Raw genomic sequence first — 64,758 nt, 5'->3', positions numbered from 1 at the left:
AGTGCTGGGAATTCAGCAGACGGAGGAGTTAGCAGGAGTGGTCTGTCCTCAGCCCAGCGAGCAGGCAGAGCTAGGGAAGAAAGGGTGTGTGTGGAAGAGGGGCCCCAGGAGGAGCACTGCGGGCAGCAGGTGGGGGCCCGAGTCACACACGGCCCCTCCTGTGGCCAGCGCACACCTCGCGCCGCGCCCAGGATGGGCTCCGGGAGGCGGGGGCCCAGCCTCGCCAGGCTGGCCCCTTGCACACCCACCTCAGCAGCCACGCGGCCGAGCGACTCCCTCCAGCCCCACCTCAGTCAGCAGGGGACGCCAGTGTTGCCCTGGCTGCTTCGCCTTTCTGGTTTGACTCAATATATGGCTGGAGAGGGATGTCACTAGCTCCTGCATCTCCAGGGTTCTTAGTTCTGTTTCACCAATGAGGAAACAGACAAGGAGTTGAAATAACCAATAAGTGGGATTTAAACCCAGGCAAGATAGTTCCTGAGCCCAGTTTACTCACCATTCGGTAACTGTCCCTCCCAAATGGGAGCAGTGGAACAGCTGACCCCACACAGGGACCCGAGCACAGACCTCCTTGATGCCGGCCGAGCCCCGGATCACCTGGATCCAGTAGCAGCACCTTCTCACTGCAGCAGCGTCCTTGATTTCATAGTATCTATTTTTAGGCTAAAGAAACAAGAATCTTTAGATAAAAAGCAAAAAGTTCCAGAATGTTTATACCTGTCTTCCCTAAAACGTCTTCTTTATTTAACACGTTTTATTAGTTTGCTTTGGACAATCATGATTAAATAAACTTTAAAGAAGTAACTTTTTTACTGTAGAAATATTTTTACTTTATAACATAATAGAATCAGAAAGGATCTCAAGCACAAGAGGAGCTTTGTTTCTTGCCAGTGTAGGTGAGCTGGAGGGGAAGCCCTGTGCCCTCAGGCAGAGCCCCGGGCTGAATGCCAGACCGCTGTCTCCACCCTGTGGCTTCCACGTTCACCCATCGACTGCCTGTGTTAGTTTCCTAGGTAACAAATGGCCACAGATGTCGTGGCCTGAAACAATAGGATGTTACATATAAAGAACCCATACAACTCAACACCAAGAAAACAAATTATATGATTAAAAAATGGGCAGAGGACCTAAATGAACATCTTTCCAAAGAAGACGTATGGATGGCCCACAGGCACAGGAAAAGGTCCACGTCACTCATCAGCGGGGAAGTGCACGTCAAAGCCGCAATGCGAGGTCACGGCACACCAGTCAGAATGGCCACTCTCCAGAGGACAGGGATAGCAAGTGCTGGAGAAGATGTAGGGGAAAGGGAGCCCTCCTACACTACTGGAGGCGTTGCAAACTGGTGCAGCCACTGTAGAAAGCAGTATGGAGGTTTCTCAAAAAACGGAAAGTAGAAATACTCTATGATCTAGCAATTCTGCTTCTGGGAACTTTCCCAAAGGCAAAAAACTCGCTAAAAAAATGCATACACTCCTGTTTATTGCAGCTTTATTTACAATAGCCAAGATACAGAAGCAACCTAAGTGTCCCATAAATGAATGGATAAAAAAGTTGTGGTACATACATATAATGGGATATTAGTTGGCCATAAAAATGAAATCTTGCCCTTTGGGATAAAGTGGATGAATCTAGATGGCATATGCTAAGTGAAATAAGTCAGAAAGATCACAGAATACTGTGTGATCTCAATTCTGTGTGTAATTTAAGAAAAACAAACAAAATGGAGCCTCAGAATAACAGACTGGGGGCTGCTGTAGGGGAGGGGTGGGGGAATGGGTGAAATAGATAAAGAGGGAAGAAATTAAGTGTGTTTGATACCTTGATCCTGGGTTGTGATGGTTACGTGAGTGTATACACGTGTCAAAGTTCACCGAGCTGTCCACTAAGATTTGTGCGTTCTGTGTGTACCTCAATATAAAAAAAATTTTTTTAGAAGATATGCTTAGAAAGATCTTCATGTAGCATATACATAAAATTAGTTGGAAGTTTATATAAATCTTTAAAAACAGACAAAAAGAAAACAATCTCATTCTTTGACAGTTCTGGAGGCAGAAGCCCAAAATCAGGGCATCTGTGGCAGGGCCCCACTTCCTCTGAGGCCCCCGGGCAGAGCGCATCCCTGCCTCTCCCAGTGCCCCGGGGTCTGCTTGGGGTGACCCGGTTTACAGAGCTGGGGAGGCTGTCAAGGCCCGGAAACAGCGTGTGTTCCCTCCGCCAGGATGGAAAGACTGACACGGGCCGGAAGAGGCCTTGCAAGGACAGCCTCAGTAGTGGCACCAAATCAGCCCGGACCAGAGGCTAACAGAAGTTACGGCCAAGCCTCAAAGGATCCAGCTCTTCCCAGGTGAAGTAGCAGAAGGACAGGGGGACATGAATGCGGGGATGGGGGCTCCAAGCCCCCACCCCCGAGGCGATGGAGGACACACTCAGCATGTGGTGTTTGAGTCTCTTGAAGTCGCCCAAACACCTCTGCTCACTCTGTGACTCTAAATACCGCAGAGAAACGTGTGCACACAGAGACCCGCACAGTGATGTCCATGGCAGCTTCAGTCATAACTGCCCAACTCTTGGAAGCAACCAAGATGTTCTTCCAGATGAGTGGACAGACAACTGGTCCCTCCAGACGAGGGTATTATTCGGCATTAATAGAAATGAGCTCTCAAGCCATGACTGGGCCTGAAGGACCCTCCAGTGCGTCTTGCTAAGTGGAAGAAGCCAGTGTGCACAGGCTGCAGGCTGTGCGGTTCCGACCGCGTGACGCGCTGGGAGAGGCAAGACCACCTGAGGCAGCAAAGAGGCTTGCTGGGGTTTGTGGGGAGGCATGCATAGGAGGAGCACAGGGGATGTTCAAGAGGGCAGATCTATTCTGTGTGATACTCTGAACGGTGGATACACGTTCTTACACATACGTCCAGACCCACAGCATGGACACCACCGAGAGCGAGCCCTGACGTAAACCCTGGACTCTGCGTGCAGGTTCACCGATGATAACAAATGCACCACCTGGTAGGGGTGTTGTGAGCAGGGGGAGGCCATGCTTATATGGGAACTTTACCTTCTGCTCAGTTTTGCCGTGAACCTAAAACTGCTCTAAAACAATAAAGTTTATTAGGAAAAAGAAAAATCACACGGGATGATAATTCCAGGTCACAATCTATTAGCTAACGCCTTCAGTACATGTCGGCCAGCAGAGCTTTTCAGCCCTTATAAAGGTGAGGCGGTGCCTCCCGTGTGACACCCACAGGGGCTCCAGAAGCACACCTGGTAATCAGACACATGCAGTCTTAGCACAGCAAATCTAGGGCTCTGCACACTACAAACTTCAATAATGCCAGGATCTTAAACAGCCTCACACCTGTTCAGGCTGGGTTTTGCTGCCAAACGAGTAACAAGCAAACAAAAATCATTCTGTTTTCTAAACTTAGCAAAAGATTTGGAAGCTGGTGGCTTTCCTGGGTGGGCCAACACCTTTCCAGGTCTCCCGCTGGGCCAGAGTCTGGGCGGGAGGTGGCTGTAGTTGCTGAATAGCTTCCTTGTCTGCTGGATAACCACTGTGCAGGCCCAGGAAGACTTAGAATTTCATGAAAGAGAAACAAACCCTTAGAATTAACATTTTTGTGTTAATTAATCTGCACAGTGTCAGTATTTGGTATTCTTGTCACATCCTGACCCAGCTTCCCATTTACAAAAGAGCTGGAGAGCTGAGAACAGCATTTGCTGGCAACATTTTACTCCTAGCAAAGGCCCAGGTGAATCCCAAGGAGCCTGCTAAGGAGGAGAAATGCGGCAGCCCAATGCCAGTCGGCGTTCAAAATAGTTAAAAACACAAACGTTCTCTTCCTTGTCGGCAGCCTGGCCATGCTGTCTCGTGTCACTACAGGCGACTTCCGATCCACAGCTCACAGTCCTGGAAGGCACCGTCGGTGGTGATGGCCCCTGCTCAGTCGCCACACCCAGCACAAAGCTGGGCACTCAGTCGGCGCCTCACAAATACACATTCATCATATGAAGGAAGATGCATGCTGGAGGGACTGGAGGAGCAGCTCTGAATCCAGTAATGGGCACAGATCGAGACCGTTTCTCATTTGCCGTCCTCTGAGGAATTACAAAGAAACGGCTGCGGTGATACTCCGGTGGACACTGCGCCATCCCCCAGAGGGCACCGATCCGAGGCCTGGAGGGTGTGGCCAAGGCCCCTTCTGGAAACTGCTCCATATAAAGTAGGCGTCCCCTAAGCTCTGGCGTGCACACCTGGGCCTGCTGAGGGACGCAGACTCTGACTCTGTGGCTTCCGCAGGCCCAGCCACGCTGAGGATGGAGACTCGAAGCCCTCCAGCTCCCGGAGCCACCAGCTCTCCCCACGGACTGGTGTTCAGCCTGCAGTGGACGGGTGCTGGCACCTCCCTGCACCGGCCGTGGAGGGAAGGAGAGGCAGGGGCCCCTGCATGTGGCCAAGATAAACCCAAGGGACGTGGTGCCGCAGGAGCCCTAGGGACTGCTGGGGGAGCTGGGTCCTGGCGGCCGGCCTCCAGCTCACCTGCAAGCTGCTGAGCCCACGGTGCCAGAGTACAGCCCGCTCAGCCGACCAGACTGGGCTGAGCGCTGGGTTCAGCCACCAGGAGCCCAGGCCGCCGACGTGCACATGGTGTGGGTCTATGGGGTGTGATGAATGTGTGTGCCCCTGGCTCAAGCCATTTGCCCTCTGGAAGGAGGCAGTGGGGCCCGTGAAGCAGAGCTGGAATGCATCTGACCTGTGTCTGGGGGCTCCTGGGCTTCCTCCAGGGAGCAGAGGCCCGTGTGGGGAAAGGGTGGGGGGGAGTGCTGTGAATTGGAAGATCCCCAGCAGAAACCATCATCACCTTTGACTTTAAAGACAGGGCCCCAAAGGGGCTGCAGACTTGAGGCCCTTTCCAGACACTTCCTCTGGGGAGTTTCACCTTGTCTGCTCCCCGAGTGCCAGCCAACCCTCCTACAGTCAGCTGTCCTCCTTAAGGCAACCCCAGGGGAGGTCATTCTTGAGAGGCCTGGAACACGGGGGAGCAGCCTTCGCAGGAGTCCCAGCGACACCATCAGGAGAAGTTCCTGAGTGTGTGTCAGGGTTGCTGTGTGAGTTTCATTTTGCTGCTGTAACAAATGGCAACTTAGTGGCTTAAAGCAACACAGACTTGTCCTCTTACAGTTCTGAGGCCGAAGTCTGAGCTGGACTGCACTGAGCCAGCCTCAGGGCGCTGGCTGGCAGGGCTGGCTGCCCTCCTTGGCATTCCAGTCTCCCCGACAGCACCCTTATAGGGTCACATGTGACACCCCCAGACAGCCTGTGGTCATCTCCTTAATCACTGCAAGGGCCCCTCGCCGTCAGAGGCCACAGTCACAAGTTCTGGAGATTAGGACTGGGCATCTCTGGGGGCCCGTGTTCAGAGGGCCACGTCTGCCCACAGGGGAACGCCTCCATTCCTGCTGTACCTTTACGGAGCAGGACTCAGGGTGGAGGTCATGGCCTCTCTATGGACTGAGTGCTACTGTCATGACGGTGGCTATTATTCATTTGTTCATTCAAGAATTTCCCATTTAACAAATAAGGACAGGGAGGTCCAGAGAGGTGAAGTACCTGCTCTGGGTCACACAGCAGCAAAGGTTAATTCTGGGCCCCCTGCCCAGCCTTTCCATCTCAGGAACCCATGCTTCTAAGCACCCACCACACTGCCTCCCACGTGCCCGGCACGGCCACAGCCAGGAAGGACTGCTGTCCCCGGACATCGAGGCTAGGGAGATGCATTCCAGACTACAGGGGTGCCTGGGAGTGTGAGAGGGGCGCTGAGACATGGGGGTGCAGACCAGGCCTCAGAGAGCACCCCAACCCTGTGCTCACAGCACACCCTGCTTGGCCTGGGCCCAGGGAGCGTGGCTGTGATGGGCCAGCAGACGGGCGCGGCAGGCCCGGTGCTGATGCGGATGGGGCCACATGCAGGAAGAACTTGGCCGCCCTCTGAAACTGTCATCCCCACTCACCCACCACGCCCGTTCTCTTCCCTGCTGCCCCACGCTTCTGAGCTGTTACGCAAGGCCCCCATGTTATGTAGCCTGCTCAGTTATTTCAGAATGTGTGGAAGGGCTGGTGAGAAAGTGCTTTATGTACTCAGGAAATAGCCTCAGTGCCAGCAGCAGCAGGGGGCCTCCAGGTGCTGGCCTCTGCCCGAGGTTTAGAGGGTGGGGGCCTAATCCCACCAACGGGGGGTAGGCGGCAGGCAGCGTTCACCAGATAGAAAGGGATGTGCCAATGCCCATCCGTGGAGATTTCCTTCTCTGCCTTCTGCTCCCTGGCACAATGGAAGCAACGGTGCGAATCTGCGTCCCACAAAGGAGAAAGTGCCCCTGCCCAGCCAGGCGTCCAGAGGAGGGCGCCCCCCCCCATGTCCGAAGGATGGCCAGGTGCCCGCCAGCGCCTTCCATGGAAACTCTACCCAGACAGAACAGGGCCCAGAGTCCAGGAAAGCGCTCGTGTTTGCACCGTCAGCTAAATTACATACATTTGCTGCTAAGTGAAAGACATCATTTTTCTTTTTTGTTTATTGTTGCAAGACATTTATTAATAACACAAGGGAGAATCAGACACGGGATTACATTGAAACATAAACTCAGATGCTTGTTTTTTTCCTAATGTGTTTTTCAAAAATCGCAAATATCACTGGAAAGAAAAACTAAGGCTTGTGGAGATGGCGTGTGGGTCGTGGGCTCACATTCAATAACTGGATATAAACCCAAAGCAATGAAAAAATGGACATTTTCATTTTAAAACCCAATTTCTGTGCTCAGTTAGAAAGGAAATACATTTTGGTTTCACAAACACATTGGTCTGGGCAAACTTTTTCCGAAACAGTCAACTTGCACTATCCACTCATCCGGTTTTGGTGCCCCCGCGTCCCCCAGGATAAAGGGGGCCTGGCGGCTGGGTAGGCACATCACAGGACCTGCTGCTCCGTGTATTCATCGCCATGTTTACTAGGAGAAACGGCTTCTTTCCAGCTCCGAGCTGACTCACTGGAAGAAACGGTGGGAGGCGGCTGCCTATGGCCACGCCTCAGTGACGGCAGGGCCTCACACCTCGCTCAGCGGGTTGGCCACACGGCCCAGGAAGTGGATGGCCGTGGAGTCTTGCTCATAGAGAGCAAACAGGAACGGGCTGTTCAGGGTCACCTCCAAGGCCTCCGGCCCCTCCGGCTGCTGCGCAGACTCTCTGGGCTGCTCTCCCTCGTCTGCTTTTAGTTCAAAGAGGACACTGTTCAGCACCTGCAAAGACAAGCATTGGGGCAGCTCCTACAGGCCTTTGGGGCCCAAAGAGGGCACGGGCGCCAGTGCAGGAGGGTGCTTCTCCAGCCTGCCCGCACCGTGCATGGCATGCACACACCCCTCAGTGTAGGTGACGCTCTTGGCCCAACTCATGTCATGGTCCACATCTCCCCACTGAGCACACACCCACCTGGCCAGGCCATCCTCACCTCCTTCCCCGCCCCGAAGCCTCCTCGGTGTCCGCCCATCTACACCTCCCACCTCAGGCACCCAGAGAACCTGAGTCAGGCACAGACCTGGGCCCCCACGGTACCTTTCCGACTCGGAGGTGGGCATCGCTGGCTCTGCCCAGGTTCGCCTCCGAGCCCAGCAGGGCGGGCAGCTTGGCTTGGGCGAGCAGGCCCTGGAGGTCGTAGGTGCCTCGCAGTGCCAGCTGGGGCACGGTCAGGCGGATGCGCCTGGGGAGGTGCTGTGGTCAGGAGGGTTCGGGTGGGTCCCCCTCTCACGCCCCAGGCCACACACAGACACTAGCCGAAGACCCAGGACGCCAGGTGGTCCCCGAGGTGTATCCCTGCATAAGGGATGTTTGCCTCCCTCGCCCCACTAGGCTGCTTGGGAAAACTTCCAGCAACAAATGCAATAAAAAATGTTCATGTCCTTTGTAATTCTGTGAGAAGGATGTCCATGTAACAGCGGTCATAGGTGATCAACTATGAATAATGATCTATTCTTTTGTTCTGTGTTCAGGTTGGCTGTACTGAGGGCATATTACTTGGATAATTTTAAAATGTCTTACTAGCTACCCTTCACGGGGGTTCTTGTCGGAGAACCTTGCCTCCTGGAAGGGAGAGGGGTGGGGGAAGGCACAGCGTCAGCCGCTGTGCTGGCACGCTACGTAGGACCACTCGACTGACCCCCCTTCAGAGCAGGGCCTTCCTCTGGCACTGCTGAAGGGCCCTGGGTGTTTCCAGGGATGCACAAACCCTCACAGGGCTGGTGGAGAGCCGAGCCTGCAGCAGCATTTCCTCAATAGCGAGAAGGCTGCAGGGACCCGCGGGCCCACCGACGGAGGAAAGGATAAAGAAAGTGCGGTCCTTCCAGGCAGCGGAACATCGGCCTTACAAAGGAAGGAAATTCTGACCCAGGCTACAACATGAGTCTTGAGGGCATTATGGCAAGTGAAGTCAGCCAGTCACAAAAGGACAAATACTGTATGATTTTGCTTATATAAGGTCCTAGAGGAGTGAGATTCCTAGAGACAGAAAGTAGAAGGGCAGGTGCCGGGGCTGAGGGAAGAGGGCTGGGGAGCGGGTGTGTAATGGGGACAGAGCTTCCGTTTGGGGACACGGAGTGGCTCTGGGGATGGATGGTGGGGGCGATGGCTGTGCAGCAGGGTGAATGTACTTAATGCCAGTGAACTGTACCCTTAGAAATGGTTGATTTTATGTTTGCCACAATAAAATGACAAAAAATGATGCCCTCAGGAGGCCCCCTGTGCCCTCATGCCCATATCAGAGTAGATTTATGGGCCTGGTTTGTGTCAGGTGTAGAGTGGAAGGGATTGTTTTAACTCCATCAAAGCAGGAGAGGGGGTCAAACACTCTGGGGGCAGCAAACCAAGGGAGCTCTGGAATCAAGGGCAACTCCCGGAGAAAGACCCCCCCAGGTCTCTCAGGGGGTCCAAACCCTCCTGGGAAGTCAGTCCCTAAAGCTTTTCGAATGCAGCAGATTGTGCATGGCGGGGGGGCAGGGCATCAAAAAGGTCCCCCCCCACCTCATCAGAGGGTGGGCTGAAATGTGGCCCTCCAAACCGGTGGACAAATACAAGGACGGGGAAGGCATGCCTGCCCTCTCCTCTACCTCCCCTGCACCCAGAACCAGGTGGTAAATCAGGAGCTAGGTGGACAGAGAGACAGGTAACGGATGCATGCACGGGCCTTCTGCTCTGAGCAGCACGCCCATCCGCTCACCAGTGCCACCGTGCCCCTTCCCAGCTCGCACCCAGGGCTTGGCCCACATTGGCACATGTGCCCACCTCATGCCCTCTCCTGACCAGGGCCCCCCACTTTCCAGGGGGAGCAGCCCAAGGGTTGTGAGCGGCTGCCCAGGAGCTGTACCGGGGACACAGTTTCTTGGTCCACGTGAGGAAGTCGTGCCGGAAGGTGAGGGCCTCCACCGTCTGCAGGTCTGAGGCGCGGTGGGGCTGGATCAGCAGCAGACCGGCATTCTCGCTGAGGGGCACCCGGGTCATGGAGAGGCTGCTCTCGGCGTCGCTCCAGTGCTGGAAGGTGCCGGTGCCCGAGAGCATGGGGACAGACACTGAGGTGCTGTTGTCCACCCAGAATTCCTGGCGCCCTGCCAGCAGGGAGAATCCCTTCATCTGTCCTGGAGGGCCGGACGGACACAAGAAGGGGAGAGTCGGCTAGGGCAGGGCCCACGGAGCCCCAGCACCGCACCCCTACCTGCCCACCCCTGCACCCCAGGCCTCTCTGCATGCTCCCGGCCCAGCACCGCACCCACCCCACGACCCGAGGGCCAGCCATGTCTTTCTCCTGCAAAATCCAGCCATTTTGAGTTCACTACAGTCACACCAACTGCCAATGATGAAGACGTCATACATGCCAGGCACCGGTGTGAGATGCCACACCCGTCACATCACTTGAGGCCCGCAAAGACTTAAAGGTGCTTACCCACCAGTAACTGACCCAGATCCGTCACAGACAAAGCCTGTGGTGTGCCATGCTCATTTTTTCAAAACTAAATTTTATATTTTAGAGCAGTTTTAGGTGCACAGCAAAATTAAGGGGAAGGTAGTCGCAGAGGTTTCCCATATACCCACTACACTACCCGCACGCACGCACTGAGGCCTCCACTCACACACCCCCGCCAGAGCCGTGCATGTGTTACAGTGGATGAACCTGTGTCGGCACATCAACACCCAGCGTCCGCGGTGTGGCACATGCTGTGAGTTTGCACAAAAGTGCGCATACTCGCCATACACACAGCACTTTCACTGCCCTTGCACCCTCAGGCACGCTTCCTTCCAGTCTGCATACAGCAAGCGGCTGGCTGCCACAGAGGGGCAGGCCCTCCTCCCTTTCCCAGCCCCAGGACGCGGAGCTGGGCACTCCCCTCTGGGAATGAAGGTGACACTTCTCAGGCCCCGTGTGCAGTGAGGGACAGACACACAGCCTAGCGGCGGCCAGTGAAAGAACCAGAAGGGCTGCGTGCCACCTCCCCACTGGGCGTTGGGTGGGTGTGCCTTCTCTGCCCCTCCTGCCAGCAGGGCTGTGGCCTGGCACCTGCAGAGCTGAGCTGCCCGCCAGCCCAGCTGTCACGGGAGAAGTGAGCAAAGCCTTGCGAGAAGGGAGCATCCTCCTTGTCCTCTATACCGGGATGCTGGGCGTTGATGAGAGCAGCTCTCTGAGAGGGCGTGTGAGCGAGAAGCTGCAGAGTCCCTCCTCGCTGGTGCCCTGCGGGGACCTCAGCACCGGCCCCCAAGCCTGGCAGGAAGCTTGTTTGTTTAGAGGGAAAAAAGTACTACATTTTTTTCCACCAACAAGTTAAACAAGAGTAAGTGGGAATCTGAAGCCAGGGTGGCTGCCCTGTCCTCTCTGCTCCCCTGACAAGCACAGCATGCCATCCCCATCCAGGGGTTAAGTAAACCTGTCAGGGTTAAGCTAACGGGCGCAGCGGACCCACCGGGCCAGCACCCAGCTCGGGCAACAGCACGTCTGGGCAAAGGGCACCCGGACTCACCGGCTTCCAGCACCCGAGTCCCTGCCAGTCACAAACGCCCCACTGCCCTCGGAGGTTATTATAATGGGGGAGCTTAGGCCCCCGGGACAGCCTGCTAATGTCATGAGTGGACATGCTCTGGGGGGCGGGAAGGGGTGTGCGTCTCCGCAGGGAGTGAGGTCGGTGGGCTGGGTGAGCATCAGGGCTTCAGTGTCTGGGCGTGGCTGCTTCCGTCCGTGTCTCCCTGCCCCCTCCCTTTCCCGTCTAGCCTGTGGTCTGTGCGGACAGGCGCTTTTCCCAAGACCGGCCCCATTTCTGGCACCAGTGGCTCTGGTTTAGCCTCTTGGGGAACACAATTCCTCAACAAGCTCTCTTCCCCACGCTCCTCTCAAGGACGTCTGGACAAGCCCTGGCCCCTCACCCTCTGTGGGGTGCGGCCACCCCTGCCTGGGTGGCCTCTGCACCGGCCTCTGCTCCACGACCTGTCCCTGCTGGGACGCGGGCAATCCGGGCCTATCATCCCCTCCTGCGCCCATAGGCTGGAGGTGGTTTTCCAGACTTGCAGGATGTTATCAGAGTTAGAATCCGAGCCCGCTCTGCTTATCCTCCCGTCTCCCTGCTTCTCTTTCTGCTGTTGGCTTACTTGGCTGCCTGTCCCCACGCGGCTGCACATCTGGATAGAGCCTCATTACTGACCTTCAAACTCGCCTCTCCCCAGCCCAGCCATCACTTTGCAGAGCCACCACCTCAGCACGTGGCCCAGGGACAGTTTGCCTGGACTGTTGCATAACCTTCCAACGACCCTCCCCACCTCCAGTCCATGCCGCGCAGGCCACCGGGATGACCTCTGAGCAGAGATCTTGCTGCCATAACAGCAACCCCCCTCCACCAGCCTTCCTGGCATTACATTCGAAGTCTCAGCATCTGGCCACAACCCATCTTTCCACTGTCGCGGTCCCCGATGCTGAGCTCTGCCAGTCAAAGCCACTCCTGTTCAGGCCTCGCCCAGAAGTCAGCAGGCTTTGTCCACACGTTTGCCCTCCCACCTCACTGCAGCCCTGCTCCCCCTGCTTCCCCAGGACCCTCCCTCAACAGGGTGCTCTGAGCCCAGGAGACCTTCATAGAGCATTTTACCTGCAGCTTCGTACCAGAGGCATTTTCCACGGCACCCATCCCCACTGTTGAATTTTAACAGCCTGGGGCTGGGTCCTATGGAGGCTTCCTGCTTGGCCCTCTGAGAAGCCCAGTCTTGCAAGTAATAGATCCTCAACGTCTTTTGGTCACATGCATGAATATCTTTGCAGGAGGGAATTTTTGGTAAGAAGCCCTCCCAGCATGAAAGTGATTTAAGCAAACAAGTTGGGTATTTTTGCATGGGACAGTGACCTCAAGAAATAGGAACCTGTCCCTTCTGAGCCTGGAGCTGGGCTGTGGGGCCAGAAGATGTGAGTTTGGGTCCCAGGATCCCCACTTGTGGCTCTGCCATCTTGAGCAAGTCAGTGATGCATCTCTATTTCCTCACCAATAAACAAAGGTAACCACACTTCTTCACCTCATCACGGGATAAAATAAAGAACGGAAAAGAACGTAGAGTAGCAGTACACGGTAGAGCTCTTCCAGGAGCCCAGTGGCAGCCACTCTGTGCTCTTTGCAGGTGGCCCTGGCCACTTCCTCACGCCCATCACCCCGCCCATCTCCATGGCCCTGCCCTGCTAAGTTCAGTGGAAGCACTGGACATGAAGTCCATAGTGATGGAAAACTAGCACCCTTCGGCAGAGCACCCCCAGAAGGGCTGGCCTTACCTTGGAAGTGGACATAGGCGTTGAAATGTAGGGTGCTGTCTGGGCTGACTCCTGCCAGGGGACTGTTCATTTTCCACCCAGTCACAGCCTGCATGAACCTGTTGATCTTCTCAGCAGCAAGGTCTGGGTCCGTGGACAAGTCTAGGGAGCGTGGGAGGGTGACGGGGGCAAAGGGAAGCAGGCCCTGCACAAATGGCTGCTTTAGGTGCAGACCAGGGGCTGTGAACAGGCCCAGCACCGTGGAGAGGAGCAGTCGGGCCTGGCTGTCAGCACTCCCCGGAGCCACCAGGAGGCCCTGAATGGTCTGCAGAGCGGAGAGGACCTTGCGGCCATCCAGGCGGGAGGTGCAGCTCTGATCCTCCCCGGGGATGCCCAGGAATGCCTGCAGCCTGTGCGCTGTAGGGTCCAGGGCTCCCAGGTAGAAAGAGGCCAGCGTGCCGAAGAGGGTCGTGGGCGAGAGGATGGCCCCGCCGGCTGTGCTCTGGGTCTTGCTCAGGGCCCTATACCTGAGGAAGCCCATGAAGTTGAGCAGCATGCCCACCTTCGCAGCCCGCATCCTGTCCTCCTCGTCCCGCTTCTCAGCAGCCAGCAGCAGCCGCTCTCGCAGGGCCTTCTCGTCCACAGGAGACGTCTTGGCCTCAATTGGGACGGGAGTGAAGGTGGGGTCTTTGGGCGTCTCTGCATTAGATTTCTCCAGCTGCTCACAGCTGCTCTTGCTGTAGACGAGGAGGTGGAAGGGGTGTATGTACACCCGGTCGCCGGCAGCCAGGCCCATCCAGGCCCAGAGACAAAGGACGGCGGCCCTCAGGCTCACAGCAACAGGAGACATCACTGATGGGGGCGCTCACGGCCACGTACCCTGAAATAGCATTCGGTGAAGGTGACAGGTGGTTAAGTGCCCTCTAACCAGACTTTGAGGTGTTCCAATATTCCCTGGTACCATTTAGCCCAGGAGAAGTCCATCCGTGTCTACAAATTTCAAAGAAGAACAGGATTCAAAGCTCTATGGAAAATATCTGTATGATCCAGGTATAAAATGTGCTGATACGGGCTATACTTTTTGTAGGGTTTTATTTTGGAGTTGTTTTTATGTTTTGTTTAATTTTTATAATGGTGGGAATGTCTTAATATTAAGACACTTGTAGATTTTAAATAAAAATATGAAATTGTCCATCAGTCAAGTAAAAATGCAAACATGTTCCCTTAAAATATCGTAAGCACTTTTCAAGAGTATGTGAGTGGCTATTATTTTTACCTTATGTTAATCAGTGATACTATGCTTTAGCAACAATTACATGCTTAATAAACAGCAATATGGGGACAACGTTTTTTTTTTTAACATTTAACATGAAATCTACCCTCTTAAAATTTTTTTTTTTTTGAGAGGGCATCTCTCATATTTATTGATCAAATGGTTGTTAACAATAAAATTCTGTATAGGGGAGTCAATGCTCAATGCACAATCATTAATCCATCTCAAGCCTAATTCTCATCAGTCTCCAATCTTCTGAAGCATAACGAACAAGTTCTTACATGGTGAACAAATTCTTACATAGTGAATAAGTTCTTACATGGTGAACAGTACAAGGGCAGTCATCACAGAAACTTTCGGTTTTGATCACGCATCATGAACTATAAACAATCAGGTCAAATATGAATATTCGTTTGATTTTTATACTTGATTTATATGTGGATCCCACATTTCTCCCTTTATTATTATTATTATTTTTATTTTTAATAAAATGCTGAAGTGGTAGGTAGATGCAAGATAAAGGTAGAAAACATAGTTTAGTGCTGTAAGAGAGCAAATGTAGATGATCAGGTGTGTGCCTGTAGACTATGTGTTAATCCGAGCTAGACAAGGGCAATAAAATATCCACGGATGCAGCAGATTTCTCTCAAAACAGGGTGGGTGAGGTTCTCAGCCTCACCTCTGTTGATCCCCAATTTCTCTCCTGATGGCACCCCTGCGACTGTGCCTGTCTTAGGTTGTTCCTCCCTTGAGGAATCTTACCCGTCTCTGGCTAACCAGTCATCTTCCGGGGCCATACAGGGAGATGTAAAGTTGGTAAGTGAGAGAGAAGCCATATTGTTTGAAAAGGTTAGCTTTTTACTTCTTTGCAGATTTATGCCCTGTGGCTTCTATGCCCAGCACTGGGACAACGTATTTTTAAAGGAACACTTTGAGCAATAAAGTATCACATTTATGAAAAAATTGAACAAATTCATAATTTGAAGTCTAATCCCCAGTACCTCAAAATTGTGACTCCAAGTATGTATTTGGAGATAGTCTTTAAAGAGGTAATTAAGGTAAAATGAGGTCATCAGGATGTATCTATTCCAATCTGCCTGGCGTCCTTATAAGAGGAGATTAGGACAGACACACGCAGAGGAAGGACTGTATGGGGACGCAGGGAGGAGACAGCATCTGCACGCCAAGGCCTCAGGAGGTACCAGCCCGGCCAACACTTTAATCTTGGACTTTCAGTCTCCAGAATCAGGAGATAACAGATTTATGTTCAAGCTGCCAAATCTGTGGGGCTTTGCTGCAGCTGCCCCAGCAGACTAATACACCCCCAGTGCCTGTAGTTGTGAGTTTCCCCTGGAGAAGCAGATGCGGCCGGACCCCAGGGCCTTGTGGAGCCTGCCTAACCCCAGGGTGGGTGGTAAACCAGTTTGGAATATAAGGCTGACACACACAGAGGTTTTTCCTATGGTATAAGTCAGCCTGGCAAGAAAAACCCAGCTGGGAATATCACCCAGGACGTACACCTCATTCCACAGCTATGGTGTGTGATCTAAGATTAGAGATCTCAGATTTGTGGAGAGTATGTGATAGTTCACAAAAGCCCCTTCATGGATTATCTTATCTAGTTGTTATCTTCCTAGCTAAACACGGAAGGAAGTAATTGCTTCACCTGTTTGCTGACGCGGGCTTTCTGAGGTGTGAAGAAACCTTCCCCCGGTTGCACAGCAAGTGTGTAGCAGATGCAATTCGAACCTTTTACTCTCCTGGGTCATTCTGAGCCCCAGTGCCCGTTGCACTCACCTGGGAAGCTTTGGAAACACGAAGGTCTGGGTCTCACCCCCAGAACTGCTAATAAGTGGTGCAGGGTGTGGCCCGTTTGCCTCCCTCAGTCTACAGAGGCGGCTGGGACTGAGCCCTTCAGGCTCAGCCAGAGGCCCCAGCTGGCGTTCCCACCCATCTCACCCCCAAACCAGCTGGCAACCATTCCTGCAGAATGGATTCCCCACGGAACTGTCAGTAATCCACGCCTAGCCCTGCACCTACCTGATTTCACAGGCCTGGGCTGGGGCCAGGTGGAGATATTTTTAAACCCCCCGGGTGACCCGTTTGCAGCCGTGCTTCCAACCTCTGTCCTGGACACGGTCACCAGGGCTGGTCAGAGGTGCTCCTGCACCCTGCTCTTTCTGGAGCCCACAGCCTCAGCTCCGGGGGAGGAGTTTTCTGGGCTGGCTTTGCTGATTCATTGCCCTGTCCGACCCCCCGGCTAGGGGACCTGTGCTCTGTGTACGGGGTCGTCCCGTTGTAATTGCCTATGCTGCTTGTCACTCGTTTCCTGTGAAGCAGTGAGCTGTCCCACCGAGCTGCTTCTCAGCCTTCCCACCCCTCCTCACGCACCCGCTGCCCTCCCAGAGCTGGGCCAGAGCTCCCGGGAGCTGCGGTGTGTCACCACGGACTCACGGGCACCTGGACGCCTGGATCTCCCCTGCACACCTGTGAGCCCCTGCCAGCCCTTCCTGCACTGGCGGTTTGCTTTCCTTTCCCGGGTCTGCTCACCTGTACCTACTCTCCGCATCTGCGGTGGTCATCCAACTGCCCAAGGAACTTTCACTTCTGACCTTAGGCACTGCCGTACCCTCACCCCAAGCCTTTGCCTCAAGATACCACACAACATGGTAAAATGGAACAGAAAATTTTCCTTTCCTTACAGGCCTTCCTGTCTAGACAGTCCTCAGCGGCCAGTTCATGCCTGGTGTGAAAGGCCAAAGGCAGCTGCGCCCACAGGGGAGCCAGGCCGCCGAGTGCTGGAGGCGCCGTGGGGTGGCCGTGGGGTGGCGCGGCCCTCCCTGCGGGGCCCCGCCAGCGCGCACGGCTGTTTCAGGGCTCCAAGGCTACTGTTTGCTCTCATTTCTGACCAGCCACTGCTAAGCACGCGGGAGGTCCTGTCCTGGACTGTGCGGCCCCGGGCGCGGTGGGCCTGGAGCCCCCCCTCTGGCTCTCCTGCACTCTCCTCGTCCCCCTCTTCACCAGCCCCTCTCCCTGGGGGGGGGTCCCCACTCCCGTGGCTCTGTGGCTGCATGACAGTGCAAGGATGGCAGCCGACACACACGTCCCTTTCCAGATAGTCACTCATCCCGTCCTCAGAAATCAGCCTGCACCCCCCTGCCCAGGCCTCCCTGGCGCCCTGCTCCACGCTGCCACACCTGGGGCTCTGAACTCACTCATCCCGCTCAAGTGCGCTCTCCTTTCGCCATGCGCCGGTGGCCTTGTAGCACTGTGTCATTTATTTACCTGTTTGTTTATGTTTGCTGCTTGTTTACTATGCTTAGTGTGTGTCGCCTGTCTCCTCTCCCGGGAATGCAAACCCCTTGAGATCGGAGTTCTCGCTCTGTTTTGTTCATTCCCCAAAATACCTGGGGCCAGGGTAGGTGCTGGGTAAGTAGCTGTGAAGTGAAATCGTGAATGCCGTACTGCAGAGGAAATGCCACACGGTGGCTTGCTCGGTTCGCGCAGCCAGTAAGAGGTGTCGGGACTAGGCTCAGACCCAGACACCCGGGGGCGTCACCCATTCTTCAGCAATGACCTATATTTCCTCTTGAACAAAATAAGGATTTGCCTTTTTAGTTTATCCTGAAGTTTAGAAAGCATTTTTACACTGTAAGAGCTCTCTTAATTCACACCACAGTCCATGAGCAAGAGAGCCAGGCATCGCCATTTGTTCCATTTTATAGATGAGCAAGCCGAGGCCCGGGGAGGCGAGGGGATGAGCTTCACTACACAGACCCAGGCCTGTAGCCTAGGACCAGGGACAGCACCACACCAAGGGAGGGCAGGAGACATGGGCCACCCTTCCCCTGGGCCCCGTGGGGACCCAGCCCTGGCCGAGGGAGCCCGGCCCCTCCCAGGCCCTGCTGCCTGCACAACAAGCCTCGCAGAGCCTTCCGGCCAGAAGTGGACCCGACAGGCTCCCTGCCACCATCACTGTGCCCCCCTGCTGGCCTCCGAGGACCCATCCCTGCTCAGAGGGAGCAGGAGGAGCTGGCCTGCCTGCCCTCTGCTGAGGCGCAGCGCCCCCGTAAGACCCAGGGTGGGGCAGAGAGAGAGGACAGCTCTTGCCTGGATGTCCGTGCTCCTGGGGGGCAGAGGCAGCATCCCCTGCAGTTCAGGTCCCACTGGCCCCTGGCCTGGCTGCTGGGTGCCTGTAACCCACTGCCTCCCAGCAGCTCTTTCCCACCTCCCCACAGAGCCCCCAGCTGTTGATTCCCAGCTGCCCTGGGAGAGAAGGAGGGGGCAGGAGCTGGGGAGGACCGGCGGCAGGAGCTCCCAGCTTACCTTCTGCTTCAGTTACCAAGACAGGGGCAGCCTCTTCCCGGCCGGCTGAGGCCCTATTTATGTCTGAGGGGTGGGGATGGAGCCGTTCCCAGACTGCTCTGTGCCCAGGCGGGGGGAGGGGGTGCATCACTTGGACAGACCGTGGGGGTGGGGACCAGAGGCAGCCTGGCTGACTAGGGGGACGGATGCCACAGCCACTCATGCTGGGCCCCCTTCCAGAGGTCAGAGCGATCGATGCACACTTTTTCTGTTGAACAGAATGCGCTGGTACACGCCGAGTTACACATTTACTGAAGTTCACCCAGGCTGGGGCCACGTTTCCTGGACACAGAGCATCCCAGGTAGGTGTGTTATGGGGTCTTTGCTACAAGGCATGACAGCCCAGGGCCAGCCACCCAAGCCTCACTGAGCCCACTCGGGGTGTGCTTCTGAGAGGCCCCAAGAATGTGCATGCATGTGGGCCCAGAAGGCAAGGCGAAGGGCTGTGCTTGGGTAGCCTGCAGGTGACCTCTGACCCTATGGCCTTGAGCAGCCCAGCAGTTGTCCAAACAGCCATTAAGCACCTATTCTATGTAAGGCACCCAACAGGCATGGAGAGAAACACAAAACCAGGCAGAGTGAGTGCCTTCTAGAAGCTTGTGATCTAGCAGGGAATCCATTGGACACTGGCAATAGTACAGCCAGAAGGAAGGGAGCTAAAAAGAAACACTCTCAGATCATGGGGAGAAACAGTCCTTTAAACCCGGGGAAGCTTAAGAGAGAAATGCCATTTGAGTCAAACCTGGAGGATAAAGAAGTTGGACTCAGAAGACGAAGCAGGGATTGTAGAGGCTTACCTGATAGTAACAAAAAGGTAGGAAAGCGTGGGGTTTCTTGGGGGACACCACCAGGATGTGGGGACACTCAGTATCTCCTGCTGGGTTCCCTGGACACCAAGCTTCGGGCCAGACTCTCCAGCAACTGGGGTTAACAAACGAGGTTAAGTCCCAGACCCGGGCATGTGAGGTGAGAGGTATGGGAAAGAAGGCTCTGGTTAGAGCCAGAGCACTGCCCTCGGAGGCTGAAATTGGTGACCGAGCAGGGGCATGACTGGTGCTCGAATTTTGCTTTTAAAAATGTCCTCTAATTATGGGAGGGTGGAGAGAGTGAGGGTGGAGAGAGGTGCAGGCATCGGGTTTCCAAGCTCAGGCAACTGAGCAAGGAAGCCAGTGACCTAGAGAGGGGCACGGGGGCGCTGGCGTTCGGCGGGGGGACAGAGTTTGGTTTCGGATGGGTTTCTTTTGAGGCATCTCCTGGAGCTTGGTTGTGAAAACCAGGTGGGCAGTTCCCATCCCCGGGAGGGGGAGCTGGGCTAGAGGCGCAGGTGTGGGGGGCAACCCCATCACGGTGGGTCCTGAGGCCTGTGGGCACTGGTGTTTCCCTGGGGGGAGCTGAGCCGGAGGAGGTGGGGGCGGGAAAGGTGTCGGTGCAAGAGGCTCAGGAGGCTGAGTTCCAGCTGCCGGGCAGGAGTTTTGAGCAATGAGGGGCTGGGGCCCAGAAAGCGTCTTCTGTGCGGCCCGCCAGGATGGCCTGACACCATTTGGTGCTGAGAGGCGGCCACCCAAGTGCTCCGGGATCAATCATTAGCAGCTCTACTGCGCATCCAGGGCCAGGAGGGCGGGCAGAGGTCATGGGTGGGTGGGGGATAGCCTCGGGGAAGGGTGAGCAAGGGGCCAGGCTGAGGTGCACGGAGAAGCCAGTGGGGGAGAAGCAGGGCTTACTGATCTGTGAGCTCCTTTTATAGAAAGGAGAGGGCGAGGAGGGACTGGGACACCATTCTCAAATCGAAGACAGCAGGAAGGAAGAATTAATGTTTGTTAAGCAGCTGCTGCAGGCCAGGGGCATCAACCCTCTCAGCATGTCTGCAGTACAGAGTTTACCCCACCCGCCCTCCAGTCTCAAAGGTTCAGCTGTTGGTTAAATGTCACCCAGAAAAAAAAAGAATAATCCCGGTCTGAAGCCAACACCATTCTTTTCCTGCCACATTTGTTCATTTGTTCGACAACTATTTATTGAAAACCTACTACCTGCCAGGATTGAATTCATCTCTGAGGCAACGACTATAAAAACAAACCCCAGGCAGCCCCACCCTCAGGAAGCCTACAGTTTGCAAGGTGTCAGAATGCATCAGTTCCGGCACACAAAAATGATCTCTTTGCAGCAGAGATGGATGTCAGGAAGGAACAGATCCCTGAGTGACCAGAGTAGATGACAGGAAGCCTGGTCTAGCCCTAAGGGTTGTTAAGACTCACCTTGAGAAGGAGCAGGCAGGGCAAGACCCTGAGGAGGGTGGGGAGCAGCCCAGGGGTGGTACTGCTGGGGGCCAGGGCCTGCACTGCCAGGGGACAGCCTGGATGGTCCTCGGAGCCCCACCCACGTGTGACAGCCCACAACTCTCACAGAATCGGGGCTGACCGCAGGGACAGCGCCCTCCCCCGTGCAGACAGACCTCTGTCCTCTCCAGCAGGCTGTGCTGAGTGACGGCCAGCACCCTCCTGTCTCTAGGACTCCATCCCCTACCTCCTTAGTGAGGTGGTGTCGCTCTGCAGATCTCCCTGCTCTGACAGCAAGCGGCACGCACCCAGGGGGAGGCTTGGCTGCACGAGGGCACTCTCCTCAGGCCCGCCTGGCAGCACTCTTTTGGTTTGGGCGAAACAAATAAAATGTAGCCTGCGTTTGTTGCTGTGGAATTGAATGAGTTTCTGATAGTGAGTCTTGGCCCAGCTCTTCCGTGACTGCAGATGATTCTCAAAAATGGCCCCGCCAAATGGTAGGAGAACATCTGCCATCCAGACAAACCACACTGCACACATTTTAATTAGACTAGAGAGCTTTGGGGGAGGGTCCTGAACCCCAAACATGTGTGCAACTAGGTTTTACTGTATTATCTCAAAATGGCCCCACAATAGTAGGTGAACCAAAGCATGAAGAGCTGAACTGTGGGACCACAGAACTGGAAGGAGCCTCCTACCAGCACCGCCCTCAGATCCAAACAGCCTGCTCCAGAGCATCTTCCTCTGACCATCCTCAGTCCCCTGGTGCCTATGACTGGTGGCCTGATGGACAACATCCTGTGTGTTCCCTGGTTCCGACTTCTCCCCTTCGGTGCACTCCCCTGCCTCTGAGCTGCACCAGGGGTTGACCAGATGTCCAGTGGCTCCAGGACTCTTGCCTATGGAGAACTGTCCCAGTTCCAGGAGCAGTTTGCTATTTGGACCATTCTCACTGGCTGGCACAAGGTTTCTTTCACTGATATTAAACAGCAGAATCACACAAGACTGGGCGCCAGCACAGCACTGAGGTGTTCCTTTCTGGGTGAATGCCTGTCTCGCACAGGACTTCAGAGCTCCAAGCCATCGAGCGCCCACTGCCAACCCCCGGGCTTCAGCCATGTGTGTGGGGCCATCTGCTCCCCTCCAGCTGAGAACCACTTGTCCCCCCTGCTCCAGAGCACCTGAGGGAAGGGGCAGCAGGCGTTTCTCTTCTTATACGCCCCTGGCTCTGGCTCTTGGAGGGCCGCCCTGCACCATCTACAAACACTGCGTCGGGCAGTCCTCCTGCAGCAGCTGCCCCATGTCCTCCGAAGACTGAGAAGCCGTTGCTCCATTAGCCAGCGGTTCCTTCTGATAGGTGCCCTCCCGTGCCTGACTCCATGCTACCCATGCTCCCCAGGGCTGGTCTTCAGCCACGCCCGGTGAGGGAGGGACATTCCTTGGGACAATGAGCCCCCTCTTCTCCCTCACACCACGGGCCCCTCACCTACCTCCCTGCTGGTGTTGGGAGTGGAAGGGTGGAAGGCAGGGTCTAGTCAACACACAGAGAGATTCTACTCTGTGGCGTTCACGAGAAGGCACGGTTGGAAGATATTGTTCTATGTTTATGCTATAAAAATTCCAAACAATAAATTTAACAGGGCCAGAAAAAGAATTCTAATTCAGCTTTTCCTAGAAGAAAGACTTGCATTTGTGGTTCTCATCCACAAAGGGCAGCGGCATCTTTGGTGAGCGTCACTGGAAGCCGGGCTTTCCAGGCAGTGCAGCAAGCGAGGCAGCTTCTGGAGCCACACTGTGCCCACCCTGAATGGTGGGACCAGCGAACACGGAGGCAGGAAGGTCTGCATTGTTTCAACACAAACAGGCTTGAGGAGCCACAGCACAGCCACTGAGGAGGATGTGGAATCACCCAGGACTGGCCCATTTGACAACAAGGGACAGGAGGAATCTTTACCTTCACGGATCAGACAATAAGCAAGACCTCTTCTCTAACCATTACTCTAAATCCTCGTTTAAAATCTACATCTCTGGTGCATAGACACAATGGAATATTATGCAGCCATGAGAAGAAAACAAATCCTACCATTTGCAACAACATGGATGGAGCTAGAGGGCATTATGCTCAGTGAAATAAGCCAGGTGGAAAAGACAAGCACCAAATGATTTCACTTATTTGTGGAGTATAACAATGAAGCAAAACTGAAGGAACAAAATAGCAGCAGACGCACAGAACCCAAGAAGGGACTAGCAGTTGCCAAAGGGGAGGGGTGGGGAAGGTGGGTGCTGAGAGAGGGAGAAGGGGGTTGAGGGGTATTATGATTAGTACACACGGTGTAGGGGGGTCCTAGGGAAGACAGTGTAGCACAGAAAAGACAAAGCTACTTTAATAGACACTCTATAGCATCTTATTACACTGATAGGCAGTGATTGCAACGGGGTGGCAGGAGACTTGATAGTATGGGTGAATGTTGAAACCACAGTGTTGCTCATGTGAAACCTTCACAAGATTGCGTATCAATGATGCCTTAATTTAAAAAAAAGTCACTACATCTCACATGAGCCCATGCATTCTGTAACATAATTTTTAAATTAATTTGTTCATATAGACAAGTAATTTGTTCAAAAATTACTTCTCTGAGGCCCCACATAGCTTGGTGGCAGCCTTGCCTCAAGAGAAAATGCTTGGTGCCCCACCTCTGAGCAAGTTTCCCATGGGGTGGGGGCTGTGCCCTCGGCTGGGACACTGGAGGCCTGGGTCCTGGTCTGGCTCTGCCACTAGCTAGTTGTTTAAGGATCCACAAGTCATTTAACTACATTAACAAGCAGACCTGGACAGAAAAGGGGGAGGGGAGGATTTAGCGTCTATTGAGCACCTGTTGTGCACCAGTACTTCAGTATTTCAGCCTTTTAAAGTGTCAGGGTTTATTTCATTCATTCATTCAACCAAGATTTACTGAACCCTGTTCCAGGTGCTCAGGATACATCAGCGAAGAAAACAAGAGTCCTTGTCCTCAGGGAGGTCATCGCTGTGCCTGGGACTGAGGGAAAGACAGATGCGCAGAACTAAATGGAGTGCCAGCTGGAAGGTAATGAATGCTGTGCACAGTGAGCAGGCCTGGGGAAGGAGCCCTGGGAATGTGGGGCAGGGAGAGGGGAGGGCGGCTGCTTGTGGTCATGAAAGGGCCGGTCAGGACAGGCGCTTCTGAGAGGGCGGCAGGGCACCGAAGCCATGCGGGTGTGGAGCCATGTGGAGGTCCAGGCAGAGGGACAGCAGGTGGTGCTTCGGCTCTGTGCCAGCGCTCCCCCAACTGAATGCACGCGCGCACACACACGCACACACGCACACACACAAGATAGGAAAACATGTACTAGAAGAATAAAAGTCTGTGATGTCAAACAGCGGGATTATGGGGGGCCTTTATTTTCTTCTTTAGGTTTCTCAGACTTTTCTCCCAAGTCTCTTCTTTCACAATGATTGTTTACTCATGCAAGAAACCAATTATTTTACAAAATAAACAAACAGTCCAAAGGGTGTATCTGGGCGGTGTGAAGGTGATGGCAGAGGGATAGGACTGTGGCCCTGCAGTGAGGTGGTGAGCACCCCTCCACACCCTGGCCCCTTTCCCTGAAGCCCGTCCACCACGTGGCTCAGGGGGCCAGGGAGGAAGCCCCATGTTGGGCAGGGAGCTGGAGCAAGGTGCCCCGTGAGGGTGGTTCGGAGGCAGCAGGGCCTGCAGGGGGGGAAGCCAGGCATAGGCCTGGGGGTGGGGAGGCTGTCCACTCTCCCCGGCAGCCCCCACCCAGGACAGGGGGTGAGGCCCAGGGGGCAGAGGCCTGCTATCCTCACAGCCCGCCCGCCCTTCTCCACTGCCTGTGTCACCCACTAGGGGCCGGTCCCAGGCCCCACCAGACCATTACTCCCATGAGGGGCGTCCCAGGCCCAGACCTCATCCCGGACTCGCCACCAAAGGCCAGGCCCTTCCACGCATGGCTCATGTCCGTCAGCATCCATTGCACATCCACAGGTGGGAGACTAAGCCCTGTGATGCTCAGAGCTGAGTGGGCATTTTCCCCTCCAAGGAAGCACAGTCAGGGTATGTGTGTGTGGGGGGGAGGGTGGGGGGGGGAGGTGGTGTGGTGTGTCTGTGTGTGGTGGTGTGTGTCTCATGTGCAGCTGACGTGTGTGGTGTGTGGTGGTGGACCGGGTGCATTGTCCAATGCTTTCCCGGCCAGCAGAGCGGCCCTAGGTGGCAGGCAGGGTATGTGGCTCCTGCCTCTCCCCACGGTCCTCTCCATAAACTGAGGGGAACAGACAGCACACTGCCCAGTTCTTTCTTCTGTCATCCAGGCATTTGCTGCATCCACAGCCCCACTGCTTTTGCCCCTTCTCCCCATTTGGCTCAGGACTCGTAGGTTCCCCCGCTTCATGCCTAAACCAAGTCCCTGCGCTGGAGGAGCCGCTCCTGTGGCTGTCAGGCCCTCCCATCTGGAGAGGTTCTCCCTGCCCCCAGGCAGCCGCCCTGTCCCCCACGCACTCCCCCACCTGGTCCCTCTGCTTCTGCAACCCGCGCCCTTGAGTAATTCCCCCTTTTCCCAACTCCTTCAGTCCTGAGTCCCTGTCTTTCAGTATATTTGAAAGAAGCTTCTGGGGGATTGCAACGCGTGTCAAAGTTCATTTCAAACTGTCACAAGGGGTGACAAACCTTTAAGCCAATTCAGAAATTTCCCTCTTGAAAATGACATGTTACTGGGGTAAAAAATAGGGAAACAACCATTGCCATTGAACACACTAAAGGATGTCAGCTGGGTGGCTTTTCTATGTGAGACTTTAAAGATCATTAAAATAAATCAGAAAATTGCTAGAGCATTTTCTCAAGAATGTAAATTATTCCCAGAAGGATCAGCCACTCAGACCACAGACTTTTGACCCAGCTGAAATTTAGGACCGTTTCCTTTCCAATGGGTACCATTTCTCACATCTTTATTCCATCAGTGGAAGTCAGGGATGGTTAACCCGTGGCTAAATAAAGACTGTTGGATAGAAAGGACATGCTAGCCACGAAGAATGAGTGAGCTGTCACTTGGAATCAGGTCCAGGGAACCAGCCACAGGAGGGGCTGGTGGGGCTGGGCCGCGGGGAGGTACTGGCAGGGGGTGCCTCTCTGGCAGATGATACCCGGGGTCTCCTCTGTGGCTGCTGAGATGAGGTTCAGTCTAAACTAGAGCTCCTGCCTTCCCATCTCCTGGCCAGCCAGCTAGTCATCAGACCCCTATACACAAACTCCTACTCTCACGCAAAACAAAGCCAGGCCAGGGCAGTGGGAGAGGCTTTATTTATGTGTGTGACACAATCAGACTTGGAACGAGCTGGGCTGAGGTAAGGACAGGGTGAAAGGCAAACACAGGAACTGGATTTCCACATTCGCTTCCAGGACAGGCCTGACTGTTTCACAGGGACTTGCTGCCGCCTGCATCAGGACGGCCATCCCGTGAACAAGTCAGGGGCAAGGCAGGTGACTGCCCACACATCGCTTACTGGAACCAGGGAGCCGGGGAGAGCGCTCTGTCCTACAGCCACGTGTTTCTTTTCAAAGACACTTTGCACTTCTGAGTCCCCATCTGTGTCAGGAGAGCAGGGACAGGGCCTCGGGGGCTTTCTGCCAGTAAAATGGGCTTATGAGGGAAAAGTCCATTTCTTTCCAATAAGGAGCACTCAGATACAAAGGGGGTTTTCTCAGGTGGCTCTCGGGAGCCTTAGATGCCTGGCAAACAAAATAGTCCCAGCTACCCCCTCTCACCAGGAGGAATAGGCTTCCCCCATTTAGCTCTTTCAGACATCAGGCAAGTGGGCCACTGCCTGAAGCCTTAGCCCACAGAGGTGTGGCAGCTGACTCACGTGCAGGCAAACCAGGGGCTGGAGGGGCTGGGGGCCTGAGTTTACAAAGTTCTGGGAAATTTTGTGATTGGAGCGTGTTTCAGAAACTATAACCAAACTGATGGCTTTTCTTGGTCACCAATTACAGTTGTGTAAAGAAGAAGTGGGTTATTTGTTTCCATTAATCTCATCATTAGGTGATATAGTGAATTCAGTTCCAGGTTCTTGTGAAAAATGGTAATAAACTTTATCCCAAGCACTGTCAGGTGCTGACTTCCCCTACTTTGCTCTTTTGTCCACATCCGCACAGAAATTAAATGAGCAACGCATCACAAGTAGCTATAAAATTTAGAAGGTCAACAGATGCAACAAACTTCCAAAATATCTACAAGGAAACATTTAAACAAACTGCCCAGCATATCTGGATAAAGCTCTCTTTGCCCCCTTCACTGAGGTATAGTTGACAACTAAAAATGGTATATATTTAAGATATACAAATTGATGATATGACACATGTATACATTGTAAAATATTTACCTCAATCTAGGTACTTCACATATTCATCACCTCACATAGTTATCACATTGTGTGTGGTAAGAACACATAGGATCTATCCTTACAGCAAATTTTAAGTATACAATGTAGTATTTTTAACTGTAGTCACTTAATTGTACACTTAATCTCCAGAACTTGCTTTGTGTAACTGAAACGTTGTGTCCCTTGAACATCTCCCATGTTTCCCTAGTTGCATACCCTCTGACCACGTCCTCAACTCAATTTGTAATTTTATAATGTTTTCCATGAGAAGACCAGAAATATACTTCATATACAGGTGAACTTGCTGTTTGTGATACTACTACAGGTTTGTGTCCTCACAAACACAGGATTCACATCAATTCTATTTCATGTGATTTCCTCCAAAAATGTATGGGGCATTTAGAGTTGTATATGATGCAGTTAGAATATATTCTGGCCAAGAACGAACTTCCCATTTGGCCATGTGTAGCTGAGAGTGCCAAATGTCCTCTAACAGCACCAGGTGCTTTATGATGGAGACAGTCACTACGGCCTGGCTCACCTGCCTCAGTCACTACAGACTGTCACTCCCTTTGTTCCTGGAGCCCTTCTAGCGTCTGGGGCTGGAGAACAGTCCAGGTGGACGCCAGTGTGACCCCGCAGAGAGTAGCAGGCGTGCCACTGGTAGCCCTTCCTACACCTGATGGGTAAGAACATGACTACATACAGGAATTATCAACCACATAAACATACCCCAGCAGGGCCAGGGCTGGAAAAAGCAAGCCAGGTGCCTGAGACTGAAAATTTAAAGGGGCGTTTGTTCTTAGGGTCAGGTGAGTGCAAGGTGGGCACCCTTTTAATTCGGTGCCCGTGGCAGCTCCCTTACCTCACCTTAGTCCTAGCTCTGATAGCATTAAACCTAAAGGAAATGTCTCCTCAACTTCACTTTGCTTGGTTTGACCTAAAATGTCCATGGCCACTTCAAAGCCACTCAGTATGGGGGGATTTAGAGTAAAGAGACAGTGGACTTAACAGGCGGTGGTTCAAAAATACTCTTTTGCCAAATCTCCAGGCGCCCTGGAGATGGGTGTGAGTGTGCGTGGCCAGGTCCTTCTGGCTCTGCGTGTCCTTGGCACGGGTGCCCTGGCACTTGCAGAGCGTACCTGCTGTTCTGAGAGAGCAGTGCTGGATGTGCGGCACCAGGGTGCCCAGGGCGGCACGTGGCCTGGGGGGGTCGGCCCGCTCCGTGTCCGGGGTGGGGGGTGGAGCTGGAGGCCACGGACACCAACGTCGGACGACAGGACACCCAGGGGCCCGGGGACGGTGGTCCCCTCCTGTCGGGCCGGGCATGTCCTACCTCCCTACCGTGGCCAGGGGGGCAATGCCCTGCCCCCAGGAGCGCGGCCCGGGGCCCGGGGCCAGGGGGTCGGGGGCCTAAGGCCTGCGCTGGCCGGCGGGTGGGGGCGAGTGGAGGCGATCAGAGCGCATGGCTTAGGGGCTCCCGGGCTGCGGAGGGAGCCCAAGGCCTGCCTGCCGGGTGGGGGACCCGTTGGCCCGCCCGCGGGTTGGCCCTGCCTGTGAGTGGGGCTGCCAGGCTGAAAGCGGGTGTGCCCACTCCCACCCCCAGCCCCTGAACGCGTGTGGGGGTGGGGGACGAGGCCCGGCAGCCGCAGGTGGTCACGGTGTGGCAGGGAAGGGGCTGGGCGAGGGGAGGCACCCGCGGTGAGCCGGCGGGAGGGGCAGGGGGTGGCTGCGGACTCTCTTGTCCCCCCCTCCCCCCAACATGCCCCAGGAGCTCTTTTCTCTCACTTTCTCTCTAAATAAAAGCCTCCCTGGCTTTCTTTCCTACTTGAGTGTTTGTGAAGTTCATTCCTTGACTCTGGGAACAAGAACCCTGATATCATTTTAGTCTGTTAAAATTCCCCGTTCTGCCGCCTTATTGTTTCTTTGTGTCCCATCAGGTATTTTGTTTATCAGACGTTTCCTGTTTTATGTTCCTGTGAATTACTTCCCTTTTCCTTTGAGTCTCAGACCCTCACCCCTTCTCCTTGGTTCAGGGTGACACACAGACCTCATTCTCCCTGTGTAACTCCAGGGAGGGGAGATCCCAGGGCAAAACACCTTTGAAAGTGAAATCAGTCAAAGGGGGAAATAATGTTTAAAAGCCGTTTATTGCCTACAAGCAGTCGCCCTGCATCTCTCTCTCCTGCTGCAGTAGAAGAGAGTGAATACTCCCACCAAACTCTCTGGTCCAGAGAAGCCCTTGCTCGTCCACGTAACTACTCACTGATCCGGAGACAGAGACGGACTACTTTCCACCCCTTGGAAACATCTGTTGATATGGAGATGCACTAAAGCCAGGCCAAGAGATTCTGGAAATATTGCAATGTTACCCACACCCTGTCTGTGGAACACATGCTTATGGCTTTCCTGTATGTACTTAATTAAATTTTGTTACTTTTTCTCCTGTTAATCTGCCTAATGTCAATTTGTTTCTTAGACCAGCTAAGGGAACTTGGAGGGATAGAAGAAATTCTTCCTCCCACCACCAGTCAAGTATCTATGTTTACTAAGGGCTGAACCAGGACCTCTCTCTTTTTGTTAAACGGATCAGGATGGCAGGGAGAAAATGGAAATTATAGCCAGGATCCTTGCCTGGGTGTCACCCATTGTAGACCTGAAGTGCCTCTTTGCATGTCAATGGGATGTTTACAGAGAGGCTGGTCAGTCTTGGGAGTGTTAGGCAGGAAAATAGATATGAGCGGGATGACAGAGAATTACAGCCAGTAAAGTTCACTAAAAAGGGGACTCAAAAAGCATTCTGTCCCAGGAGACTGAGGAGGAGCAGAAAAGAAAACAAAAAGCTAGTGAATTGGTGCAGGAATGTCTGCTTGGACCCTTGCAAGCTGCTACTTCATGTGTCTGCACCCCAGCCCCTCTCCCGCGATTTCCCCTCAAATAGCCCTGATTGCTTGTGTGTCAGGAGGACAGTGGTTCTTTAAGGCAGGAGTCTGCCACTCCCTCATTTGCTAGCAATCAATAAACCATTCTTTCCTTTCTTCAAAACCTTGCCACTGTGTTTTGTGATTTGACCTCAGGGACAAGGACCGGGTTTTGGTATCAGGAGCGGCCCCCCGACCAAGTGCCCGCAGTGCCACTCCCTCGGTGTCAGGGCCCACAGGCCGAGTTCTCCTGGAGGAACGCAGAGCTCCTGCCTACCTCCATGCTAGCCAAAGAGGCCTGTGCCGGCAAGGAATTCGTGCGGTATGGTAGCTCAAGCTCACGCCTCTAGGATTCCCTCTAAAGTATACATTGAAAGCAGTAGTGCCTTCCAGGAGAGATGACAGAAACCGGTGTCACCACCAAAGATCTGAAAGATGGAGGGGTGGTGATTTCCACAACCCTCGTTGAAGTCACTCACTTGGCCTACTCCGAAAATAGATGAATCTTGCGGATGACAGTGCATGATTGTCAAGGTAATCAGAGTGTCTCAGATTGCTGTTCATGACTTGATCCCCAAGCACCCAGTGTGTAAGTATTGGTCAGGAAAATGCTCTTTGTTCTCTTTCTGTCAGTAAAGAGCAGCAGGGGAGTTAGCTTTCAGCTGGCAAAGAGAGAAAACTATCTCAGAGGTATATCAAATCTCCAGACTTAGGCTGTAATTTAGTCAGAAGGAACCTTCATCTCCTTTTCCTTCCAGAAGACGTCACACTGTCCCATCACATTGATGGTACTAGGCGGATTGGACCCAGAGATCAGGAAGTACAACTCCTGTGTCGCCTGAGGAGAACCGCGGTAACACAGGGCAGCCCACAGCAGGCTACTCCAGGGCCAGGCCACAAGTGTGACCCACCCGGGCTGACCTATCAAGCACATTGATAGAACAGTCACGTGTCAGGAGGTGGGAAATAAATCCAACAAAAATTCAGGGGCCTTTCTTTCATCTTAGAGAAGCTTCTACAAGTCTATCATGTGGGCATGCTAAGCTCTCCCTTCTAAGGTGATGAATCAGGTGCTCCAACTGGCCCCTCTTCCCCCAACCCCCCAAAATGCACAGCAGCCTGGTGGACCACCTCGGATTTCAGAGGCAGCATAGACGTCATTTCCAGTGTGCTACTCTGACCCATTTATTGATTGGTCTGAAAAGCACCTAGTTTGAGAGTAACCTGGACCTTTGGAAGGTGGAAGGCGGTAGATGGCAACACCTGGATCTCCTCTCATTGCCACCCCTTCAGGTGCACACATGAAAAAGACCTATCGTGAGAATGACTTGCCCAAGATCAAAAGGCCCGGACCCCGGCCTGACATGCGTGGTGTTCCATGCTCCATGCCAAGCCTGGTTGGCATTCTTCCATCTCTGAGTCTGTGCATCAGACACACGTGACACCAGCCCCCAGGAGCTGGAGGTGTCATCCATGTAACCCTGGGGATGTCCCTAAGGAGGAATGTCTGGCATGACCCTCCTTGTGCAGGTTGGGATGTTGGGCAGGTCCTGGGAGGTGCTGTGGCTTCAGCAGGACAGGGAACTGGTGAGAAAAAGTGGCCTGAGCTCAGCTAGTCTCCTCAGAGCTGGGACCAGGTGACGTTGCCAAAGAGCATGGGGAGGACTCTGGTGAAGATTTGTGTACTCATGCATGGCAAGGGCCAGGAGGGTGGGCAGTCAGCAGCCCAGAGGGGCATCTGGGCGTGTCTGAATACAGGGAGGGGCCCAGGAAGTGATGTCTCTGATGACACGCCCAGGAGAACCTGAATTGTGACCCGGACAGAACCCACCTCCTGGAGGCAGAACCCAGTCCTGCTCACTTGACCGGAGGCGCTCGACGGAGCAACATGCGGTCTTGTTGTGCGGAGCCTTCTGAAGGCATGGGAGACAGGGAAGCCGAGAGGGAGAGTCTTCCTGCTCGCTGCGGGCGCTGGCTCAGTGACCTCCTCCACCGCCTCTGTCCGTGTCTCCCGAGGAGCCCCGAGGTAACACAGGGCAGCCCAGAGCGGGCCAGTCCAGGGCCAGGCCACATGTGTGACCCATCCCCAGCCCCTAATGTGTGTCTGCGGTTGGCGTGGGGCATGGGTGGGACGGAAGGCTGGGGAGGAAGGGAGCCATTCTTGGGTGGGAGCATGTTGTGAGGTGGTGGCCCCTGGTGGGGCAGTCAGTGTCACAGCTCTGGTCTCACCATTCAGGACATGGAGGTGAGTGTTGAGTGTTGGGACCAGGTACTTCCACCCACATGTTAATCCTGAGCCCGGGGGGTGTCCTCTCCTTCCCTGAGGGACTGGATGTCTACACAGATGGCCCTGTGTGCCTGATCTCCCGTCAGGATTGGGGCCCACATTGCCCCCTGCGGGGAGGTCCAGGCATCCCCGGGTGCCTCCTCCCCAGCTGCCAGGCCCCGGCTTTGCAGAGCTCCACCCTGGGGAGCATGGAGGAGCTGCTGGACAGATTCACCTACTCCATCTCCCTGGACCCGGGGCAGGCTGTCTACACCCAGGAACCCGTTCCAAACCTGGCAACCTGCCAGGGCCCTCCCACGGCTTCCCCACGAGAGTGGCTGACAGGCCCCCTCCAGAGGGCCTGGAACCTCGCTCCCGGGGGTACCCTATGCCTCTCCTTGCTCGCATCCCAGGGGGTTGGGGGCTCTCGGGTGAGCTACAAACCTCCCTTGTCCTGGTCATTCCTGGGTTTCCCACTGACTATATCCCTGCTGCCCACCTCAGCGTGAACCTGAGCCAACTGACCATGGGACTGAGGTCCCCAAGCGCAGGGCTCCCCGGACAGGCGTGAGGAGGAAGTGGAGAAAGTGCACAGCAGGAGTGGAACCAGCTCCAAACACCAGCCGGAGCACTCCTGAGTCCACACTCCCTCCCGAGGACGCTGCCCACCTGACCATGGGCCAGCGGCTCCCCCGGTGAGCATCCTCCCCCTCCCCTGCCCGCGACTCTGCCCACTGCCCGCGGTGTGTCTTGAGTGTGTCTGAGCCGCAGCGTGCTCCTCTGACAGGCAGGGTGGCTGGCGGTCAGCCTGTTAGGGTGCCCACGGGGAACACGGGAGGAGAATTAGAGGGGCTCCCCTGGTGCCCTGCAGGGTAGAAAGGACTGCCGGCCAAGCAGGGCCACTTCGGGACTTCTCTGTACCCGGTGAAAAGCCTTTGGCCTCACCCGTCAGTGGCTTGAAGCCTAGCTCATTTGGAACTGAGCCTTTGGGATGGAGGCTCACAATTCCCTGTAGCTGGGCCCGGTCATTGTCCTCACCGTAGCCATATGAGGGACCTCTGGGGGCAGCAGAGGGGTACCTGGGAAGGTCTGGGTAGGACTTCCTTCAGCAACGATAGGTATGCAGCACCCACTTTGTGCAGACCCTTTGGGGACACTTAGCATAACTGAGTGAAGGAAGCAGACACAGCACTGGGACCCTGTCTTGTGTGGAGTGAGGCAGTCACTTCAGGTGTCATCTGCACGTCACTGCCGGGGAGCATCATGGGGGATGCCCTCACGGCCTCCTCATGTAACAAAGGGCATGATGAGGGGCCAGAGGAGGAACTGAAAATGTGAGCGTTCACTGGGTCCAGACGGGGTGCTGCACATCTCACAGAATGGGGGGAGGAGGAGTTTGGGGCCTCGGGCAGGGGGAGCACAGCAGAACCCAGTAGGTCACTCATCTTCGAATTCCCACGGGCAGACTGACAACTGGGGACTTCCTATTCGGGAGGATGGCAGAGGATGGGGTCCCAGGACACACGCAGGGCCAGGAAGGGGGAGGGGCATGTGCCTGGACAGGCAGGGGAGTGCACAGCGGGCAGCCCCACACGAGGGTGGGCCGGGAGGACAGTGTGGCGGGTAAGACCAGGCTTCTTACTCTGCCACCCCCAGGCCCTCCTCCAGCCCCAGGATGGGACAGCCTACGTGCATTGCCTGGGAACCCGAGCATGTGCCCAACATCGTCCCTGGCAGCCAGCCTTCTACCACCCTGGAGAGCCAAGTCCTCCACCACTTGGTCCAGGAGGAGCACCTGGGGCCCACGGTGGCAGAGCTGGAAGGTGAGTGCCTGCAGCCAGGCTACCGTCTAGGGTGGGCTTCCCGGACTGGGGTTCTCTTCAAGGCAGTGAGGACTTTTCTGTCATTGTAAGGGGCGGGTAATCAGCCCCGGGGTGACCCTTTCTCTGTGTCCCGCTCCAGACCCACGGCAGACGCAGCTGGCTCCAGAGACACAGGGAGGGCCGGCTTCGTGCCTAGAGCCCGTCCAGGAGCTCCCTGAGTCCCCTGGGCTGGAGCTACGGCCGGTGTCACCTGCTTCAACCCCTGCAGAACCGGAGGATGTCCCAGCAGTGGCCTCCGCCCCGGGGCCAGGCCCTGAGCTGGAGCCCCATGTGTCCACAGCAGAGTCTAGCAGGTCACCCATCTTCAGATTCCCATGGGCATGCTCATGACTGGGGACTTCCTATTCGGGAGGATGGGAGAGGATGGGGTCCCAGGACACATGCAGGGCCAGGAAGGGGGAGGGGCATGTGCCTGGACAGGCAGGGGAGTGCACAGCGGGCAGCCCCACACGAGGGTGGGCCGGGAGGACAGTGTGGCGGGTAAGACCAGGCTTCTTACTCTGCCACCCCCAGGCCCTCCTCCAGCCCCAGGATGGGACGGGCTAGGCGCATTGCCTGGGAACCCGAGCATGTGCCCAACATCGTGCCTGGCAGCCAGCCTTCTACCACCCTGGAGGGCCAAGTCCTCCACCACTTGGTCCAGGAGGAGCACCTGGGGCCCACGGTGGCAGAGCTGGAAGGTGAGTGCCTGCAGCTAGGCGACTGTTTAGGGTGGGCTTCCCAGACTGGGGTTCCCTTCAAGGCAGTGATGGCTTTTCTGTCATTGTAAGGGGCGGGTAATCAGCCCCGGGGTAACCCTTTCTCTGTGTCCTGCCCCAGACCCACGGCAGACGCAGCTGGCTCCAGAGACACAGGGAGGGCCGGCTTCGTGCCTAGAGCCCGTCCAGGAGCTCTCTGAGTCCCCTGGGCTGGAGCTACGGCCGGTGTCACCTGCTTCAACCCCTGCAGAACCGGAGGATGTCCCAGCAGTGTCCTCAGCCCCGGGGCCAGGCCCTGAGCTGGAGCCCCATGTGTCCACAGCAGAGTCTAGCAGGTCACCCATCTTCAGATTCCCATGGGCATGCTCATGACTGGGGACTTCCTATTCGGGAGGATGGGAGAGGATGGGGTCCCAGGACACACGCAGGGCCAGGAAGGGGGAGGGGCAGGTGCTGGACAGGCAGGGGAGTGCACAGCGGGCAGCCCCACACGAGGGTGGGCCGGGAGGACAGTGTGGCGGGTAAGACCAGGCTTCTTACTCTGCCACCCCCAGGCCCTCCTCCAGCCCCAGGATAGGACGGGCTAGGCGCATTGCCTGGGAACCCGAGCATGTGCCCAACATCGTCCCTGGCAGCCAGCCTTCTACCACCCTGGAGGGCCAAGTCCTCCACCACTTGGTCCAGGAGGAGCACCTGGGGCCCACGGTGGCAGAGCTGGAAGGTGAGTGCCTGCAGCCAGGCTACCGTCTAGGGTGGGCTTCCCGGACTGGGGTTCTCTTCAAGGCAGTGATGGCTTTTCTGTCATTGTAAGGGGTGGGTAATCAGCCCTGGGGTGACCCTTTCTCTGTGTCCCGCTCCAGACCCACGGCAGACGCAGCTGGCTCCAGAGACACAGGGAGGGCCGGCTTCGTGGCTAGAGCCCGTCCAGGAGCTCCCTGAGTCCCCTGGGCTGGAGCTACGGCCAGTGTCACCTGCTTCAGCCTGTGCAGAGTCGGAGGATGTCCCAGCAGTGGCCTCAGCCCTGGGGACAGGCCCTGAGCTGGAGCCCCATGTGTCCACAGCAGAGTCTAGCAGGTCACTCATCTTCAGATTCCCATGGGCGGGTTTATGACTGGGGACTTCCTATTCGGGAGGATGGGAGAGGATGGGGTCCCAGGACACACGCAGGGTCAGGAAGGGGGGGAGGGGCAGGGGAGTGCACAGCGGGCAGCCCCACACGAGGGTGGGCCGGGAGGACAGTGTGGCGGGTAAGACCAGGCTTCTTACTCTGCCACCCCCAGGCCTTCCTCCAGCCCCAGGATGGGACGGGCTAGGCGCATTGCCTGGGAACGCGAGCATGTGCCCATCGTCATCGATGTCAGCAACCTTTCATCCACCCTGGTGGACCAAGACCTCCACCACTTGGTCCAGGAGGAGCACCTGGGGACCATGGTGGCAGAGCTGGAAGGTGAGGGGCTGCAGCCAGGGGACCGTCTAGGGTGGGCTTCCGGGACTAGGTTCCCTTCAAGGCAGTGAGGGCTTTTCTGTCATTGTAAGGGGCGGGTAATCAGCCCCGGGATGACCCTTTCTCTGTGTCCCGCTCCAGACCCACGGCAGACGCAGCTGGCTCCAGAGACACAGGGAGGGCCGGCTTCATGGCTAGAGCCCGTCCAGGAGCTCCCTGAGTCCCCTTGGCTGGAGCTACGGCCGGTGTCACCTGCTTCAGCCTGTGCAGAGCCAGAGGATGTCCCAGGAGTGCCCTCAGCACCGGGGACGGGCCCCGATTTGGAGCCCCATGAGCCCTCGGGCCCGGGTCCCATGACACCTGCAGGAATGGCACCTGGCCTGGCAGAGCCAGAGGCAGACCCGGAGCCCACCAGCGCCTCTGTCGCGATCACCCGGGACGTGCTGAGGAAGGAGGAGCGGACCATCCTGCAGTTCCCTGCCCACCTGGTAGCCGAGCAGCTGACCCTGATGTGTGCAGTGAGTGGAGCGGGCTCTTGGGGTCGGGGTGGGCCTTCCTGTGTCACGGGCCGCCCCAGACTTGCCACCCCTGACGTAGACTCCTGTGATCTGGGCCCATGTCCCAGATTCCCCATGGACTCACCATGTGCCCTGAGAGACTATCCTTACCCCCAAGCCTTCACTGACCACACGGGGACAGTAGGGCTGGCACTTAGGGGTCCTTGCTGACCAATGAGGTGGAGCAGAGGGAAGGTGGTCAGGGCCTGGCCAGCATGGGAGGGGCAGGGCAGGGGAGGGGTGCTCAGGGAGGTGCTGCCAGGGCCTTAGGTCCTTGGGCCATTGGCCTGGCAGGCTTCCGTGCCCTCCACACTTCAGAGGGCCCTGCCATGGACCTGGCTGCATGGGAGTCATGGACTCCAACAACGACCCTGGGTGCTGTTGTTTTGGTGGTAACTGCACCTGAGTGGGTAGTGGGATCCACAGGGTGGCAGAATGAGAGGCAGATGCCCATGTTGGGCAGGCGTGAGCTGCCTTGTGACTCAGGGAGCAGGTGAGTGAGGATGCCCATGAGCACAACCCGTCCATTCCCCACCACGTGAGGTCCTGTGCATCCGGTCCTAGGCGCCTCAGTGGATGCGGTCTGAAGCTCAGATGGCCACAAGGCTCACAGCACATCGCCAGCTGCCTGGGCTCCAGCTCTGACCGGTGACTCTGCCTGGGAACAGGGGCACCAGGGGCACAGCTGGATGACACCCCTTGTCATCCCCAGGGGCTGTACAGCAGGGTTGACTACAGTGAATGCAAGGCCTACGTAGAGAGCCAGCCACTGATGAAAGGCATAGAGCTCCTGGCCCCCAACGTGCAAATGGTCATCAGGCAATTTGATGCCATGGTTAGCTTGGTCATTTCCTCCTGCCTCGGGACCCTGACCATGACAGCACGGGACAGGGCCCAAGTGGTGGAGTTCTGGATCCAGGTGGCCAAGGTGTGTCATGGGACAGCCCCCAGGATCCCTTCTTTGCCAACTCTCAGGGTGGTTGTCTGTGGTCTGCCCTGCATGTTCCCTGAGCCCCTCGTGCCACAGGCATGAGGACGTGGACTCACATGTCCCAGGGATGGGACAGCCATCCCTGGCCCCTTCCTTTAGTTGAGCTACAGTCCTCCACCCAGGAGGGCTGCTCACCAGGCACCAGGTGTGCTGGGCTCCCTGGGTGTCTGTCTTGTTAAGGACAGGAGTTCATGGGGGGACAGAAGCAGGCCAGGCTCTCAGCTCTGTCTTCCCTCCCAGGAGTGTCTGGCCCTCAAGAACTTCGCTGCCCTCCGTGCCATTCTCGTGGGCCTGCGGAGCCGTGCCATACGTCATCTGGAAAGCACCTGGGGACGTGTTTCCTGGTGGGTAGTCCTCTCCCTGGGACCAGGGTACCTGAGTGGACAGGGACACCCCTACATCTTGCAGTGTCCCTCAGTGGGCTGGGACTTCCTGGGAGGCGGCAGAGCCTGGGGCAGGGATGGCAGGCTTTTGGGGCCCCCTGTGGGTTAGGCCAGGGGTACCCCTGCAGGAATCAGTTTCCTTCAATGTCAGGTGTGGGTTTAAGCCCATTGGAGACCTTGAGCTTGTGTTCTGCAGCACGAGGTCCCTGCCGCAAGGACAGAGACCTGGCCCAAAGCAGATTCGCCCCCAGGAGAAGTGGGAATGGAGGCCCTGGGTGGAAACATGCAACGCCCTCCCCCGGCCACGGATTCCCCAGGGCCCAGGGCCGTGGTGGAAAGCCTCATGCAGGCTAGTGGATCTCCTGGATGCCCCAGGAAAACGTGTCTGCACCCAAACTCTCCGCCTGCTGGCCATGTTTCTCCCTCCTCCTCTCCCCTCCCCTTAGGAAGAGCTCCAGGATCTATAAAAAGCTTCAAAAGAGGGATGAGAAGGCTAACAGAGAGTGGCTCCTCAAGGTGAACGGAGTCTAGAGGTCTGGAAGGGAGGGGGTCCTTGGGGCAAGTCCTCTGCCGTGCTGTGGCACAGCTTTGGTGAAGACTCGAGGTGTGTGGGGTGAGAGGGGGAAAGCAGGGGCCCCCAGGCCCCCGAGGACCTTGTCTATTCCCCTCCCTGGCTCCACTTGACTGGGGGCCTGGCATCCAGTGAGGACCCAGAGGACAGGCCCCAGTCAGGGCTGGAGCTGTTGTGGGATCTGCAGCAGGGTTGGGGCCTATGGCTGAGCAAGGTTGGCTTCTCCCCTGGGTCCCCTGAGCCTGTCACTGCCCCTCTGTGGCCTCAGGCTCCTCATGTGGACATGGAGGGTTGCCGTCACCCTGGGGTGTGGGCCTCCCATGTGAGCAGGCTCCAGGGAGCACAAGAAGGGCTTCAGCGTTGTGCCTCCCCCACCTGGTCGTGTGAGGGGAGCCGTGCTTATAGCCAGGTGACAGTGAGTGCTCAGGGCACCCTGGCAGGCAGAGGGACCTCCTCTGACACTCTCAGGGTTGCGGCCATGGTGCAAGGACACCCATGAGTATGAGTGTGTGCTGGAGCTGGGGTCGCTCTAGGCCTAGAGCCCGCTGGAGGTGGGGAGAGCATAGGTGCCAGGGGGCTCGGCAAGGCATCCATCCACCACGGTCTGGTTGTGGGAGGCCACGGGGGAGGGGAGCATGAGCATCTGAGTGTCCTGGACCTTGCAGGAGGTGGGGGCCGTCGTGAAGCAACAGCTGTGCGCCCCCAACAGATCCCAGGACAGGAAGAAGCAGGTAAGACTGGCGTGGCGCAGGTTTTGGGCGGTGGGGGTGACCCTGCACCTCCTCCGGTGCCACCAGCCTTGAGCTGCCAGCACTGGGGTGACCAGGAGGAGGGTGAGAGCAGCTGGGTCCAGGGAGAATTTGGAGGACAGGGGCAGGGACCACAGGTCCTGGGATTGGCCAAAAGCCACCCCCACGAGGGCCCAGGAGGGGAGAGCAGGGCGAAGGGAGGCAAGGGAGGCAGCACTGGGTGTCCAAGGGGGCTGGGGGCGGCGGGTGTGGGGTTCAGGGTAGGCTCTGTGGGCGACCCTGAGGCAGGTGGGGACTCATCACCTTCCCACCCTGGTGCGCAGGGCATGGTCCCGTTTCTTGGATTATTTCTGCGTGACGTGCCCGTAGACCAACTCCCGGAATATAATGAGGACGTGAGTGAGCCCAGCAGGGCACGGGGCAGGATGGTAGGCTTTAGAGAGGAGAGAGCCGCCATGTGCCCGGACCTCTCAGCCCCAGTCCCCCCCCTTCCTGAGTCCCCCGTCCACCCCAGGAGCTAGGCTTCTTGGAGAGGACTGCCAGAAGGACCCACCTAAACCCCAGTCCTGGCCCCAGGGCAGGTGGGGCTGAGGGCTACAGGGAGCAGCATGTGAGCAGGACTGGTCTCCCCCTCAGGCCCTGCCCAGGAGGAGGGATGCTGGTCCTTCAGGGCAGGAAGCACATCAGGGGGCTGGCAGTGCCTTCCCCCTGAGGCCCCAGTCTCCCTGTCTGCCATCACACACTTGCGTGGGAAGCTTGGCCTCAGCTCCCCAGTGCAGTCCCCGCTTCTCGGTAGCCCCGATCCTGGGCCAGATCCTGGTGCTATTTCTGGGACGGCCTGCCCCTTGGAGAGCCCTGGAGGTCCTCCAATTTGAGAAAGGGTGGGGACGTTCCAGCCTCATTCTTGGCTCAGGGGGCTGTTTCTGATGCACTGTGGTTGCCTTCCTGCCTTCCAGGGTGATGGGACGAGAGAGAGACAGTTGAATGCCAAGTCACAGAAGGTGAGGGATGGAGTCAAGACCCCTTGGCAGAACCCTGTCTGGCCCATCCCCTGGGTCTAACGTGTCTTGAGAGAGTTAAGACATGCAGAGCTGAGGACACTACAGGTTTTGTCAGGCAGGGGGTGGCATCAAGGCCTCCTTCCTGGAGGAGGAGCTGGAGACCCAACAGTGGGAACAGGCAGGGCTGGATGGCATTGGAGGGAAGGCAGGTTCCCGTGTGAGCAGAGATCCGGGACCATCCCAGTGAGCCCCTCCTCACCCCCCTTGTCTGCATCCTGTCTTTCCTCTGCCCCCAGGTCACCACCCTCCAACTGGAGATCATGCTCCATAAGCACGTGGCTGGGCTGTATGACCTGGAGCCCGAGGAGCGCTTTGTGTCCTTTTTCCAGGCCGTGGAGCCCCTGGATGAGGAGGAGAGGTGAGGCCGGCAGCAGTCAGGTGTGGGCTGCAGCTGCCGGCAGGCTCTGGGGGAAGGGCCCCCTGATGTGTGGCTCTAGGGGCTCACAGGTGGCCCTCTGTCCTGCAGCTACAGCCTGTCCTGCCAGCTGGAGTCCCGAGGCCAGGAGGCCGGCAGAGAGGGAGTGTTACCGCCCTATGGGTGGTGCAATATGTTAACTTACTGGCCAGGGCCAGGTGAGTTTCTGGGCTGGGGTGACCTTCGGCAAGGGGTGGGCTGCTCCTCAGCCTCAGGGAAGCTTCGGGCCATGTTCGGTGTGGGGGCGTCCTACAGACCGGTGGGGCTCGGATCCCAGCTACACGGGCGACGAGTCCTGTCAGACTGAAGGGTGGGTCCCCTCCCCCTCTGGGACCCAGCCTCCTCCTCTGTGAGTAGGTGACGCTCAGGAGCCTTCCTGTGACAGGGACCCCCTGGGTGTGGTGATTGACAGGACCCTCTGCACAGGGCTCAGAGCACAGAGGGCAGTGGGGACGGGGTGGAAGCAGGATAATGGGGGGACCCGGGATCACCTGCCTCTTCTGCTCACCCGCATGGTCCTGTAGCTGCTGTCATCGGGCCCTCGCCCCTGCTGGCGTCCTGGCTGCATGCGGAGCAGAGCCTCTTCCCCTTTGGGCCGGCGGCTCCTGGGGCCCCAGGACCCTAGTCGGCTTGCTGCTCCTCTTCCTCCCGCTGCTCATCCTGAGCCTCTGCTGGGGCAGCTGCTCTGGCACCTCCTCTGGCTGCAGACTCGAGCAGCTCCCCAGACTGCCTCTGCATCCTCAAGGACCCGTATGTATGTAGCTGCGGCCAACCTGGCCGCTTTCCTGCTGTGTCGTCCTCCTGCTCGTTACCCGCTGGACAGAGGCGAGCTGCCCCACCGTGTGGAGGATGTTCCCCTTTGTGCAGGTGGCCTCCCGCCATGACGCCAACTCCTGCCTGGGCACCGTCAGCCACCGAGTCATAGCCACAGGGTTGCAGGAAGAGCTGGGGGCCGTCCTCCCCAGGCCTGGCCTTTCCCGGGATGGACACGGACACGGCACAGGACTGCATGCGACCATGGCCCCCTGGGTGCCCAGCAGAGGCATCGGAGAACGCAGGGGTGGCCGGCTGTCACAGCTTCCTGGGGCTTGCTTACAGGGGAGCCACCTGTGCAGCTCACTCCCCTCATCCATGGGAAATAGCCTCCCCAGGCTCAGTGTGCTCTGGGTGTTGTCTCTGATGTTAATGGTTCCTGGGGGTTGGGGTCATCCCTGTGCAGAATGTAATACATGATGAACGGACTGCCCCCACACTGCTCTTTCTTCTCAAAACTCTGCCCCTCAGGCAGACATCATGTGCCCCAGTCCCCCCACCCCGAGCCCTAAAACTCTCTGACGCAGGGTGGCCCTGACCTCCGCCAGGTTGTCCTCCATCCTCTGTCCACCCCCCGTAAGGTGCTCAGGAAGAGTGGGGTGCTCTAAGCCCCAGGCTGGCACACCTTGGCAACACTGGGGAGGGCTGTTCAAACAGAAACTGAACCTTATTTCCTGTCACCTATAGATCATGATCAGACACCAAAACTTGTTGATTAGAAGCCCTAGGGTGTCTCTTCACGTCTTGAACACCACTGCAGATGTAGCCAAGTAGATTCCAGGGCTGCAGGGCATCAGTCTAGCACTGTCCCATTTAATGAGGCACAGCTCCTCCACACATTCCAGAAAATTCCTTTTCAGAAACGTTGAACTTGGTCTCTCAAAGCACCTCCAAGAGGTGCACTCCTTCCATTGGAGGGCACCCCCCAAAGCTCCCAGGTCCCCCAGTCTTCCCCCAATGGTGCCCCTCAGCCGTCCAGCCCCAGGCCAGGCTGGTGTGAGGCCCCTGGTGTCCGGCTCCTGGGTCCTGGCTGAGCGGCCTGACGTCTCTGACGAAAGGCTGGGGAGGCTGAGTGGAGGCACTTGACTCTGATTCTCCCCATAACGCTCCCCGCCAGGGCTCTCAGGATGTGTTCATCCTTCCAGGAAGGGGGGACTGGCCTGGAGGGGAGCTGCAGGATCAGCACAAACAGCCCCTTGGGGTCTCCAAGCTGGAGACAGTCCCCAGGCCTCATGCTTCAGGTGGAGCCCCAGACTGGGACTGGGGAAGCGACGTGGGCCCTCCTGACAGCCTCAGGGGCCCAGGTGACAGGAGGGAAAATCGGGACACCCAGGCCACCCTCCTTCCCCTTGCCCTGCCCACAGCACCCTCAGAGCCATCTGCCTGCATCATGGTCCCAGGGATGACCTCAGGCTATCCGGCCACATAGCGAGGTGGGTTTGGGCAGGAGGAGGGCAGACGGACCTCTGGCAATGCTCTGGCACAGGTCACAGCTGTCTTCCTGCATGGCCCACCAGCCTCAACCTGACACAGAAGAGCTTCTGGGCCCAGAAACAAAGCAGCAGCCCTGGGCCTGCTGGGTGGTCACTGGGGCCAGCATTCCATCCTGCCCTGGGTGTGTGCAGGCGCCCCAAGCACGCCAGGTCCTGGACTGCTGCTGCTGGGTCAGCAGGCTCACACGGCTATGTGGCCACCCTGACTGGGCTGCAGCGCACCTGCCCCACCCGGCGTGTGCTGGGGAAGCGGCAGGGCCCTCTGGCACCTGATGCGCTGCTCTGCGCATAGGCACGGGCTCTGGGGGCTCCCCGTCTTCGGGCTCATCAGAGAAGCTGGTGCTGGTGCTCTTGTTCACAGGCTCAGAGAATGAACTTTGCAAACAGTCAAGGTAGAAGAGCATGTGCGAGGCTTTTATTTAGAGATAAAGCAGAGGACAGAGCTCCTGGCTTGCAGCTGCCATGAGGGGACAAGATAGCCCTGGGGGGATGCATTGCCTAGGGGATTTATAGGCAGGTGAGAGACAAAGGGCTAGGGATGCACACCTGCTAAATAGTCTCCAAATGCTTATCTTTGAAGAGACACTTAAGTTTCTTATCAGTCTTCCAGATTATTTTGCTTACTTGCCATTATTACTTGCCCGGGTTGCACATCATTTGATTAGGGCTAGAGGAAGAAAAGCAGCATCTGGGTAAAGTTGAAGAAAATAAGCTGGACCTTTTAGTAGGCTACGGTAAATTTTACAATAGCCTCATTTAACTGACACAAGGAAGACATGGGCTATGCTGGGGTCTTTTCTCATCTGGGGGATATTCAAACATTTCAGGCCAAGTTACTCCTGGCTTTTTAGTTTTAATTAATCTCACTCAAGAATGATTATATTACTTTAGAAAATTAATGTGACTGACTTTGCATAATTATTGAATAAGGAGTTTCAGTAGGGGTTTTATTCCGGAGGCCCTCACCCTACTCTGTCTAAACCCACGGTCCCTGCCTCACTAGCACTGAGGCTCCGTGGCTTCCCTCCCCAGCTGCCATTCTCTCCTAGTTCTTCCTCCAGGCTTCCCTTCTACACTCTGCAAGCTCTCTTCCCACGCTCGCACCCCTCTCCCCCCGCCCTCCCAGCCTTCTCCTTCCCGCATCCCTCCCCTGGGCTGGGACTCCTGTTAGGAGGGCGTTGGGTATTTTCCTCTGTTCCTGTCCCTACTGCAACCAAGAATTGAAGGGCACAGACACAGTAGTGTGCGCTACCTCAGAGAGAGGGGCACACTGAAAGGTTGGGGATTTCCCCTTTTAAGGATTTTTCAGGAATGTGACAAAGGGCTAGGGGTGTGGACTTGTTAAGTGGTCTCAAGATGTTTTTCTTTGATGAGACATGAAGTTTCTTATCAGTCCTCTGGGTAATTCTGCAAAATTAGCTTAACACAGGAAATCTACTGCTCTGATTCCCTCCAGGATAGCAGCTTCCTGGCTTGGGAGCAAATCCATTAAGACTGCCTTCCCTGCCTCCAAGGTGGGCTGAGTTATTGTATGTTCGCTAAAGAGTGTGGTAAGTGTGGATAAAATGAAAGTTCCTGTTGCCAGGATTCTCACCTGGGCCTAGTCGGCTAGCTCACTATACCTGTGTGGGCAGTATGTTGCTATATACTCTATACAAAGAGCTCCCTCCCAGTGCTCTGGGTGACATGGTGACACGGCTGCGAGGCTGCAGGAGAGCAGAGCAGAGGCTGGAGTGGTGGCAGCGCTGAGGTCAGAGGCCCAGAGGATGGCTGTGTGGGATGGCCATGTAGGTAGAGAGTCCCAGAGGCAGAGACCTACATACAGACTCGCTCTGATTGAATAGGATGTTAGTGATTGACCTGCCACTGTGGAAATAAAGTTGGGTATAACCCTTTCACCCCAAGAACGTTTTACTGTCATTTCTTTGGTCACATTGAATCCATAGTGAAGTTGCCCAGGGTTGAAGCCCACTGGCAGGACATTAAAAATCTTACTTCTTAACCTCCTGGGTTTTAAAATGCAATCTTAGCTTTAAGATAGAATCTTTCTTGTCTTTACTATGCTGTGTATGGCTGGGCTAGCTTGCTAAATTAACTGTCCAGGCTGCAAATTACTTGATTAGGGGATGGAGGAGGAAAAACAGCATATAGGTAAAGTTAAAAAAATAAGCTGGGCCTTCTGTCATGCTAAAGTGAATCTTGCACATGATTACAAACAATTAGCATAATAAAAACACGGACTGCTTTCCCTCACCTGGGGAATCTTTTTTTTTTTTTTTTTGAGAGGGCATCTCTCATATTTATTGATCAAATGGTTGTTAACAACAATAAAATTCTGTATAGGGGGGTCAATGCTCAATGTACAATCATTAATCCATCTCAAGCCTAATTCTCAACAGTCTCCAATCTTCTGAAGCATAACGAACAAGTTCTTACATGGTGAATGAATTCTTACATAGTGAATAAGTTCTTACATGGTGAACAGTACAAGGGCAGTCATCACAGAAACTTTCGGTTTTGATCACGCATCATGAACTATGAACAATCAGGTCAAATATGAATATTCGTTTGATTTTTATACTTGATTTATTTGTGGATCCCACATTTCTCCCTTTATTATTATTATTTTTATTTTTAATAAAATGCTGAAGTGGTAGGTGGATGCAAGATAAAGGTAGAAAACATAGTTTAGTGCTGTAAGAGGGCAAATGTAGATGATCAGGTGTGTGCCTATGGACTAAGCATTAATCTAAGCTAGACAAGGGCAGCAAAACATCCACGGATGCAGAAGATTTCTCTCAAAACATCACCTGGGGAATCTTAACTGATCTCACTGAACAGTGCCTGTAGAGCTTAGTGTTTAGCACAGAGTTCTGATAGGGGCTTTCCTTGCTTGTAGTCACACTGCTCTGACTGTAATTATCCGGCCTTGCTTTTTCCGGAGGCCTCACACTATTGTGTCTAAGCCCAGGGTCCGGGTCTCAAGCTGAGCATGGGAAGTGAAACAGCCATGGGAGGAAGACACTTTGCTCAGAGATGGTGAGGATTCAGGCCTTTGCAGAGTCTGTTGGCCCCCAAGTTCTCTCCTGATGGCCCCTCTGCGACTGTGCCTGTCTTAGGTTGTTCCTCCCGTGAGGAATCTTACCCATCTCAGGCTAGCCAGCCATCCTCCGGGGCCAATCAGGGCGATGTGAGGCACGTGGGTGAGAGAGAGGTGGTGTCGGTGTTCTGTCTCCTTGGCTTGTTTGTGCCTCCGTGGCCTCCGTGCCCAGTACCTGCTTTAGGGATCCCTTGCCAGCCTGCACGGTCCCAGCTCAGGTAATATATTTTGAGGAACTCAGGTCATTTTTTTATAACATAAAATATTCTTAACACACTTTAGCAAACAGGCAACAACCCAGCCCACCTTGGGGGCAGGGCAGGCGGTCTTAATTGACATGCTCCCAGCGGGAAACTGCTAGCCTGAGAATTTACCTCAGAAAAATTTACCTCAGAAAAAATTTGGTTTGAGAAGGAAGGAGAAAGATCACAGAACCAGCAAACAGGAAGAAAGGTGAAAAGACTGGAAAAACCTCAGGGAAAACGTCGGGCATAGCTGGGAGCTCTCCCCCTTCCTTCTTTAACTGAAGTTGTAGGTGATGTTGGGTGCCGAGGGAGGCAGGCTTCTGAGGGGGTGGTTTTCACCCTCATTTTGGGAGCTGACCGCTGTATGATGACGTCTGACCCGCTGTGCAGGGAGCCAGAGAGGAGCTGGAACAGACATGACCTCTACCCCATATAAGCACCACTTCTGGCATCTAGTTCTTTACCAGTTTAGGAATAATAAACTATAAATGACAAAAGACAATTTACAATGGTTAAAGAGCTGAGCAGAACTTACAGTAAGACAGTTGATGTATGGATATTTGGAAATATCTATAATGTAAAATATGGCATAAAGTTTAGCATTATTCCTTTGACAGTGCTTTCCAGGTAATTATAGAGAGATAAATGTAAGCCAAATTGGCCAAATTTTCCCTAATGAGGAGAAAAAATTCCTCTGGCATGTTCCAGGGGGCCTCTGGAAAATAACAAGAGTTAGTTAGAGGTAAGAGCACCTTTTTGAATTTGGTGTGGGTGAGACAAGGAACCGTGGGTTTTGGCAGAGTAGGGTGAGGGTCTCCGGAGAAAAAGCAGAGCAAATAATTACAGTCAGAACAATGTAACAATGTGCGAAGAAGTCCCTAGCGAAACTCTGTGATAAGCAATACGCAGTCAATCACACTAACTCTCTAGGGTAAAGATACCAGAGTAGGAATATAGACATTCTTCCGTGAAATCAGTTCAAGCTCAGAAGGCCAGGAGCAACTCGGCCTGGAATGTTTGAGTGTTCTGCAGATAATGAGGAGCGTCTCAGCATAACCTGTGACTTCACTGTATCAGTTAGATCATGACACTGTAAAATTTACCTTAGCCTGCTAGAAGGCCCAGCTTGTTTTTAACTGTACCTATATGCTGTGTTTCCTTCTCTGATCCTAACCAAGTAATCCACAACCTGAGCAAAAGATTCATTTAGTAGACAAGCCAGGCTATAAACATCTCAAAAAGTTTAGAAGTAAGATTCTTAACACACTTTAGCAAACAGGCAACAACCCAGCCCACCTTGGGGGCAGGGCAGGCGGTCTTAATTGACATGCTCCCAGCGGGAAACTGCTAGCCTGAGAAAGAATCACAGCAGCAAATTTCTTCTGTTACTCATCAAAAATGAGCATTCTGGGACCACTCAACAAGTCTGCACCCCTAGCCCTTTACCCCCATTCCTGAAAGTCCTCAACTGCGCATACATCCCCTAGACAACAAGCCAACCACAAACTCTCGTGTCCCCTCCTGGCGTGAGCCAGGAGCTCTGTCCTCTCACTTTAACTCTAAATTAAAGCCTCTAACCTTGCTCTCCTACCTTGAGTGTTTGCGAAGTTCATTCTTTGGCTCCCTGAACAAGAACCCCAGCACCAAAGGCCCCAGGAAAAGGCAGGGACTCATCCTCCCTATCCCGGCAGAGTGGTCAAAAAATTAGATACAGAGCAAAGAAAACTGAGTATAATTATAGCGCTTTCTTAGTGCGCAGCACTAAGTACCGCAGGAGGCTCACACTCCCGTGAAAAGTCTGCCAACTGAATCACACCCAGCAAAAATAATGAATACCCTCTGTGTGTTCCAGTTTTACTTTTCCTGTCTTCCTCCACCTCTAGTGGAAAGAGCCAAACTGTGTATTTCCCTATCAGAGGAAACAAAGCAGGGAATTCCACCTAAACTGAAGGATTCAAATCCCCAGGCACAGCCACACACGATCTCAAAGGTCACACCCCACATTTGGCCAAACCAAAATACTATTACTCTATTTGTAGCCAGAATGAGTAACTGTAAAATCCAACAGCTACCAGCTGATGGAAGGTGGAAGGGGCATAAAATCCCGGTGTTTAAGCCGACACAGGCACACGGTCCTAGTGCCATTCCAGTTCGTCTGCACAATAAACATGCTCTAACATGTCACTACGCTCTTGTCAGCGGCCCGGGAGGCGATGTAACTGGTGCAGCTCAGCTGGCTGCTAACTCGCTTCAGGCCAGAGTAACAGAATAGCAGCCCACCGGAACAGGGACACCTCACCGGGAGAGGGGAGCTTTTGTGCAAAAGGCAGGTCACAGACGTGAAAGTTTCCTTCATAAAATTCAATGTCATTTTTTAAAGTGAGTCCCTGAAAGTCCCAGCAAGCCACCCAGAAACAAGTTTAGTAAGGGCCTGTGACCCATGGGCGTGGGTGGGGGGTGGTGGTGTCCCCATTTCCAATCCCAGGGTGCATCTATACACTTAAGGGTCACAAAGAACTCAGGGAAGGAACCTGCTGGTGCATTTCCTTAGATTCTGAAATGCTGTCACTCTTCATTTTCTCTCTCAGATTTCATTACTACTCCTCCCAGACCTCTCAGAAGACTTATCTGAAACACAAATGGGGGCGGGCAGTGTGAATGCGGCCTAACTGGGGGCTCTGAGTGGCCAATTGCACAAGAATCCATCTCAGCTTCTGACTTCCGTGGCTGAGTGTTTTCCTTTTTCTCTTCTTGCTTTTACATACACACAGGTGGAAGTCATGGCTGGCCTAAGAACCAAAGCCATCAAGGGCTGTGTTTGTTTAAAATATCTCAATAATTTCATCACAAAAGAAGTAGGACTTTTGGATGAATACAGTCAGCATCTGACAGAACCCAAGAACATGTCCACTATTCAGGGGATTCACATGGCACAGTAACCATACATCTCAGATTTTTTTCCTTAGAACTACAACTTAGAAAGCATGCACACTAATGGTAATGAATTCTGACGCTGACTGACTTCTAACAGGCACCCTCCCGTGGCTTAAGGGGGAAAAAGCATTCAGCGTTAAGGTGGTGTCATCCATATGGATGTAACATTTTCTCCGTTTTACTTTCTATTTCCCTTATCCTAGACCGTTAGCTCAAAATAAACCAGTCACGCCAAGGAATGCATGGCACAAATTTTAATATTCAAACTACTAATTAAGTAGCTTGAAGCTCAACTAAGATGAACAGATGAAGACGATTTACTTTGGAGTTAGACACCACTGTGAAAAATTCAGACCAGAAATATCTCTAAAAGGGCCGTGACAGGCAGTGGGGGGATGAGCGCTCTAATAGGAGACACCCCCTACAAACACTGCAGTGCGGGCATGTGAATTCTCACAGCTTGTGATAACCATGCTTTAAAGCTTTTGTTTTAATAATCCAAATTCTGCTTTCTTTTTACTTAATTTTTTTAACTATGTTCTCAGTATAACTAATTATCAAAGGTATCAAAATGACATTCCCAGAAATAGAAAGCACCTTAAAGGAACATTCCAGGAACACCAGACTATCATCCACAAGACCACGACAAAGCAGTGTGGTCCCAGCTGGGAAGTGTCCACTCAGAGCCAAGGGAGGCTGTAAGTCACACCAAAACATGCCTGATTGCAGGACTTTTTAACCCTAATACATGTTCTTAGCATTAAGTTTTTTCATTGCCCCAAATACTTCAGACAAGAACAAAAACAGCAATAAAAACCTTTGGTGACATCTTCTACAATGTAAAGCCATCAAATACCATATTTAAAATCAGCGCTATGCCATAATCTGAAAGCCTGCGTGTTAACACATATAATAAATATAACACATATAATAAATATAAATTCAGGCCCTGCATAATTAATTGTTTCCTGAATTCTAAAGGATTCAAGAAACCATTTCAGGCACACAGATAACCCAAGAGAGTGAGAACACGGGAACCTTCACATTCAGATATGCAAATGCCATAATGGACACTGAAGAGAAGCTTAGAATTCTAAAAGGTTGGAGGAGAGACCAACTCGGTCACACAGACTATATAAAACTCGCCCAGTAGGACGGCCCCCAGGAAGCTTTCACAGTCACTGCATGTGAGTGTCATGCCGGCAGGCACACCTACCCATCCAGAGAGCAGGTTTACATTCAGGTTGAGGGACAGGCAACTAGCTGAGTCCCAGACACAGAAACAGCCTCAGCTGATACAGGTTCTGCAAGTTCCCCTCTGCTGCCTCCCCTCCCCGCTTCAGAGCTGGCCGTAGGCAGTCAGGTGAGGCAGCGCTCACGCTAAGGGGCCTGGGCTTCTCCTACATTCAAACTGGTGTGGCGGGCTCAGACCTGACACTGAACCCTGACTGATGGGACAAACTGGTGATTCAGCAAGCGAGGCATCCAAGTTGGAAAGAGACGTCCTCTGAGACAAAACTACGCTGTCTGAATGTGCCCATCTGGATGCAACCCTACACTGAAGGGTATGGAAGAATAAGTGAAAAGGCTTCCTTTCAGGTCAAAAAAGCACGGTAAGCTCCACATCTGACCATCACAATCTCAAGACTCTGCCAAAGTAAGAGCCTTAGCTACACCACATGCAAAGCATTTCCTCTGACCTGGCCTCCGAGCCACCTAACTGCCTGGGGTATTGGATGTTCACTGTATAGGCCGTTCCCAAATACTTATTTAGTCATTTTGCTTTCAAGCTTTAAGGACATACAATAGCCACAAGCCTAGGAATTGTGTAATTCAGTTATGATTTCTCTCTCCAAACTGGGTCTGAAACCCAAACGCATTCCTTTTCAGACACAGGTCAGGAGAGCCCTTTTCACCTTTAACCCCACACCTCCACTCTGTGTGCAGGGATGTCCCTGCCAGCAAGATGCCGCCGCCCTCAAACCACCTGCCCCGCAGGCCTCTGGGGCTCGGTACTGGTGGAGGAAGAGCACGACACTGCTAGTCATAAAGAGGAAAACTGACTGGGGGTGATGTGGGGTGGGGGGCAGGGGGAGGTGGCCCAGACGGCAGAGCTAAGTGCCTCCCAGCCTCAGATAACCGTTGGAGAGATGCCAAGCCACAGAAACGATCTTTATCTTCCCACATAATCCAAACTGGTTCTCCTCTTCCTCCTTCCTGCATTAGGCTCTGTCTTGGCTGAAGTCAAAATAAGACCCAAGAGAGCTAACAGTGCTCTTTGACGCTTTTTTACTGCACTTCCAAAATGCAGCCACTGAGGCCACCTCCCCTCCTGATGTCGGGGTTCATTCAGCTGCTTTCAAATGTTTGGTGATTCAGCAAACCTGTGCAGGCAGCTCTGGACTGGCTGTAGGACTGCAGCTGTGAACAGGAAAACATCTTTCCTCAACTCTGATGCTTATGGAATACCGCATATAACAGAGGTGGAGATTCACAAAACCAAGCCCCAATTTCCAGATGAGTAAGGAATGGCAATTGAGAAAGACCTGTTATTCAAGAAATGTGTTTATTTGAACAAAAGAAACCAAATGGGAAGAGGCCACCCCTTCCTCCCACCTTCTTTCTCTTAACACCTTTGCTCGAATCAGATGACCTGCAGCACGTCCAGAGCTGTTAAGGTCACAGGGTTTCGCGTTAGGATCAGTTCTGTAACTTAAGCCACACAAAGAACACGACACTGTGATTATGACAAATACCATCTGGAGGAAAATTAATCCAGGCAGGAAAAGAGTAAGTCTCAAAGACCCACAAGGAGCAAGTTGCATGCAAGGGAAAGAGCCATGCACAGAGGTCGGGGCCAAGCCGCACACAACAAGGTGGCAGCCTCAGGGTTTCCACGCAGGAGGCTGGCGGGCTGTGGAAGAGGAGGAGGAACAGGACTTGTGCAGCTAACGGCACATCTATGTCACAGGGGCCGCAGTGTGGACCAATGAGCCGCAGCGCGTCAGAGGCAGCCTTCTTCCTGAGAAGACAGACGCACGTCCACGGTCCCTAAGAATTATACGCATGTGGCTCAGGGTCAGTAGCGACAGGATACCTTGGGAGCAAAGGCCTGTCCTCCCACAGATCTACAAACTGACTCCTGCCTCTCCCCGCTGCCCTCTCCCTTCAAAACCAGAACCAAGATGAGACACCAGGCGAAGGAAGATGTTTCTCCCTCTCTCCACTCAGTGGAAGGAATTCCGACCAAAGGTGAGCTGAGATTTTGAACTTCACTCTATCTACGAACAGGAATAGTGGGAAAAAAAATTAGACTGAGCAACTCCATACTGTTTCCTGGCTGCTTCTCGTTAGTTACCCTGACATCACCAGCAACCACACAAGGGTGATATCCTGGGTGCTTTGAAATCCCGGGGCAAGGGAAACAAAAGCAAAAATGAACAAGTGGGACTATATCAAGCTGAAAAGCTTCTGTACAGCAAAGGACACCATCAATAGAACAAACAGGTATCCTACAGTATGGGAGAATATATTCATAAATGACAGATCTGATAAAGGGCTGACATCCAAAATATATAAAGAGCTCACACACCTCAACAAACAAAAATCAAATAATTCAATTAAAAAATGGGCAGAGGAGCTGAAAAGACAGTTCTCTAAAGAAGAAATTCAGATGGCCAACAGACACATGAAAAGATGCTCCACATCGCTTGTCATCAGAGAAATGCAAATTAAAACCACAATGAGATATCACCTGACACCAGTAAGGATCGCCATCATTGAAAAGACAATCAACAACAAATGTTGGTGAGGTTGTGGAGAAAGGGGAACCCTCCTACACTGCTGGTGGGAATGTAAATTAGTTCAACCATTGTGGAAAGCAGTATGGAGGTTCCTCAAAATGCTCAAAATAGAAATACCATTTGACCCAGGAATTCCACTTCTAGGAATTTACCCTAAGAATGCAGCACTCCAGTTTGAAAAAGACAGATGCACCCCTATGTTTATCGCTGCACTATTTACAATAGCCAAGAAATGGAAGCAACCTAAGTGTCCATCAGTAGATGAATGGATAAAGAAGATGTGGTACATATACACAATGGAATATTACTCAGCCATAAGAAAAAAACAGATCCTACCATTTGCAACAACATGGATGGAGCTAGAGGGTATTACGCTCAGTGAAATAAGCCAGGAGGAGAAAGACAAGTACCAAATGATTTCCCTCATATGTAGAGTATAAGAACAAAGGAAAACTGAAGGAACAAAACAGCAGCAGAATCACAGAACCCAAGAATGGACTAACAGTTACCAAAGGGAAAGGGACTGGGGAGGATGGGTGTGAAGGGAGGGATAAGGGCGGAGAAAAAGAAAGGGGGCATTATGATTAGTGTAATGTGTGTATAGTGTGTGTGTGGCACGGGGAGGTCTGTGCAACACAGAGAAGACAAGTAGTGATTTTACAGCATCTTACTATGCTGATGAACAGTGACAGTGAAGGGGTATGTGGGGGGGACTTGGTGAAGGGGGGAGCCTAGTAAACATAATGTTCTTCATGTAATTGTAGATTAATGCTACCAAAAAAAAAAAAAAAAGAATACCGTAGCCTGAAAGAAGGGCACCCGGTGGATTTATGTCCTTATTTAAGTAATGCATTAAAGTTAAATGTCACTTAATAATAAACAGGAAAGTGGTTACATATATAGCTTTCTAATTTTATTTGAATTAATATCAAAACTAGTTTGCTTTTTTTAAGCTTATATCAACAAAGCTATATGAAAATAAATTGTTCAAAAAAAAAGAAACAAGGCGGCGGCCCAAATGTCCTCCAAGTGGCCTGAATGACTCCACCCCAGACCCAGTATTGGCAGCGCTCAGCCCGCAGGTCAATGAAAAGGTAGACGGAGTGAAGTAATCTGGGATGCCAGTGGGAGAAAGGTTGAATCATACGAAATCATGGATGTACAAAAAGTCATTTTCATGTTTCACATGTTCCTTAGACGATCACAAATAGCAAGCAGTCATTTTCTGCAAGACTTTCTGTGCCGCTCACTGACTTGAGCTCTGTTGGTCCACATCAGGAATCAGCAAACGGGGAGAATTCTCCCACATTCAGTACATCTGCATAGGCACACCCTTTGGGGTACAAGCCTTTGACCCTTAAGTCACCAAAACAAACACTTTTTAAAGTTCATCTGGTCTTCTGTTTCCCAGCCCAGGAACAACCACAGCAACTTCAGAATTTTTGTAGGAACCAAGAAAAAGGTGGTTATCTGTCCCAAGGGAGGTCCTGTAGGGGGGGTAGGGCAAGTCTCTGCAAGCCATTACCATAAAGGCCAAGGTACTCTTCAACTGCAGAGAGCTGAAATCTCTTCTGTGTTCACTCCTTGCTCCTCAGGACAACTACAAACTCCTGGGCTCTCTCCAATCACCTGAGGTTCATACTGTCTTTCCAAGAGGATTCCACAAAGCCCCCAAATTATGACACACATAGACAAAAAAACTGGCCGAGTAAATTCCCATCATGCCAGGGCACTTGGTAGTTTTCAAGGGCAGACTGTTCCTAGAAAAATGCAAATAATTCAGGCTCCCCAAAGAAATTCCAAGCAAACACTGACATTTGTTCTGTCAGAAAGCAATGCTGAATTGCAGTTGAAGAACTTGGATGAAGACATTAGAGCACAAAAACAGGAAGATGGCTTCTGGCCTATTAGGGATTCTAACTTACCATTCTGTGTTTTCCCCCTCATCCCTACTTTATACATCCACTGAAAGATGCCCTATACAGTGCATGATATCTAGCGATATTTGTGTCTACTGCCAACAAGATAGCCTTTCAGTAATTGAACTTTAATCTTTGTCAATACAAACATTTTAAATGTCTCCTTTCCAGTGTTCAATTGTTTAGTTCTTTAAATGTCAGCTGCAAAAAAAAAAAGCATCATTCAAAAAACAGCATCCACCTGTCCTGCTACAGCTGACAAAGGATCTGCCACAAAACCATATGTAAAATAATGTTATGAGTTCCAATTAAGGCATCTATGTTGTAATTTCCAAACAAAACATCTCCTAAGACATGGTCACATCAGTCCCACACGTCTTTCAGCCTTTAGCAAGTAAGATACTACCCTTGGCTGCATAACCCCCTCACCCATCTTCATTCATTCCCTTTTCTCATGCTACTGCCCACAAACACAGACACTGAAATTTTTACTCAACTATGAAAAAGGTTTTAAGGTAACTTCAGTAACTAACCAGAAGTCAGGCTGACATTCTTTAAATCAAAAAGGACTGTGCAACAAGAGAGCAGTCACCATCCCTACCCTACCATGGAATAGATGGTGGGGTTCTTGTTTGCAGAGTCAAACAATGAATTTAGCAAACACCCAAGGTAGGAGAGCCAGGGAGAGGCTTTTACTGAGAGATACAGTGAGAGGACAGAGCTGCTGGCTCACGCCAGGAGGGGACAAGGGAGCCCAGAGTTGTGTGTTGCCTAGGGGTTTTATAGGCAGTTGAGGGTTTTTTGGGAACCGGATACAGGCTTAGGGCTGTGGACTTCTTAAGCGGTCCCTGAATATTTGAAATTAACTTCACAAAAGAAATTTACTGCTCTGGTTTCTCCCTGATACACTGGCATCTTGGTCTGGGAGCAAAACAAACAAGGCCGCCTGCCCAGAACCCAAGGTGGGCTGAGTTATTGTCTGTTGGCTAAAGGGTAAGTCAAGAATCTTACTTCCTAACTTCCTGAGGGTTAAAATGCAATCTTATCTTTAAGATGGGATCCTTCCTGCCTTTGACTATGTTCTCTGTGACTGGGATTACTTGCCATATTCATTGCCCAGGTTATACATTACTTGATTAGGGGATGAAGGAGGAAAAGCAGCATCTGGGCAAAGTTAAAGATAAGCCGGGCCTTTTTGCTGCTAAAGTAAACTTTACAACAGCCTCATCTAATTGACACAATGAAGACATGGGCTATGTTGAGGTATTTTCTTATCTGGGGGATATTCAAACATTCCAGGCCAAGTTACTCCTTGCTTTTTAGTTTTGACTAATCTTCACTGAAGAATGCTTATATATCTAGTTTGATATTTTAGAGAATTAATGTGACTCTGACGTAGTTTAATTGTTTAATACGGAGTTCTGGTACAGGTCTTTTTCTGGAGGCCCTCATCCTACTCTGACTACACCCATGGTCCCTGTCTCATTCCCCACATCTACAGATAGAGACCCTAGCTGCTGCGAGGGAGGGGGGATGATGACCGCTCTGGTTGCTTCGTGCTGAGAAGGGGGTGCAGTAAAGGGTGCAGGTAGGTCTCCATCAGTGGTCAGTGAGAGGGCCTTAGAAGATGGGCACTTCTATTCCTGGGTGACAGTGGTCAATCACCTCCTCTGTCAGGCATACTGGATTTCACCACTCCTTACCACCATGGCCTGCACCTTGCCTTGATTCCCCTCTTGCCTTCCCAGTAAGCAAGAGTCGCCTCAGAGCTCCGGATTTAGCGGGACCTTACCAGTGTGCTCCTACTTTATACCTTTTGGGAGTTTCGTCTAGATCCTAGTTTTCTCTGCACAAGCTTTAGCATAGTACACTCGGGATCATTCCTTGAGAGCCCCCTGCCTGTCCGATAGGTGTGGGGTCTGTGTGACCTCTCGCTGCCAGAGCTTTGGTCAGAGTCACAAGCCTGTTTCGCTTCCCTGGGGCTACAGGTAGGGAAATGCCATAGCCCCAGGATGGCTGCCTCTATGGGAGGTAGGTCAATAGAATAGAACCATTTACATGTTGGACTCAGGTTTCAGCCTGACTACTGCACAGGACAAAACACCTGAACCAGATGGATTCACCGCTGACTTTAATCAAACATTTAGTGAAGATCTAATACTCATCCTCCTTAAACTTTTCCAAAAAGTAGAAGAGGAAGGAATACTTCCAAACTCATTCTATGAGGCCAGTGTCACCTTCATACCAAAACTAGGCAAAGACACCACAAAAAAAGAAAATTACAGTCCAATATCGCTGACAAATGTAGATGCAAAAATACTCAACAAAATATTAGCACACCAAATTAAAAAATACATCAAAAAGATCATCCATCATGATCAAGTAGGATTTATTCCAGGGATGCAAGGATGGTACAGTATTAGAAAATCCATCAACATCATCCACCACATCAGCAAAAAGGAGGACAAAAACCACATGATCATCTCCACAGATGCCAAAAGAGGCATTCAACAAACTTCAACATCCACTCATGATAAAAACTCTCAACAAAATGGGTATAGAGGGCAAGTACCTCAACATAATAAAGGCCGTATATGACAAGCCCACAGCTGACATCATACTTAACAGCGAGAAGCTGAAAGCTTTTCCTCTAAGATCAGAAACAAGACAGGGATGCCCACTCTCCCCACTGTTATTCAACATAGTACTGGAGATCCTAGCCACAGCAATCAGACAAAACAAAGAAATACAAGGCCTCCAGATTGGTAAAGAACAAGTCAAACCATCACCATGTGCAGATGACATGATACTGTACATTAAAAAACCCTAAAGACTCCACTCCAAAACTACTAGAACTGATATCTGAATTTAGCAGACTTGCAGGATACACAATTAATACACAGAAACCTGTTGCTTTCCTATACACTAACGATGAACTAGCAGAAAGAGAAATCAGGAAAACAATTCCATTCACAATTGCATTAAAAAGAATAAAATACCTAGGAATAAACCTAACCAAGGAACTGAAAGACCTACCATACCCTGAAAACTACAAGACACTCTTAACAGAAATTAAAGAGGACACCAACAAATGGAAACTCTTCCCATGCTCCTGGCTAGGAGGAATTAATATTATCAAAATGGCCATCCTGCCTAAAGCAATCTATAGATTCCATGAAATCCCCATCAAAATACCAACAGCATTCTTTAACGAACCAGACACATTTTTATGAGATAAAAAGTACAGCATTTAGTCAGGAATAAGAGCGAAGCGTAGATCTCCTACCTTGTGGTGGTGAGCATTGGGTTCTGTGACGTTGATGAAGTTAGAAGAGTTTGGGACGCCCCCTGCCTCACTCAGAGGCCAGGGCAGCCTGAAGAACCAGACTGGAAGTGAAAGAGAGACAGAAAGAGAGTCACTCCTCATGGATACCCAGTTGGGCTGTTGGGGTCTGATTCCAGACACGTGGGCCTTTGAGAAGCTGCTGAAGTGTAGCCTCAGCCTAGACTCTCGCAGGTGCCCATGGCCTTCCTCAGTCCCTCGCATCCGAGGAGATGCCTCTGAAGGGGAATCCTGGCCTCCACTCAGGTGACTTTCCCGGCTCCCAAGGGAGACAGGGGATCCACTGAGGGAGACGCAGGGGAACCTGTCGCTCAAGACTTTGAGGTTGGCAGCCGGGCTAGTCCCATTTAAGTGGCTGATGAGCGCCCGATGTTGTGTGCCACAGACGGCTTCCTTCTATAAGGACAGTGAAAGATAAGGCAGGCGTGGATGCTGATACTCACCTCCAAAGTTATCCCAGACGAGCCCTCAAAAATAATGCAGCTTCTCACACCACAAGGGTATGAAGCTAGAAATAAATTATGCAAGTAAAATGAAAAAGCCTACCACCACGTGGAGGCTTAACAACATGCTCTGATATAACCAACACATCAATGACCAAATAAAAACAGAGATCAAGCAATATATGGAGACAAATGACAACAATAATTCAACAATGCAAAATCTGTGGGACACAGACAAGGCGGTGCTAAGAGGAAGTACATTGCAATACAACCCTACCTCAGGAAAGAACAATCCCATTTGAACAGTCTAAACTCACAATGATCACAAGGAAAAGAAGAACAAATGAGGCCCAAAGTCAGCAGGAGGCGGAACATAATAAAGATTAGAGCAGAAATAAAGAAAATCGAGAAGAAAAAGCCATACAAAGAATCAATGAAGGCAGAAGCTGATTCTTTGAGAAAAATAAACAAAATGGATAAACCCCTAGCCAGACTAATCAAGAAAAAAAGAGAGCCTGCATACATAAACAGAATCAGAAATGAGAAAGGAAAAATCATTACGGAAACCACAGAAATACAAGGAATTATGAGAGAATACCATGAAAAATTATATGCTAACAAACTGGATAATCTACAAGAAATGGACAACTTTCTAGAAAAATGCAACCCTCCAAGGCTAACCCAGAAAGAACAGAAAATCTGAACAGACCAATTACTAGCACAAAATGAAACTGGTAATTAAAAAACTACCAAAGAACAAAACACCTGAACCAGATGGCTGCACCACTGACTTTAATCAAACATGTAGTGAAGATCTAATACTCATCCTCCTTAAACTTTTCCAAAAAGTAGAAGAAGAAGGAATACTTCCAAACTCATTCTACGAGGCCAGCATCACCTTAATACCAAAACCAGGCAAAGACACCACAAAAAAAGAAAATTACAGACCAATATTGCTGACAAACATACATGCAAAAATACTCAACAATTCACTTCTAGGAATTTACCCTAAGAATGCAGCAGCCCAGTTTGAAAAAGACAGATGCACCCCTATGTTTATCACAGCATTATTTATAATATCCAAGAAATGGAAGCAACCTAAGTGTCCATCAGTAGATGAATAGATAAAGAAGATGTGGTACATATACACAATGGAATATTATTCAGCCATAAGAAGAAAACAGATCCTACCATTTGCAACAACATGGATGGAGCTAGAGGGTATTGTGCTCAGTGAAATAAGCCAGGTGGAGAAATACAAGTACCAAATGATTTCACTCATATGTGGAGTATAAGAACAAAGAAAAACTGAAGGAATAAGACAGCAGCAGAATCACAGAACCCAAGAATGGACTAACAGTTACCAAAGGGAAAGGGACTGGGGAGGATGGGTGTGAAGGGAGGGATAAGGGAGGGGAAAAAGAAAGGGGGCATTATGATTAGCATGTGTAATGTGTGTGTGTGGGGGGGGGCATGGGGACTGCTGTACAACACAGAAAAGACGAGTAGTGATTCTATAGCATCTTAGTACACTGATGGACAGTGACTATAATGGGGTTTTGTGGGGGGGACTTGGTGAAGGGGGTAGCCTAGTAAACATAATGTTCTTCATTTAGTTGTAGACTAATGATAACAAAAAAAAAAGGGATAGACAAAGAGTACCGAATATCATACCTAATATATAAAGAATGAGGAGGGAAAAGAAAACAACCTTTAGATTGTGTTTGCAATAGCATATTTAAGTGAGTTAAGTTAGATTCTTAGATAGTAAGGAAGGTACCCTTTAACCTTTGGTAACCACGAATCTAAAGCCTGCCATGGCAATAAGTACATACGTATCAACAATCACCCCAAATGTAAATGCTCTCAATGCACCAATCAAAAGACATAGAGTCACTGAATGGATAAAAAACAATACCCATCTGATTACTCCTTAACAGGATAAAACTATTGGTAAATCAAAGATCAACGCATGCTTTAAATATCCTTAATGTTGATCACTTAAAGGGTGTCAGATGATCAGCTATGGAGGTACTCTTTTCTGATAATATTCCTTTCTCTTAATTTAAAAAAAAAAAAAAAAAAAGCAGTTACTGTGCTGACCTCCAATGAGTTCTGCACAGTGGTATAGAGGGCATGTCAAAGTGTGGGCAGAGGGTCTGTTTGTTTCTATGCAGATCAAGGCCTAGCTTGGATACCCAGAAAATGAACTAAGATACGATATGAGGAGGAGCTTCCGGCATCAGCACTCTCTGGAGGACTTGTGCCGGGGGATGATCATCAAAAAGCCTCCACAGGGATCCGGACGATGCTGCGGTTGTGGACGCATCCAGCCCACCGTCTCCTGGACTTGCCATAGGAATGAGGAGGGAGATGTCTAGGCTGGCATGTGCATACAGTGAGACAACGAATTTCACCGGATCTGTACTGTTGGAACTCAACCAGGAGTTGGGAGGGGTGCAAGTTGTAGCACTCCAAAATCTCATGACTATAGACTATCTATGGTTAAAAGAACATATGGGATGTGAACAGATCCCAGAAATGGGCTGCTTTAATTTGTCTGATGGTTCAAGTACAGTTGGACAATATCCATCATATCACAGATAAATTTTCACAAATGCCTAGGGTGCCTAAATGGTTTTCTTGGCTTCACTGGAGATGGATGGTAATTATAGATTTGCTTTGTTTATGTCACCGTATTCCTATTATGTTAATATGTGTGTGCAAATTAGTTAGTAGTTTAAAACCTATACATACTTAAGGTACTCTACAAGAAGATATGTCAAAGAAATAATCAATCCTCCCATGTTTCCTTCATATGCTACATCTATAGCTTTTCTTCTTCCTTCCTAATTACAACCCTTAAATAGAATTCGTGCCTCATATCGAATTTACTGAGTATCATAATTCCTCCAGGTGGTAAAGATACCTCGAGACAAGTGCTGGGCATAGAAGCCACAGGGCATAAATCTGCAAAGAAGTAAAAAGCTAACCTTTTCAAACAATATGGCTTCTCTCTCACTTACCAACTTTACATCTCCCTGTATGGCCCCGGAAGATGACTGGTTAGCCAGAGACGGGTAAGATTCCTCAAGGGAGGAACAACCTAAGACAGGCACAGTCGCAGGGGGGCCATCAGGTGAGAATTTGGGGATCAACACAGGTGAGGCTCAGAACCTCACCCCCCCTGCTTTGAGAGAAATCTTCTGCATCCGTGGATGTCTTGCTGCCCTTATCTAGCCTGGATTAATACTTAGTCCATAGGCACACACCTGATCATCTGATCATCTACATTTGCCTTCTTACAGCACTAAACTATGTTTTCTACCTTTATCTTGCATCTACCTACCACTTCAGCATTTTATTAAAAATAAAAATAATAATAATAATAGGAGAAATGTGGGATCAACATATAAATCAAGTACAAAAATCAAACGAATATTCATAATTGACCTGATTGTTTATAGTTCACGATGCGTGATCAAAACCAAAAGTTTCTGTGATGACTGCCCTTGTACTGTTTACCATGTAAGAATTTGTTCACTATGTAAGAATTCGTTCACCATGTAAGAACTTGTTCGTTATGCTTCAGAAGATTGGAGACTGACGAGAATTAGGCTTGAGATGGATTAATGATTGTACATTGAGCGTTGACCCCCCTATACTGAATTTTATTGTTGTTAACAACCATTTGATCAATAAATATGAGAGATGCCCTCTCAAAAAAAAAAATATTTACATTGGTTTAAGACAAACCTTCAATTTGTGTATTAAAAGTCATGGAACACCTCTTTCTCCTATCAGGGATTTCTCTTTTATTTGGTGACTGTGGATATTGTGCAAATACTGACAAAAAATAGGTCACTGTCTGGAGAATCCACTTCTCAACATTACCAGAAATTATGATAGTTATCAAGAAAGATTCTTAGAAGCCAGATGTTTCAGATTTGCAATTGTCCAATCACGCTCTGTATGACATTTTCATTCTGACTTCATTCAAGAAATTGAGAATCTATATTGTCCTGATTTTCTGTACCAAAAATCTGGGCAGGTAAGATGATGTTTTTTTTCTGATTTGTGAGTAATTGTATAATAAAGCTTTTCATCATTTTTCATAAAAAAAAAACAAACAATACCCATCTATATGCTGCCTACAAGAGACTCACTTCAAACCCAAAGACATACACAGACTAAAAGTGAAGGGATGGAAAGAGATATTTCATGCAACTAACAGGGAGAAAAAAGAAGGTGTTGCAGTACTTGTATCAGACAAAGCAGACTTTTAAAACAAAAAAAGTCACAAGAGACAAAGACAAAAGGGTCAATCCAACAAGAGGATATGAGCGTTATAAATATCTATGCACCCAACATAGGAGCACCTACATATGTGAAACAAATACTAACAGAATTAAGAGGGGAAACAGAATGCAATGCATTCATTTTAGGAGACTTCAACACTCCACTCACTCCAAAGGACAGATCAACCAGACAGAAAATAAGGAGACAGAGGCACTGAACAACGCATTAGAACAGACGGACTTTACGGACATCTACAGAACTCTCCACTCAAAAGCAGCAGGACACACATTCTTCTCAAGTGTACATGGAACATTTTCAAGAATAGATCATATACTAGGCCACAAAAAGAGCCTCAGTAAATTCAAAATGATTGGAATTGTACCAACCAGCTTCTCAAACCACAAGGCTATGAAACTAGAAATAAATTACACAAAGACGACAAAATGGCCTGCAATCACATGGAGGCTTAACAACATGCTCCTAAATAACCAATGGATCAATGACTAAATAAATACAGAGATCAAGCAATACATGGAAACAAATAATTCAACAACGCGGGACGCAGCAGAGGCCGGGCTAAGAGGGAAGTATATTGCAACACAGGCCTACCTCAGGAAAGAACAACAATCCCATATGAACAGTCTAAACTCACAATTAACTAAACTAGAAAAAGAAGAACAAATGAGGCCCAAAGTCAGTAGAAGGAGGGACATAATTAAGATTAGAGCAGAAATAAATAAAATCCAGCAGAATAAAACAATAGAGAGAATCAAGGAAAGCAGGAGCTGGTTCTTTGAGAAAATAAACAAAATAGATAAACCCCTAGCCAGACTTATCAAGAAAAAAAGAGAGTCTACCCACATGAACAGAATCAGAAATGAGAAAGGAAAAATCACTACTGACACCACAGAAATATGAAGAATTATGAGAGAATACTATGAAAAATTATATGGTAACAAACTGGATAACCTAGAAGAAACGGTCAACTTTCTAGAAAAATGCAACCTTCCAAGGCTGACCCAGGAGAAAACAATCTGAACAATGACCACAAGGACACTGAATCGGTAATCCCAAATGACAAGGACGACAGGTTCCCCAGGAAAAAACTTTTAATTCTGAAGGCGCGGCCTCCCCCGCGCCGCCCCGCCGCGGGTCCCGCCTGACCCTCTGCTCGCCGGGCGCTGGCGCTCGACGCCGCCGCCGAAAACCTCCACGCGCGGCAGGACGCCCGCCGGCCTCCCCGCCTGCGCGGCCCCCGGCCCCTCCGCTGCGGCCCCATCCCGGGCGGCGGTGGC

General features: G+C 52.2%; 2 protein-coding genes across 9 annotated transcripts; one reads left to right on the top strand and one right to left on the bottom strand.

The window, feature by feature from the left end:
* Positions 1-6,552: 6,552 nt before the first annotated feature.
* On the bottom strand, positions 6,553-18,546 carry AGT (angiotensinogen). The gene is made up of 5 exons (XM_017644328.3): positions 18,409-18,546; positions 12,831-13,689; positions 9,408-9,675; positions 7,604-7,748; positions 6,553-7,290 (listed from the first exon to the last, which is right to left on the bottom strand). Exons 2-5 carry the CDS (start codon positions 13,657-13,659, stop codon positions 7,099-7,101), a joined length of 1,434 nt encoding a protein of 477 aa, XP_017499817.3. The 5' UTR covers positions 13,660-13,689; positions 18,409-18,546; the 3' UTR covers positions 6,553-7,098.
* Positions 17,490-42,311, top strand: LOC140843637 (uncharacterized). 8 transcript variants are annotated; one of them, XM_073213801.1, is made up of 23 exons: positions 17,490-18,151; positions 18,667-18,749; positions 23,690-23,806; positions 29,327-29,543; positions 30,210-32,079; positions 32,824-33,014; positions 33,976-34,142; positions 34,282-34,495; positions 34,716-34,882; positions 35,022-35,235; positions 35,455-35,621; positions 35,761-35,974; positions 36,181-36,347; positions 36,486-36,862; positions 37,614-37,829; positions 38,133-38,236; positions 38,722-38,791; positions 39,512-39,577; positions 39,919-39,990; positions 40,552-40,596; positions 40,893-41,014; positions 41,123-41,229; positions 41,596-42,311. In XM_073213801.1, the coding sequence occupies exons 5-23, from the start codon at positions 31,942-31,944 to the stop codon at positions 41,694-41,696; spliced, it is 2,919 nt and encodes a 972-aa protein (XP_073069902.1). In that variant the 5' UTR covers positions 17,490-18,151; positions 18,667-18,749; positions 23,690-23,806; positions 29,327-29,543; positions 30,210-31,941; the 3' UTR covers positions 41,697-42,311. The 8 variants fall into 8 exon arrangements, with proteins under 8 accessions (XP_073069902.1, XP_073069901.1, XP_073069904.1 ...); XM_073213800.1 differs by lacking the exon at positions 17,490-18,151 and having other exon boundaries at positions 18,611-18,749; positions 30,210-30,587; positions 30,812-32,079; XM_073213803.1 differs by lacking the exon at positions 17,490-18,151 and having other exon boundaries at positions 18,611-18,749; positions 29,330-29,543.
* The last annotated feature ends 22,447 nt before the right edge of the window (positions 42,312-64,758 follow it).

Source organism: Manis javanica, chromosome 10 (genome assembly GCF_040802235.1).
Source record: "Manis javanica isolate MJ-LG chromosome 10, MJ_LKY, whole genome shotgun sequence".
In the NCBI taxonomy this organism is placed as follows: domain Eukaryota; kingdom Metazoa; phylum Chordata; class Mammalia; order Pholidota; family Manidae; genus Manis; species Manis javanica.
This window is presented reverse-complemented; position numbering and strand designations above follow the sequence as displayed.

Coding starts and splice junctions, on each gene's coding strand:
- AGT (XM_017644328.3), bottom strand. CDS start 13,659: ATGTCTCCTGTTGCTGTGAGCCTGAGGGCCGCCGTCCTTTGTCTCTGG. Junction 9,676..12,830: donor CGCCTATGTCCACTTCCAAG/GTAAGGCCAGCC, acceptor CCGGCCCTCCAG/GACAGATGAAGGGATTCTCC. Junction 7,749..9,407: donor ACCAAGAAACTGTGTCCCCG/GTACAGCTCCTG, acceptor GCACCTCCCCAG/GCGCATCCGCCTGACCGTGC.
- LOC140843637 (XM_073213801.1), top strand. CDS start 31,942: ATGCGGTCTTGTTGTGCGGAGCCTTCTGAAGGCATGGGAGACAGGGAA. Junction 39,578..39,918: donor CCCAGGACAGGAAGAAGCAG/GTAAGACTGGCG, acceptor CCTGGTGCGCAG/GGCATGGTCCCGTTTCTTGG. Junction 39,991..40,551: donor TCCCGGAATATAATGAGGAC/GTGAGTGAGCCC, acceptor CCTGCCTTCCAG/GGTGATGGGACGAGAGAGAG.